The sequence below is a fragment of the Anolis sagrei genome, chromosome X (assembly GCF_037176765.1).
Source record: "Anolis sagrei isolate rAnoSag1 chromosome X, rAnoSag1.mat, whole genome shotgun sequence".
Lineage (NCBI taxonomy): Eukaryota > Metazoa > Chordata > Lepidosauria > Squamata > Dactyloidae > Anolis > Anolis sagrei.
In genome coordinates this window covers 99,429,233-99,491,544 of record NC_090034.1, presented here as the reverse complement: position 1 = coordinate 99,491,544, position 62,312 = coordinate 99,429,233, and the positions used below count along the sequence as shown (strand labels likewise).

General features: G+C 44.3%; 1 protein-coding gene across 1 annotated transcript; it reads left to right on the top strand.

Annotated features, from left to right (window-relative positions):
• Positions 1 to 3,200: 3,200 nt before the first annotated feature.
• LOC132780201 (EH domain-containing protein 2) lies at positions 3,201 to 58,209 on the top strand. The gene is made up of 5 exons (XM_060783779.2): positions 3,201 to 4,442; positions 22,965 to 23,062; positions 42,413 to 42,825; positions 50,286 to 50,450; positions 52,962 to 58,209. Exons 1-5 carry the CDS (start codon positions 4,045 to 4,047, stop codon positions 53,496 to 53,498), a joined length of 1,611 nt encoding a protein of 536 aa, XP_060639762.1. The 5' UTR covers positions 3,201 to 4,044; the 3' UTR covers positions 53,499 to 58,209.
• The last annotated feature ends 4,103 nt before the right edge of the window (positions 58,210 to 62,312 follow it).

Below are 62,312 nucleotides of genomic sequence, written 5' to 3'. Positions count from 1 at the left end.
ACGGTGCTCCATGCAGCCATGCTGGCCACATGACCTTGGAGGTGTCTACGGACATCACCGGTTCTTCAGCTTAGAAATGAGCACCACCCCTAGAGTCGGACACGACTAGACTTAATGCCAGAAGAAACCTTTACCTATTCACAAATGTTTTACATCTGTGCCATCTTGAAGACAACTGGCCTCTTCTCAGAGTCAATGAAGTCAAAAGGAAGACGAGATCCATTTTTAACACTGGTTTGGCTGTTAGAGAGTTAATGCATGTGTTAACTTTATGATGGACACAATAACTGTTAATCTTTTACCATCTTAGGAGGAAGCAACTAGCAACCTGTTGCAGAGCAAATATACTTAGGGCTGCCAGCTGCCTCTCCAGTGGATATTGTGTTGAATTAATTAGATATTTTGAATTAAACAGCGTGAATCGGGTGTGGGAACGGTCTATGCATCCCGACCTGTCAAGCATCGGCCCCTTGGCTATGTCAATTTTCACAAGAGATGTTGCTGCCTGAGGTGAAGAACAAAATGCCCATCCCAATCCATAAAAAAACACTAGACTGTTAACTAGACTGGTATTTGAATAGTCAACAAAGGGAATTGCCTCGCTATGCCTAGCTGTGCTTATAATATACTTAATGCACCTGTATCTGCTGTAGTTTCAATGAAAGAGACCAACTCACATTGTCAGTGGTTCTTGGAAGCAGCTGCTCCAAGTTTAAAGTTTGAAGAAACAAAAGAGCTCCGAAGACTCATAAGTTTGCCATTTCCCAGTTCATGACTGGTCAAAATATTTTTAATAATAATAATAATAATAATAATAATACATAGTAGGTGGGGCAAAGTACTTCGATACACCTGCTGCCATCAAATATGCCTTGCCACACCTTTAGTTTTGGTGTATTGAACATTGACCTTCAGTTGTCTCTATCAGATATGAATTATCAAGGCATCTTAAAGATCAAATAATGCAAACTGCAATAAGATCAACAATATCACGTGTCAGTTAAAAGATTGATTAGTATCACATTTATTAACCAGCAGGAGCCTGGCAAATCCAAAAAGAAGTATTGACACTTAATTACAGTTAACTAGATTTACTCAGTCATAGTTGTTCTGTATTTGCAACCACTACTTAGTCATTAGGCTTGTGCAATCCGGGTAAACTTGACCCGTTTCATTAAATGCTAATCAGTGTTGTTTTTGATGTGTTGTTGGGCTTGGCTGCTCCGAGTCCCTTGGGGAGATGGTTTGTTGTTGTTGTTCATTCGTTCAGTCGTCTCCGACTCTTCGTGACCTCATGGACCAGCCCACGCCAGAGCTCCCTGTCGGCCGTCACCACCCCCAGCTCCTTCAAGGTCAGTCCAGTCACTTCAAGGATGCCATCCATCCATCTTGCCCTTGGTCGGCCCCTCTTCCTTTTACCTTCCACTTTCCCCAGCATAATTGTCTTCTCTAGGCTTTCCTGTCTCCTCATGATGTGGCCAAAGTACTTCAACTTTGTCTCTAGTATCCTTCCCTCCAATGAGCAGTCGGGCTTTATTTCCTGGAGGATGGACTGGTTGGATCTTCTCGCAGTCCAAGGCACTCTCAGAACTTTCCTCCAACACCACAGTTCAAAAGCATCGATCTTCCTTCGCTCGGCCTTCCCTAAGGTCCAACTCTCACATCCGTAGGTTACTACATGGCTTTGACTATGCGGATCTTTGTTGCCAGTGTAATGTCTCTACTCTTTACTATTTATCGAGATTGGACATTGCTCTCCTCCCAAGAAGTAATCGCCTTCTGATCTCCTGGCCACAGTCTGCATCTGCAGTCATCTTTGCACCTAGAAATACAAAGTCTGTCACGGCCTCCACATTTTCTCCCTCTATTTTCCAGTTGTCAATCATTCTTGTTGCCATGATATTGGTTTTTTTGACGTTTAGCTGCAACCCGGCTTTTGCGCTTTCTTCTTTCACCTTGATTAGAAGGCTCCTCAGCTCCTCCTCACTTTTGGCCATCAGAGTGGTGTCATCTGCATATCTGAGGTTGTTAATGTTTCTTCCAGCAATTTTCACCCCAGCTTTGCATTCATCCAGCCCCGCACATCGCATGATGTGTTCTGCATACAAGTTAAAAAGGTTGGGTGAGAGTATGCAGCCTTGCCTTACGCCTTTCCCAATCTTGAACCAGTCTGTTGTTCCGTGGTCAGTTCTGACTGTGGCTACTTGGTCCTTGTACAGATTCCTCAGGAGAGAGGGAAGGTGGCTTGGTATGCCCATCCCACCAAGAACTTGCCACAATTTATTATGATCCACACAGTCAAAGGCTTTAGAATAGTCAATGAAGCAGAAGTAGATGTTTTTCTGAAACTCCCTGCCTTTCTCCATTATCCAGCGGATATTGGCAATCTGGTCTCTCGTTCCTCTGCCTTTTCTAAACCCAGCTTGAACATCTGGCAACTCTCGCTCCATGTATTGCTGGAGTCTTCCTTGCAGGATCTGAGCATTACCTTACTGGCATGAGAAATAAGGGCCACTGTACGGAAGTTTGAGCAGTCTTTCGCATTTCCCTTTTTTGGTATGGGGATATAAGTTGATTTTTTTCCAGTCTGATGGCCATTCTTGTGTTTTCCATATTTGCTGGCATATGGCATGCATCACCTTGACAGGGGAGATGGTGGCGGGGTATAAATAAAGTTTTGTTGTTGTTGTTGTTGTTGTTGTTATCAAGGTGGCCAATTGTAACATTCACACCTACCTCAAACAGACAAGGTTTCTTTCTCCTGCCCTAGGCATTGCACAGATATGTAAACTCAATTTTCCTAGTCTCCAACAGACCTCACAACCTTTGAGGATGCCTGCCATAGATGCAGGCAAAACGTAAGGAGAGAATGCTTCTGGAACATGGCCATACAGCCCAGAAAACTCACAACAATCCCAACTCACTTTCCCTGTTCCATAAGAAAACCTATGAAGTCTATAAGGTGGCTTTGAAGGCATGCAACATAAAGGAGTGCTAGCTGTAAGAAAAATACCAAATGTTCATGTTTGTTATGGCAACGGAAGATCACAAAACAGCATGCCACCCCGAGGCTTATTCTTCCTCTTTGAACCACATGGTGGCATCAAAGGCCATTCTTTCCCAGCGCCACATTCCTGCAACTTTGGAGAGAGGCGAAAAAATGCCCATCATTTTTTGGCACAATAGTTGCACTCAAGTTGCCGACTACCCCAACCCTCCCCGTCCCTTCCCAAATAATTTATGTTAATGTATTCTGCTCCCTGCCTCTTGGCAGCCACTCATCCTGACAGCCAAGGTCTCTCCCTGGGAGGAATCCTCTTCAGATGCTCTTTGGGATCCCAGAAGCAGGGAGGGGGTGGAAATTAACAATTTCCACAAACCAACAAGAGGGATTTTCCATCTGAAACTGGCATCTCTCTGTGTGTGTCTTTGTGTCTTTCCCCCTACGCTGCCTTGGCCAGGACTGCACTGTGCGGTGCAGGCTTTCTGCCTCTTCTCATAGCCTTTGGAAGGAGATAGTGACGTCTTTTCTTCAAGGACAGAAGAAACTCAGTGATTCCCAACCTACTTTCTTGGAAACCCACTGGATAAAGTTAATTCTCTGCTTCCAAGACCAGGATTTTGGCAAATAAGCACATTCTGAGACTATCACCAGACGATCCTGCGCTTTCTGTTGAAAGGAATCTCTCTGCTAAGCTTTTGACTTCTTTAAGTGTGTGGACCAACCCACCCAAGGCAAGCCTCTTTGACATAGAAGATCTGCAAAGGCACCACCCAAAGGATCTGCTGTTTAAGTTTATTTTGGGTCCTGAACGGGTTGGAGAGACCCACAAACTCTTTGGATATTCTTTCAACACTCCAATTTGGGTCACTTTTTTTGGACCCTATCAAGGTTTTTAGTTTTGGTCTTTCCAGATCTACTTCTTGGTCAACTTTTAAGTCCAGGCTCATTTCCTCTCTTGTTCTGTTTTCACCACTGATATCTGATTTGAATCTTCATTCCCAGGGAGTTGTCATTGTGCCGTTTTTCTCAGCACAGCCAAGATGTTCAGCTGGATGAAGAAGAACGAGAAGAAGACGCCCGAGGTGATCCGCACGGTCACCGAAGGCCTCAAAGACCTCTACAAGAGGAAGCTGCTCCCAGTGGAGGAATTCTACCGCTTCCATGATTTCCATTCACCAGCCCTGGAAGATGCCGACTTTGACAACAAACCTATGGTGCTGGTGGTGGGCCAGTACTCCACCGGGAAGACCACCTTCATCAAATACCTGCTGGAGCAGGACATCCCTGGGAGTCGCATTGGGCCCGAACCCACCACGGACTCTTTCATCGCTGTGATGCACGGGGAAACGGAGGGGATCATACCAGGCAATGCTCTCATTGTCGACCCCAAGAAGCCTTTCAGAAAACTCAACCCCTTTGGAAACACCTTTCTTAACAGGTAAGCACCCACATTTGGGATATTATTTATTTATTTCCTTCCTTACTTAATGTATTTGTAATTCCCGTCCTTCTCACCTTGCATGGAACTCAGGGTGACTTACAAAAAAGGCACAATTTAATACCACTTTTACATACATAAGATAGAATTATGAGATCTTGTGGCTCATCCAGTCCTACCCCATTCTGCCAAGAAGCAGGAAAATCTCATTCAAAGCACCCCTGACAGATGGCCATCCAGCCTCTGTTTAAAAGCCTCCAAAGAAGGAGCCTCCACCACACTCCAGGGCAGAGAGTTCCACTGCTGAACAGCTCTCACAGTCAGGAAGTTCTTCCTAATGTTCAGAAGGAATCTCCTTTCCTGTAGTTTGAGGACACTGTTCCATGTCCTCAGGCCTGTAGTGATGGGGGGGGGGGGGGGGGTTAGGGATTCAACCCTCTGTCGAAATGTTTCAGATTTTTTTAAAAAAACTGGTTTACTTATGAATTTTAACTGGTTAACCCAATCCCCATGCTAAGTCTATGAGATGCAAAAGATTAAGAGTCCCTCCAGAACTGCAAGGACTATCTCAAGCAAATATTGACAATTTATTCACACTGTCATTACTTGCAGCAATAGCTGATGTAGCGAAGCAACCAAGTTTGGGGGGGGGGTGTTGAATGCTCTCATTAAGGAGGCCAGACTTGGTGGAGGTGGTTGATAGGGACGGAGCTGCAGGCTATTGAAGGCTGCTCTGCCCCCTGCTGTGCTCTTTGCTTCAGTGTGAGCTAGGAGGCAGATTTCAACCCTCCCCTCCCATGAAATTTTCAACCCTCCCCCCCAAATTTCAACCACTCCCGAATTTTTTTTCTGGCTACGGCCCTGCATGTCCTAGACTCCAGGGCAGCAGAAAACAAGCCTGCTCCCTCCTTCTTATTACTCCCCCTCACATCTTGATCCAAGGCCCTCATTATATCTCCTCTCAGCCTTCTCTTCTGCAGGCTAAACACGCCCAGCTCTTTAAGTCGCTCCTCATAGGGCTTGTTCTCCAGAATCTTGATCATTTTAGTTGCCCTCCTCTGTACACATTCCAGCTTGTCAACATCTCTTTTCAATTGTGGTTCCCAGAATTGGACACAGTGTGATTCCAGATGTGGTCTGACCAAGGCAGAATAGAGGGGGAGCATGACTTCCCTGGATCTAGGCACTAGACTCCTATTGAGGCAGGCCAAAATCCTATTGGCTTTTTTAGCTGTCGCATGACATTGTTGGCTCATGTTCACCTTCCTCCCCACGAGGACTCCAAGATCTTTTCCACACATCCTGCTCTCGAGCCAGGCATCGTCCCCCATTCTGTATCTTTGCATTTCATTTTTTCTGCCTAAGTGGAGTATCTTACATTTGTCCCTGTTGAACTTCATTTTGTTAGTTTTGGGCCATCTCTCTAATCTGTTAGAGATTAATATCAATAATTAAAATACATAATCTTAAAAACCAGTTACATTAAAAACCACGTCGTCCAAAGGCATATTCCAGGAACTGTTCCATAAATTGCACTATCCCATAGCCACTTATTGTATTGCAGATCACTTATTTCATTGCAGATCACTGTCCAAAGGCTTGGTCCCACAACCATGTCTTCACTTTCTTTCTGAAGGACAGGAGGGAGGGAACTGGTTTAATTTCACTGGGGAGGGAGTTCCATAGCTGAGGGGCCACCGCTGAGGAGGTCCTGTCTCTCATCCCCACCAACTACATTTGCAAAGGAAGTGGGACCAAGAGCAGGGCCTCCCCAAACGATCTTAATCTCTGAGGTGGATCATAGAAGGAGATGCGTTTGGACAGGTATGCTGGGCGGGACCGTTTAGGTCAGTGTTTCTCAACCTTCCTAATGCCGTGACCCCTTAATACAATTCCTCCTGTTGTGGTGACCCTCAACCATAAAATTATTTTCGTTGCTACTTCAGAACTTCAGAATTTTTGCTACTGCTATGAATCATAATGTATCTGATATGAAGTATTTATTTTCATTCACTGGACCGTCCTCGTCTCCAGGGCAGCAGAAAACAAGCTTTCTCCCTGCTCCCTCACGTATTTATACATGGCCTTCATCATGTCTCCTCTCAGCCTTCTCTCCTGCAGGCTAAACATGCCCAGCTCCTCAAGCCGCTCCTCATAGGGTTTGTTCTCCAGACCTTTGATCCTTTGAGTCACCCTCTTCTGGGCGCATTCCAGCTTGAAGTCAACATCTCCCTTCAATTGTGGTGCCCAGAATTGAACACAATATTCCAGGTGTGGTCAAATAGGGAGGCAGCATGCCTTCCCTGGATCTAGGCACTAGACTCCTATTGATGCAGGCCAACATCCCATTGGCTTTTTAAGCTGCTGCATGACATTGCTGGCTTATGTTCACCTTCCTGTCCACAAAGACTCCAAGATCTTTTTCACACGTACTGCTATCGAGCCAGGCATTGTCCCCCATTCTGTCTCTTTGTATTTCATTTTTTCTGCCTAAGTGGAGTATCTTGCATTTGTCCCTGTTGAACTTCATGTCTGGATAGGGATTTCAAGCCTGTTGTAATCCCTTTCCAGTGTTGATCCAGTGTTGACACCAAATTGGTGTCGAGAGCAGTACGTGTGAAAAAGATCTTGAGTCCTCTCTGCACTTGCATAGCTCAAGCCTGAACAAAAATGTAACCGTATCCAAAAGCCCCAGGCTTGACTATCTCCCTGAGCAATGCCCGACTAATCAGCTTTATGCATCATATTTTACAGTTGACACAGACACATTAACTGATTCCTTGCATGCTCCAACAGTGACCACATGCTTGTGGATTTTAATGGCTTCTCCATGTAGTCTGACATGGTGGTTGTTAGAAATTATGGGAGTTGAAGTCCAAAACAGCAGGTTGGCTCAAGGTGGCTCATGGCAACATTCACACTTGCCTGAAGCGGACAAGAGTTCTTTCTCCCATCCTGGACATTGTTTCACAGATACATGAACCTCACTTGCCTAGTTTCCAACAGACTTCACAACCTCTGAGGGTGTGTGAAACATCAGGAGAGAATAGTTCTGGAACATGGCCATACAGCCCAGAAAACTCACAACAACACAGTGATTCTGGCCATGAAAACCTTTAACAATACTTTGAAAGGAATGTATATAGCAGAAAAGCTATTCATGAGCATGGTTGTGACACCAAGTGTACTTTTTCCTTATGCACACTGTCCAACTGTCTTGATTTGGTAGTGACAATCCCGGTTGGTCTTGGGCCTCCTTCTTTTTGAGTTGCATTGGAAAAGTTCTGGGGGACGCCTGGCTCGAGAGCAGTACATGTGAAAAAGATATTGGAGTCCTCATGGATAGCAATGTGATGTGGCGGCAAAAAAAGCCAATGGGATTTTGGCCTGCATCAATAGGAGCATAGTGTCTAGATTTAGGAAAGTCATGCTCCCCATGCTCTATTCCGCCTTGGTTAGACCACACCTGGAGTATTGTGTCCAGTTCTGGGGACCACAATTGAAGAGAGATATTGACAAGCTGGAATGTGTCCCGAGGAGGGTGACTCAAATGATCAAGGGTCTGGAGAACAAGCCCTATGAGGAGTGGCTTAAAGAGCTGGTAATGTTTAGCCTGAAGAAGAGAAGGCTGAGAGGAGGCATGATAGCCATGTATAAATATGTGAGAGGAAGTCACAGGGAGGAGGGAGCAAGCTTGTTTTCTGCTTCCCTGGAGACTAGGACGCGGAACAATGGCTTCAAAATTCAAGAAACGAGATTCCATCTGAACATGAGTGTAGAGAAATGTTTATTATAGAGTGTTTATTATACTGTATTTAAACTGTATTTATGTACTACATTTATTGCCATGGCCTAGCTGTGAGGGATAGGTTGCCATGGTGACAAGACAAAGCCTCAGAGGAGGTGGGCGGAGCTTAAGGAGGAAAAGGTTTGAAAGTGGCAGTTAAGCTCCAGTCCGGTGGAAGAGACCCGGGGAAGAGGATAGCCAGTTAGGGCTCTGTTGTGAAGCTGTGAGAATTCAGTAGTTCCTAGAATTTGTGAATATTTCTTCAGCAAGAAAGCTGAAAGTGTTACCTTGTTAGATTGCTTAGGTTAAAGGAATCTAACAGAGGGGGTTTTCAGGATTGCCAGTAAGGAAAGACTGGTGATCAGTGGTTTGTTCCGAGTATAGGGCAAACCGTGTGGATATTCACAATAGGGAACTCTGAAGTAGTATAAGCACTTCACTAAAGAAGAAGTTTGTAGAATTGTATCATCAGAAACATGTATCTCAAACCAGCCATTTTGTAGCATCAAGCCTTGTGTCAAGTTCAAATTCTCAAAACTGCAACAATTACGTTCTGTTAACAATAAAACTTGTTCTCTTTATATTTCAAACCTGCCTCCTCGATTACTTTCATGCTTGGTGAATTCCACACTACCAAAGTCACCTCACAACACAACTAAAGATAAACAGAGACCTAAACCAGCGTCTCTAAACATATTGGTGGCAGCTTAATTGATATTTAAAGGAAGGTTCCTCACAGAATATTGGTAGCATTAAAGAAGATTAATACTTCCTCACATAATTTTTGGTGGCATTCTAGTGAGATTAGCGCTGCTTCTTTACATTTCTGTTGACAAGCGGTGGGATTAACGCTTCTTCACATAATTTGGTGGCAGACGACGGGATTCGAGTAACAACTGATCGAGTGCCTTAAGTTTGATTTTAAAATAAGTTGTGAGGTAAAAGTTGCTGAAAAATGGCTACCAGGCGGCAGAGAAAGCTGGCTGAAGAAAGAGAGGGAGACATAGGGGAAAGTTCGGGCTCTGAGGCAGAGACAGAGCCAGTGCCTATGTCAGAAATGGCTTATAAATACAAACTGGAGATGGAGGAAAAACGATTAGAGATGAGACGATTAGAACTAGAGATGGAGGAAAAACAAAGAGAGAGAGAACAGGAGTTAGAATTAAAGAGAATGGAGTTTGAGCTAGAAAAACAAAGATTGACTTTGTCTCAAACATCCAGTGTTGTCCAGGAAGGGAGATCTGGAGTGGATACCCCAGATTTGACAAAGAAATTCCCAAAATTTACCAAAGGAGATGACCCAGAGAAATTCCTTATATCTTTTGAGAGATGTTGTCGAGATTTTGGGTTGGCTAAAGACAAATGGATGATATACCTAAGGCCTCAGATAAAGGAGAAGCTTTTACAGATTTATGGACAGATGCCGGAGGAGTCTTGTAGAGACTATGATCTGTTTAAGAAGCAGGTTCAACAGGAATATAGATTGACTCCTGAATATTATAGATTTAAGTTCAGGACATTGAAGAAAGATAAAACACAAAGTTTTGCTCAGGTGGCCTCTAGATTGTCTCAACTGTTCGATAGTTGGATAAAGACGTCTGAGGTAGAAGATTATCATCAGCTGAGGGAACTTTTGAAATTGGAACAATTTTTCCAATTAGTTCCTTATGAAATTCGTTGGGTGATTCAAGATCGCAAGCCATCCACGATTGTAGAGGCAGCGGGTATGGCAGATCAAATAACAACCTTGAAAGAAGGATTTAAAAGGGAAGATCTGCCAGGGGACAAAAGAACGAACAGGCAGCCATTTTATTCACAACAAAAGCGCCCACAGCAAGAAAAGGGTGCTGACTTAGAAGACACCACCTATAGGAGGCAGAGTGTAATAAGACCAACTGCTCCTGAGGTAAAACGTCGGTGCTATCAATGTGGAAAATTGGATCATATAAAATATCAATGTCCTCTGTTAAGGAATGAGAAAACAACCCTCTTTGTAAATAAAATGAAAGAAACACCAAAGGCAGAACCGGTTACTGTTGCAAAGGAGAGTTCAAGCTCAGAGCCTGGAGAGAAACAATGTTTGTTCATCCTGTCAGGCAGCCCATCTAAGGACTATTTAGAAACCATTTCTATTGATCACAAAGACAGGAAAGGACTCAGAGATACAGGTTCCGAAATATGCATAGTGCATCCCGAAATAATACCTCAGAGATTTCAGCAGCCAACCTCTGAAGTAAGATTAAAAGGCTTAGGTCCTGCGATTCCGACAGCGGTCGTGACTTTGCCAATACAATATGAAGGATGGAAGGGTGTGTGGGATTTTGCAGTCAGTCCTGACATACCATACCAATGTTTAATTGGAAATGATTTGGCTGAGGAGATTAAATACTGTAAGATGGCGTGTGGGGAGAAAAAATGTATCAACAAAAGCCCTGAACAGAAAGCCCTGTGTTTTGCCATCCGACAAGATGGGGATGAGAGCCCAGAAGCCAGTGCTACAGTTGCTAAGGTTGTTGAGAAGACAGGAGGAGTTGAGGAAATTCAACAGGAACAAAGAGCAGAAGAACAACCCTATAGATTTATTGCTGGAGATGGTGTTCCAAATATAAAGTCAGAAGTGTACAGCCAAGAGAGACCATGCAAACGAGGAACAAGCCCTGCAGCAGAGCCGATTCCAGTGGCTGATTATTTGAGAACCAGTGAAGAGAGTATAGAAACAATAGGTCTGGAAAGACAAGTGATAAACTCTGAGGAGAAAGAGGAATCCTTGACCTTAAAAGATGTATTTCCTTCAGCTCCACATAAAGAAATTACCTCAGCCGAACTTTTCGACAAAAACAATAAAATAAAAGTAAAAGAGAAAGCTAAAGGAAAACAAACTCTGGATGTGACAGTAGGAGCTGATGCGAGTTCAGAATATCCAGGGGTCTTCTGTGAAACAAAGATCCATACATCTGAAGAGAAAGTGAACAGAAAAAGAAGATTTGGCCATGTGTCGGAAGAAAGATCTCCTTTATCCTTGAACGGAGAGGAAGGAGAGAGTGGAGGCCGAGCTGATGGACTGTCAGGAGAGCTGATGTACGCAGACTGTAATGGTGGTGATAAAAAGAAAAAGCTGCAATTTCTAGCTTTAGAAGTTTGTCCAGATAGCAGTGATGAGCTTGCCATGAAGAAGGACAATATTCGTGTTCGTTCTTCTAATGACAGTGAATTCTCTTCAGTGCCAAGAAAAGATGCTAGAGGAATTCCAGATTATTCACTACAACCTGATGCTTCATGGAAGCAAGCCATTGTTCAAGCCCTGAAAATCGATGGAAACAGAACTGTTCCTGATAATTGGAAGGTCAGATTAAAAGAAGATACCCCAGCAACAAAAAAGAGAGGAGAAAAGACTTGCAGACATCGTGTGAGGAAGAAAACCATATCTCCAGGTAATCGAAAAGACATCAAGAGACAAAAGAAGAAACCTAAAAAGAAGAAACGAAGAAGTGGAAAAAAGAAGCTAAAAGATCATCATAAAGAGACATTGCTGTAGACAGTTGGTCCAATACAACTGAGGTTGTGTTTGAACCATGGGACATTGGACACTAAGACATCTATGTCAATGATCAAATGTGGGAGTTTAACTATGGTGTGGGCTATTAACAAATTGAGACCATATGTATGGAGAAAAGTTGTGGTATGATATATAGATAAATGTCTTATAAATTAACCAGACTAGGTATAAGGTCAATTATATATGTTAATGAGATAGAAACACATTTGGACAAGGATATCTGATGTTGATATGGAGAATAGATAGAAGATGATCACAGATAGATCTGAATTATATAAAGGTAATGTATATATAATATAGTATAATATAGTATAGTATAATATTAAAAAAATGGTATCCTGTTTTATTATAGACTTATAAAATATAGGATGTTATTACAGTGGTGAACTGTATATGTTTCATACCATAGATATAAGATATAATCCCATTATAATAAAGTGTGGTAGGTATATACGTTTTGCAATAGGCAATAAATATTTACAACTATATATATAAATATAGACATGTTTAGATATATTGTTTATGTATAAATATAAAAATGTGAGACTTGGATACCACATCCATAGATGATATTAGAATTTCGTAGGTTAAAGGTTTGTATATATGTGTAATTGAAATGTATTTAACCCTAATATGTTTTCCTTTCAGAATTGGTGTATATGTATTTATTGTTAAATGATATGTGGGATTATTTTTGCTATTCTAGGATTAAGAAATATGCAAAAATATTTTTCTGGGGGGGAAGGTGTAGAGAAATGTTTATTATAGAGTGTTTATTATACTGTATTTAAACTGTATTTATGTACTACATTTATTGCCATGGCCTAGCTGTGAGGGATAGGTTGCCATGGTGACAAGACAAAGCCTCAGAGGAGGTGGGCGGAGCTTAAGGAGGAAAAGGTTTGAAAGTGGCAGTTAAGCTCCAGTCCGGTGGAAGAGACCCGGGGAAGAGGATAGCCAGTTAGGGCTCTGTTGTGAAGCTGTGAGAATTCAGTAGTTCCTAGAATTTGTGAATATTTCTTCAGCAAGAAAGCTGAAAGTGTTACCTTGTTAGATTGCTTAGGTTAAAGGAATCTAACAGAGGGGGTTTTCAGGATTGCCAGTAAGGAAAGACTGGTGATCAGTGGTTTGTTCCGAGTATAGGGCAAACCGTGTGGATATTCACAATAGGGAACTCTGAAGTAGTATAAGCACTTCACTAAAGAAGAAGTTTGTAGAATTGTATCATCAGAAACATGTATCTCAAACCAGCCATTTTGTAGCATCAAGCCTTGTGTCAAGTTCAAATTCTCAAAACTGCAACAATTACGTTCTGTTAACAATAAAACTTGTTCTCTTTATATTTCAAACCTGCCTCCTCGATTACTTTCATGCTTGGTGAATTCCACACTACCAAAGTCACCTCACAACACAACTAAAGATAAACAGAGACCTAAACCAGCGTCTCTAAACATATTGGTGGCAGCTTAATTGATATTTAAAGGAAGGTTCCTCACAGAATATTGGTAGCATTAAAGAAGATTAATACTTCCTCACATAATTTTTGGTGGCATTCTAGTGAGATTAGCGCTGCTTCTTTACATTTCTGTTGACAAGCGGTGGGATTAACGCATCTTTACAATGAGGAAGAACTTTCTGACTGTGAGAGCCGTTCAGCAGTGGAACTCTCTGCCCCGGAGTGTGGTGGAAGCTCCGTCTTTGGAAGCTTTTAAACAGAGGCTGGATGGCCATCTGTCAGGGGTGCTTTGAATGCAATATTCCTGCTTCTTGGCAGGGGGTTGGACTGGATGGCCCATGAAGTCTCCTCCAACTCTATGATTCTATGAAATGGAGTATCTTGCATTCGTCCCTGTTGAACTTCATGGCTGGATAGGGATTTCAAGCCTGTGTCTTTCCAGTGTTGATTTGACACTCAAGCCACACTTTTTCTGGTGTCTTTGACAGCTCATTTGGAGGTATTTTAGCCAGAAGCAGAAGACGCCAACTGCCTCGATCTGTAGCAAGCTGAGCTTATCTTGCAAGTGGGAGAAAAGCTGCACCAGCTAAAAATTCCCCCGAGTCCCATTTCGATGCACCATAAAAGGAATAGGAAGCCTTGGCTTCATTTCCATCTGGAATTTTCTCCCTGTGTCTGTCTTTCTCCATCTCTTAAAACAACCACCACGAATAGATTCAGAAGAAAATGGTGGCTGTTCTAAGAATCATGCATGCTACCATTTCAAGGCCAATCAAACATAGTCGAAGTACCAAGAACTTAATGCCAGCAGAGATTTGACCCCTGAGGATGTAGATTGAAATTGCATTTTGTCTTTGCTTTGGAGCCTCAAGTGCACAGTGGGTTAAAGCGCTGAGCTGCTGAACTTGCTGACCGAAAGGTTGGCGGCTCGAATCCGGGGAGCGGAGTGAGCTCCCGCTGTTAGCCCCAGCTTCTGCCAACCTAGCAGTTTGAAAACATGCAAATGTGAGTAGATCAATAGGTACGGCTCTGGCGGGAAGGTAACGGCATTCCATGCAGTCATGCCAGGCACATGGCCTTGGAGGTGTCTATAGACAATGCTGGCTCTTCGGCTTAGAAATGAAAATGAGCACCACACCCCAGAGTCGGACACGACTGGACTTAATGTCAGGGGGAAACCTTTACCTTTTTACTTTTACCCTAAAATCGGGACAGTAAATAAAGACGAACACTCAGAAAAGTAGGGGAATTCCAGACAAGAAACAATCAGGGCCAGCTTACACCTCCCAACAAAGGATTCCCCCAGACAGGAAGCAGCCAGGCTTTGAAACTACAAGGCCATTCAATGCTAAACAAGATGGCCAATTGTAATATTCACACTTGCCTCCAACAGGCAAGAGTTCTTTCTCCCACCCTGGACATTATTCCACAGATATATCAACCCCACTAGTTTCCAACAGACCTCACAACCTCTGAGGATGCCTGCCAATAAACAATCAGGGCCAGCTTACACCTCCCAACAAAGGATTCCCCCAGACAGGAAGCAGCCAGGCTTTGAATCTAGAAGGCCATTCAATGCTAAACAAGGTGGTCAGTTGCAACATTCACACTTGCCTCCCAACAGACAAGAGTTCTTTCTCTCACCCTGGACATTATTCCACAGATATATCAACCCCACTAATTTCCAACAGACCTCACAACCTCTGCCATAGATGTGGGCGAAATGTCAGGAGAGAATGCTTCTGGAAAATGTCCAGACTGCCTGGAAAACTCACAGCAATCCAGAAAGGCAAAGTCTTTCTGAATTAACCCTGCAAGAAAGACACAGGATAGGCTTCCAATTTGAAGGCACACAACAACGCTCAATTAGCCAGGTATAAGTAACCATATTTAATTACGAACATGGCACTTGGTGGGGAAAATAGGCTTGAGCATACTAGACGCCATTCCTGTTGTGGGGTCCCACAAAATGCACCTGTTCCCACCCTCCCCGTTCTTTGAGGAGGGGAGAGATGCAGGAGAATGGGGGAGAATGTAAGCCCAGCTCTCTGGAATGCAGCAGGGATTTCCGTGCCAGGATGTCCTGGTAACACCCCATAGCCATCTCCTAGCAGTTGGGAAAGGAATTAGCTTTCCAGATGTGTTGGTTGTTGGAGCCAGGAGGGAGCTGTTCCCACAAGACTGGGGGGAAATGGGGAGGGAAGCTTGAGCTTTGTAAGGGAAGGAATGCACAGAGGAGGGTTGCCAAATGCATTACAGGACTAAGCTCTTGCACCCGTAACACAGCACAATGAAGAAAGAGAAGACGAGAAGGGGAAAAGCTCTCATTGTTGACTTGTGGCAACCCCAAGGGAGTCCTATCACAGGGTCTTTTGGGGCTGAGAGTGTGTGACTTGCTCAGAGTAACCCAGAGGGTCTTCATAACAGAGCGGAGCTTTGGACCCTGGTCTCCAGAGACATAATCCAGTGCACATCTATTTAAAACAGAAATGGAAAATTTACTGGGTTGCTTTGAGTTTTCCAGGCTGTCTGACCATGTTACAGAAGCATTCTCTCCTGAAGTTTTGCCCACATCTATGGCAGGCATTCTCAGAGGTTATGAGGTCTGTTGGAAACTAGGCAAGTGAGGTTTATATAACTATGAAATTATGCCCAGGGTGGGAGAAAGAACTCTTTGCTTGAGGCAAGTGTGAATGTTGCAATTGGCCACCTTGATTAGCATTGAATGGCCTTACAACTTCAAAGCCTTATTTGGGCTTGGCCTCATGTAAGCCGCTCTGAGTCCCCATTGGGGAGATGGTGGCGGGGTAATAAATAAAGATTATTATTATTATTATTATTATTATTATTATTATTATTATTATTAAAACCTGGCTGCTTCCTGCCTGGGGGAATCCTTTGTTGGGAGGTGATTATTTGGCACTGATTGTTTCCTGACTTATATACCTGTGAAATGATGTCCACGGTGGGAGAAAGAACTCTTTGCTTGAGGCAAGTGCAAATGTTGCAACTGGCGACCTTGATTAGCACTGAATAGCCATGCAACTTCAAAGCCTGGCTGCTTCCTGCCTGAGGAAATCCTTTGTTGGGAGGTGATTAGTTGACACTGATTGTTTCCTGGCTTATATACCTGTGAAATGATGTCCAGGGTGAGAGAAAAAACTCTTTGCTTGAGGCAAGTGCGAATGTTGCAATTGGCCACCTGATTAGCACTAAATAGCCTTGCAGCTTCAAAGCCCGGCTGCTTCCTGCCTGGAGGAATCCTTTGTTGGCGGGTGATTATTTGGCACTGATTGTTTCCTGGCTTATATACCTGTGAAATGATGTCCAGGGTGAGAGAAAAAACTCTTTGCTTGAGACAAGTGCGAATGTTGCAATTGGCCACCTGATTAGCACTAAATAGCCTTGCAGCTTCAAAGCCCGGCTGCTTCCTGCCTGGAGGAATCCTTTGTTGGCGGGTGATTATTTGGCACTGATTGTTTCCTGGCTTATATACCTGTGAAATGATGTCCAGGGTGAGAGAAAAAACTCTTTGCTTGAGACAAGTGCGAATGTTGCAATTGGCCACCTGATTAGCACTAAATAGCCTTGCAGCTTCAAAGCCCGGCTGCTTCCTGCCTGGAGGAATCCTTTGTTGGCGGGTGATTATTTGGCACTGATTGTTTCCTGGCTTATATACCTGTGAAATGATGTCCAGGGTGGGAGAAAGAACTCTTTGCTTGAGACAAGTGCAAATGTTTCAATTGGCCACCTTGATTAGCACTAAATAGCCTTGCAGCTTCAAAGCCTGGCTGATTCCTGCCTGGGGGAATCCTTTGTTGGGAGGTGATTAGTTGGCACTGATTGTTTCCTGGCTTATATGACTGTGAAATGATGTCCAGAGTGGGAGAAAGAACTCTTTGTTTGAGGCAAGTGCGAATGTTGTAATTGGCCACCTTGATTAGCACTAAGCTTTACAGCTACAAAGCCTGGCTGATTCCTGCCTGGGGGAATCCTTTGTTGGGAGGTGATTAGTTGGCACTGATTGTTTCCTGGCTTATATGACTGTGAAATGATGTCCAGGGTGGAAGAAAGAACTCTTTGTTTGAGGCAAGTGCGAATGTTGTAATTGGCCACCTTGATTAGCACTAAGCTTTACAGCTACAAAGCCTGGCTGATTCCTGCCTGGGGGAATCCTTTGTTGGGAGGTGATTAGTTGGCACTGATTGTTTCCTGGCTTATATGACTGTGAAATGATGTCCAGAGTGGGAGAAAGAACTCTTTGTTTGAGGCAAGTGCGAATGTTGTAATTGGCCACCTTGATTAGCACTAAGCTTTACAGCTACAAAGCCTGGCTGATTCCTGCCTGGGGGAATCCTTTGTTGGGAGGTGATTAGTTGGCACTGATTGTTTCCTGGCTTATATGACTGTGAAATGATGTCCAGAGTGGGAGAAAGAACTCTTTGTTTGAGGCAAGTGCGAATGTTGTAATTGGCCACCTTGATTAGCACTAAGCTTTACAGCTACAAAGCCTGGCTGCTTCCTGCCTGGGGGAATCCTTTGTTGGCAGGTGATTAGTTGGCACTGATTGTTTCCTGGCTTATATACCCGTGAAATGATGTCCAGAGTGGGAGAAAGAATGCTTTGTTTGAGGCAAGTGCGAATGTTGCAACTGGCCATCTTGATTAGCATTGAATGGCCTTGCAACTTCAAAGCCTGGCTGTTTCCTGCCTGGGTGAACCCTTTGTAAGTCCAAGCATGTGGACAATTTCAACAGAAAGGAGGAAACCATGAAAAGGAACAAAATCTGGCTACCAGTATTAAAAAAACTCTAAAATCAGGATAGTAAATAAAAAGAAACACTCAAAAAACAGTGGAATGCCAGCCAGGAAACAATCAGGGCCAGCTAACACCTCCCAACAAAGAATTTCACCAGTCAGGAAGCAGGCAGGCTTTGAAGAATTTTTGGGTTGTATGCCCATGTTCCAGAATCATGAGTCGCCTTCGGGCTGAGAAAGGCGGTATATAAATATGGTAAATAAATCAATAAATTATCTCCTGACGTTTCACCCACATCTATGGCAGGCATCCCCAGAGGTTGGGAGGTCTGTTGGAAACTAGGCAAGTGGAGTTTATATATCTGTGGAATATCAGGAAAGAATCAGGGCCAGCTAACACCTCCCAACAAAGGATCCCCCAAGCAGTAACCAACCAGGTTTTGAAGCTGCAAGGCTATTCAATGCTAATTAAGGTGGTCAATTGCAACATTCATACTTGCCTCCAACAGATAAGAGTTCTTTCTCCCACGCTGGACATTCCACAGATATATAAACCCCACTTGCCTAGTTTCCAACAGATCCCACAACCTCTGAGGTTTCCAGCCAAAGATGTGGGTGAAATGTCAGGAGAGAATGCTTCTGGAACATCACCATACAACAACCCAGTGATTCCGGCCATGAAAGCCTTCGAGAACACAGAAAACACACTGTTTTTTTCCCAGGCTGCAGCTCCCCGCTTAACCTGGAGATCTTTATACATCTCAGGCCTCTTTGTTGAAAGATGCCGTTACCATCCTTCCAAACTGGGGCAGACGCCTTTAAAGCAACTGTTGGCTGCCTTTTGGCCCAGGACAGTGGGAAACTTTTGGAGTTGGATGTCCTTGGGTATTTTCCGGCAAGCTCTACTTTTAGCATCCTTGTTTATACTGGATGATGCCTGCGCCTTCCTCCATCAAAGGGTTTGTAAACATCAACCCCACCCTGGGAGCAGAGCACAACCCTTGCTTTGGCTCTTTGTTTGCCCCACCTGGCTTCCCTCCAGGGGTCTTTGTTCGGACCCCATAATCTGACCCACATGAATTGGGAGATACCGATAACCTAATTAGCTACATGCAAAAGAATACTCTGGAAATCAGAAAATGACTCCATTAGGTTCTGCTCTGTCTTGGCACACAAAAGTGGGATGTGATGGCAAAGTTGTCCTTCACTCAGAGCAGGAAAAACGGTGGAGCCAGCCTTGGCCGAAGCGGAGAATTGAAGAACAATCTCGCTTATTTTGGGAAGGCAGGAGCGGATCTGTTTCCTGTTTAAAATAAGTAATCCGTTGTTTGAAAACACCTTTTGATTTTAAAGGCATTTTAATTTTAAGGCATTTTCGAGAATACATTACAAGCCAAACAAGTATTGAATAGAGGATCTGGAGGACCGGTATCTGTGCCGTCACATGCAGACACTATAACGTTAAAACTAAGATGTGCTTGGTTGTTGTAGGTTTTTTCGGGCTGTATGCCCATGGTCTAGAGGCATTCTCTCCTGCATCTATGGCAAGCATCCTCAGAGGTAGTGAGGTCTGTTGGAACTAGGAAAAAAGGGTTTATATATCTGTGGAATGACCAGGGTGAGACAAAGGACTCTTGTCTGCTGGAGCTAGGTGTGAATGTTTCAACTGACCACCTTGATTAGCATACAATGGGCTGACTGTGCCTGGAGCAAACTTTTGTTGAGAGGTGATTAGATGTCCTTGTTCCAACAGACCTCACTACCTCTGAGGATGCTTGCCATAGATGCAGGCGAAACGTCAGGAGAGAATGCCTCTAGACCATGGCCATACAGCCCGAAAAAACCTAGAACAACCCAGTGATTCCGGCCATGAAAGCCTTCGACAATAAGATGTGCTTCTCTCTCTTTATCTGGGTGAACTGCTATGGGGGTCTTTCTTTGGAGCAATAACTTTCTTCAATACTTTCAATACTCAATACTTTCAGCAACTGATGCCAGTCAAGATATGAACATCAATAAAATATTTATTTCCAAAAGTCCTTGGCAGACTTGGCACAGCTTGATTAAGTTACAATGCAAACAGTCAATTTGGGAAACCATAGAGATGTTCTTTCTTTCCCTTTTCTTCAATTACTGAGGTAACCTTTCTCCAAATGGTAGAAAAAATCCTGGGATCTTTTCACCCTAACCCTGAGCTGCTATGGTTAGAAAGAACAGGTCTTCCCCTATCTAAGCTCAAGGTTAGCTTTGGAGATGAAGTAATGCTCAATAGTATTCAATAGGGCTGTCCAAACACGGAAAAATTTGTTTCTAAACTCGATTCGTTTTTTAGGGGTTTTTTGCGTTTCGTTATTTAAAAGAATTCCGAAATTTTCCTTAAAAAAAGTTCGATATTTACGAAATTTCGGAAATCATAAAACAATTATGAAACAATTACGAATCGATTACGAATCGATTCGTTAATGGCGGCCGCGATCGCGCAATACGCTAAAAAAACTTCTGAAGCTTCCTTCTCCCTCTGTTGTTGACTGTTGGTGTGATAATTATATATTTTTTCACTGAGAAAACAAACAGCAACCCTAAAACTTGCACCAGACATGCGGAAATAATAACGAAACATTTACGAATCAATAACGAATCAATAACGAATCAATTCCGAAACAATTACGAAACGAATTGGAAAAATTCGTTTCATTTTTTAGTTGCTCCTGAATGGTTCAATATCGCTTCGTTATCAAAAAAAATAACAAATTTTTAACGAATTACGAAATTACGAAACGAAACCGCCCAGCCCTAGTATTCAATAGCTATTTCTCTATAGGTCCATGCCTTAGTCAAGGGTGGTCCATGCCTTAGTCATCTCCAGATTGGACTACTGTAACACACTCTACATGGGGCTGCCCTTGAAAATGGCCCGGAAATTTCAATTGGTCCAGCGGGCGGCGGCCAGGTTGTTAACTGGTGCTCCTTACAGGGAGAGGTCAATCCTCCTGTTTAAGGAGCTCCATTGGCTGCCGTTCATTTTCCGGTTCCAATTCAAGGTGCAGGTTCTTACCTACAAAACCCTAAACGGTTTGGGACCCGCCTACCTGCGTGCCTGCATCTCTGTATACGAACCCACACGATCTCTTCGATCATCTGGAGAGGCCCTGCTTGCGATCCCACCTGCATTGCAAGCGTCAATTCGTCCAGTGGTTTTTGAGTTATGTTAAGCCCACAAACGAACATTACATTTTTATTTATATAGATAATAATCTAATAAATAAATAAATAACTACTCTAGGACTTCCGAATTCAGACTGACAAAGTTTGGAGCACAAGACTTTTGACCTCACAATCATGGAAGAAGAAGAAAACAAGTATGGATTGCTGATGTTGCAATCCCAGGCGACAGCGGGATTGACAAGCAACTGGAAAAGCTTACACAATATGAGGATTTAAAAATAGAACTGCAAAGACTCTGGCACAAGCCAGAAAAGGTAGTGCCAGTAGTGATCGGCACACTAGGTACAGTGCCTAAAGAACTTGGCCTGCACTTAAAAACAATCGACACTGACAAAATTATCATCTGTCAGCTGCAAAATGCCATCCTACTGAGATCTACATGCATTATTCACCGATACATCACACAGTCCTAGACACTTGGGAAGTGTCCGATGTGTGATCCAATACAACAATGGTTCTCAATCTTCCTAATGCTGCGACCCCTTAATACAGTTCCTCATGTTGTGGTGACCCCCAACCATAAAATTATTTTCATTGTTACTTCATAATTGTAATGTTGCTCCTGTTGTGAATTGTAATGTCAATATCTGATATGCAGGTTGTATTTTCATTCATTGAACCGAATTTGGCACAAATGCCCGATACTCCCAAATTTGAATACTGGTGGGGTTGCGGGGGGGGGGGGGGGGGGATTTTGTCATTTGGGAGTTGTAGCTGGTGGGATTTATAGTTCACCTACAATCAAAGAGCATTCTGAACTCCACTAATGATGAAATTGAACTAAACTTGGCATACAGAACTCCCATTACTAATAGAAAATACTGGAAGGATTTGATGGGCATTGAGTTTTGGAGTTGTAGTTCACCTACATCCAAGGACCCCTTGGGGCGGAGCCAATGGAGGCAGCCTCGCAACCCCTCCAAAATGGCCAGGCAACCCCCCCGAGGGTTGCAACCCCCAGGTTGAGAACCACTGCAATACAACAACCAGCATTGTGATATTGTTTGCTGTGTACTAATCTTGTTGTGTTTCTAATAATAATAATAATAATAATAATAATAATAATAATAATAATAATAAGTTCTAGATGCTTGGGAAGTGTTCGACTTGTGATTTTGTGATACGAAATTGAGCATATATATTTTGTTTGTTGTGACATACTGTGGTTTTGTGTCAGTAAAATAACAACAACAACAAAAACAATAATAATAATTCTTACCCACCTCCCCTCATGGCGGTTTCATGTATTCATGTAAAGCTTAGGAATGGATCCCCCATGGACATAAGAGTTGTTGTGCTATTGTGTCCAAAGGTGGGATATGACACAAACATAATCAATAAAGAATAGACAAAGGCCCCTTCTACACTGCCATATAAAACCCAGATTATCTGCTTTGAACTGGATTATATGGCAGTGTAGATTTATATAATCCAGTTCAAAGCAGATCTGGATTATCTGATAGGATCTGGGTTATATGGCCATATAGAAGGGGCTTAAGACATTCTGGCATGTAATACCTGTGTTCAAAAGTTCAGGACAGGACTGCTCAACTTTGGCCTTCACATGTTTAACCTTAATGCCCACTAGCTCTAGGCAACATAGCCATCGACGAGGCCCTATGGGAACTCGTCACCTAGCCCTAGTTTAGATGGGGACTATATATTGTCGTAAGGCAACTATGCAAGACACAACCCATTTCATTGCTCTTTTCTCTGACTCTGGCCTTTTCTCCCTGCCCAGGTTCCTGTGTGCTCACTTGCCCAACCAAGTCCTGGAGAGCATCAGCCTTATAGACACTCCAGGGATCCTGTCAGGTGCAAAGCAACGCGTGAGTCGAGGTAAGGTGACGTTGCGTGGAATGGGAATTGGCGTCGGCCTGGATCCATTTTCCCTTGTCTGACCCATATCCTTTTCCCATCAACATTCCATTTTCCGTCCTAAACATGTAACTGTTGTCAAAACTCCCAGGCTCAGCTAGTCTCTCAGACGTGGCCCAACCAATCAGCTTAGTGCTTTGAATTTTTCAATTAACACATTGAATTTTTCAATTACATGCTCCAACGGCACTGATACATTGGTCTGACCCATATCCTTTTGACGTTGTTATTTCCAGAGTTTGGAAGAGTTACTCTTTTGGATGACACCTCGCAGTCCACCATGCTGGGAGTTGTCCCAAAGCTCTGCTCCTTTCGTGTCAGCACCTGTACCAAAAGGCCGGTTCTTCTTCCCTTTGCATAGGGTGTTCTCTGGCCCTCGGCCAGGCCTCAGTATATCAGGACCCATTGTGTTCCTGCAGGCCAAGGTCTGGGCCGGTAAATATTGATTCAGTCTCTCGGAGGCTGATTTCAAAGGAAACAAAGAGTGCGGAGATTCATTTCAAAACAAAGGAAGCAGCTGAAGGGGGGAGCGCAGGACAATGAGGAGACCGAATGACAGGGAGGGCAGCAGAGCCATGGATTAAGGTTACCAGTTTCCCCCTTGATGCTGCTCCTGTGCCCTTAGTAGCCATTTGATATGCAAAATGCAATCTAATTGAGTTTCCTGATAAAGCTGTTAACCTTCCAACTGTCTCAATTTGTCAAGGAAAGTCCCAGTTTATGCTCTGTTATCCTACTTTTTAAACAGTGTTTAAAATGCTCCAGTTTGTTGTTTGGATCTATTTCAGTTGTTGCAAACTAAAGTTCAATTTCAACAGAAAGGAAGAAACCATGAAAATGAGCAAAATTTGGCTACCAGTATTTTAAAACTCTAAAACCAGGATAGTAAACAAAGAGCAATGCTCAAACAACATGGGAGTTCTTGATAGGAAACAATCAGGGCCAGCTAATCACCTCCCAGGAGCCCCCGGTGGCGCAGTGTGTTAAACCCCTGTGCCGGCAGGACTGAAGACTGAAGACCGAGACTTAAGTGGCTGAGGGGGAAAAAGAAAAGGCCTGAAGCTGTTAGGAATTGTGGGAGTTGAAGTCCAAAACATCTGGAGAGCCCAAGTTTGCCCATGCCTGTGATAGAGCTTGCAACTATTTTCGTTTTGGTAACAGTCAGCATGGTGGGGGATTTTGGGAGCTATGATCCCAAAATATAATTTTCCCAGGTTGTATAAAAGCCACACACACACACACAAATGCACAACATGCAAGCAAAGCTTCAACTCAAGTAGGAATAAATAGTTACAAAGGCAACAACTGAGTGGGATCAAAATGGACTTGAAGGAGACAGCCAAAGATCAAGCAGTTTTGAGATGAGATGTCCACATTCCTCGATTTGTGAAGAGCAGCTCTTGAGCTTCGACATAAGTGCTCTTCCTGAGATAAGTGCCAAGGAATTCCAAACATGTTTTGGTGGCATGGGCACAAAACTAAACAATCCCATTTGCTCATGAAGTCAACACATTTGGGATCTCAGAACAGCCACAGTGAGAGTTTGCCCACATATTATGCTTATACTAACAACCCTATATGAAGCAGGGTTGGCCCTTGACTAAAGTCCTCTGAGTCCATTGTATGGCTTAGTAGGAATTTGGTATGAGTTGTACTCTTGTCGGCTGATACCATACCCACTAGCTCAACCACAGTGGTTCTCAACCTTCCTAATGCCGTGACCCCTTAATACAGTTCCTCATGTTGTGGTGACCCCCAACCATAACATTATTTTCGTTGCTACTCCATAACAGTAATTTTGCTACTGTTATGAATCATAATGTAAATATCTGATAATGCAGCATGCATTTTCATTCACTGGACCACATTTGGCACAAATACCCGATATGCCCAAATTTGAATATTGATGGGGTTGGAAGAGGGGATTTATTTTGTCATTTTGGGAGTTGTAATTGCTGGGATATATAGTTCACCTACAATCAAAGAGCATTCTGAACTCCACCAACGATGGAATTGAACCAAACTTGGCACACAGAACTCCCACAAAGAAAAGAAAAATCTGGAAGGGTTTGGTGGGCATTGACCTTGAGTTTGGGAGTTGTAGTTCACCTACATCCAGAGAGCATGATGATGGATCTGGACCAAACTTGGAACCAATACTCCATATGCCCAAATGTGAATCCTGGAGGAGTTTCGGGAAAATAGACCTTGACATTTGGGAGTTATAGTTGCTGGGATTTGTTGTTCACCTACAATCAAAGAGCATTCTGAACTCCACCAACAATGGGATTGGGCCAGACTTGGCACACAGAACTTCGTTGACTAACAGAAAATACTGGAAGGGTTTGGTGGGCATTGACCTTGAGTTTTGGAGTTGTAGTTCACCTATATCCAGAGAGCACTGTGGACTCAAACAATGATGGATCTGGACCAAACTTTGTACGAATACTCAATATACCCAAACGTGAACACTGGTGGAATTTGGGGGAAATAGACCTTGACATTTGGGAGTTGCAGTTGCTGGGATTTATAGTTCATCTACAATCAACCCCACCAACAGTAGAATTGGGCTTATTTATTTATTTATTTATCGTGTCAGTATCAACCAGACAATTGTATTACATTTTTAACAAATTTTTAACAAACAGACAAAACAGAGTCGCATGTCGTGGATTCCACTTTGTAGCCCCATTTTTTGAGGTTGGCTCTGCACTTCGTGGTGCCAGAGTGCAGTCTGTTCAGTGCCTTCCAAGTCGCCCAGTTTTCTGTGTGCCCAGGAGGGAGTCGCTCATTTGATATCAGCCATGGATTGAGGTTCTGGGTTTGGGCCAAACTTCCCACACAGAACCCCCAGGACTAACAGAAAATACTGTGTTTTCTGATGGTCTTTGGCAACCAGGGGCGGCTCAACCCATTACGCAAAGTAAGCATTTGCAGTATAGTTGATTTTGCCCAGGGGCGCTCTTGAGGCGCTCTTGGGGGAAAATAGACCTTGACATATGTGAGTTGTAGTTACTGGGATGTATAGTTCACCTACAATCAAAGAGCATGCTGAACTCCACCAATGATGGAATTGAACCAAATATGGCACACAGAACTCCCACGACGAACAGAAAATATATATATCAGTGATTGGTTGGGGGGGGGGGGGCAAAATACTGTTTGCTTACCATTGAAAATTACCTAGGGCCGCCTCTGTTGGCAACCCTTCTGACACCCCCTCACAACCCCCTCCAGGGGTCCCAACCCCCAGGTTGAGAAATGCTGCTTAACCACCATTTAGGAAAAAGTACACTTCATGTCACAGCCATGCGCAGGAGCATGCAAGCTTTTGAGCAGTACAGAAATTCCTCTCAACCTGAATTTTGAAAGGAATGTTTATAGCAGAGAAAGTATTCATGTGACACCAAGTGTACATTTTTTTCTTTTGCATACCGTCCAACTGTCTCGATTTGGTTGGGACAGTCCCGATTGTTCTTGGTTCTCCTGGTTTTTCAGTTGCTTTGGAAAAGTTCTGGTTATCTCTTTCACTTTTGTGGTTTTATTTCGTGTCAAAAGTATTGCATAAATAAATAAGTATAAAACTGATAAAATAGAGGGAACAGAAGTGGCTAAATAATTTTAGACCAAAAATGGGCAACAGCAACCACATTGTCTGTAACTTTAAACAGTTCTTCACTGTGCATGAGGCAGGGCATTGTGTGCAAGCATACAGATGCGGAGTTGTTTGTCCTGCTCCACAGTCGCACAAGGTGAAGGATTCTTTTAGACAGTGCCATTTTGCCAGGTTGTCTTTTGATCTGCCCACTCCACTTCCGAGTCTGTTCAGGGACTTCCAAGTTGCCCATTCTTGGTTTGCCCCTGGAGGAAGACCCTCGTGGTGATGGGTGACATGCTGCCACATCGACCAAAGAAGCAACCTTTCCAAGCACTGAGATAACCTTATGCTTTTGGGCAGAGGGGAAAATGCTCCCAGTTAGGAAACACTCTCGGCAGCCGTGGGCAAACTCCTTCATAGAGGATAAGGTATGGGTGGAGTAAAAAGAGAAAGCTATGATAATAATTTTGCTGGAAAATGCTGTGGAAATGCCCTGTGGAGTTTCTAGGGAGGGATGGGGCATCAATGCACTCTTTTCCTGGACAGTGGGAGTTAACACGTTCCACCCGAAGTGCCTTTGTGCAAGGACAGGGTGAGGCCAGGGCAGCCCTTTCTCGGGCTCTCCCTCTGACATGGACATTCCTCTCCTCTTGGAACTGCTGGTTTCCACTGTGTGGGATGTGTTGAATATTAATGGCTTTCCATTCCAGCTGCTTTTGGGGAGTGCAGCTCCTGCTTTCCCTTGGTCAACATGCTGGAATGTTAGTTCCCCAAAATAACTTCTCCAGGGTTGCCAGGTCAGGTTCCTCCCAGGCCCAAAACAAAGGACGGTGATTTCATACCTTCCAACTTATCCCGATTTGGCAGGGACAGGTCTGATTAATACTCTGCTATCCTGCTATTTCAGTTGCTTTTAAAACGTTTTTCAACCTGGGGGTCGGGACCTCTAGGGGGTTGTGAGGGGGCATCAAAGGGGTAACCAAAGACCATCAGAAAACACAGTATTTTCTGTTAGTCATGGGCGTTCTCTGTGGGGAGTTTGACCCAATTCCATCTTTGGTGGGGTTCAGAATGCTCTTTGATTGTAGGTGAACTATAAATCCCAGCAACTACAACTCCCAAATATCAAGGTCAATTTTCCCAAACTCCACCAGTGTTCACAATTGGGCATATTCAGAATCTGTGCCGAGTTTGGTCCAGATCCATCATTGAGTTCACAGTGCTCTCTGGATGTAGGTGAACTACAACTCCAAAACTCAAGGTCAATGCCCATCGGACACTTCTAGTATTTTCTGTAGGTCATGGTAGTTCTGTGTGCCAAGTTTGGCTCAATTCCATTGTAGGTGGAGTTTGGAATGCTCTTTGATTGTAGGTGAACTATAAATCCCAGCAACTACATCTGCCAAATGACAAAATCAATTCCTCCAACCAGTATTCAGATTTGGGCGTATCAAATATTTGTGCCAAATTTGGTCCAGTGAATGAAAATACATCCTGCACATCAGATATTTATGTTACGATTCATAACAGTAGCAAAATTACAGTTATGAAGTAGCAACAAAAATAATGTTATGGTTGGGGGTCCCCACCACATGAGGAACTGTATTAAGGGAACGTGGCATTCAGAAGGTTGAGAAAGAGAAATGTCCCAATTTCTCTTTCCTTCTATTTTTGCCTTTCCAGTAGACTTGGGCAAAAGCAAACTGCTGTAGCATGTCCTAGCAAGTCTGTTCTTTCTCATTAATAACTTTGAGGACACTGATGTTGCTTAGCCACACACACCCATTTTCCTCTGTGAAATGTCCATGCCTGATGTCATGACAGTAGAGTCTGGTGACTAAGCAGGATGTTTTAAGCATTAACCATAGTGTCTCACAATTCGTCATTCGAAATAGACAGAACATCTTTCCCTGGTTGCAAACAAAGTGTATTTACAACTCAAAGCATTTGATATTTGAATTCAGTTTTGCACCTCAGGATGAAATCATGAAGACTGAAGAGTTTGAACCTGTGACCTGGGGTAACAGACCTTTGACTAGAATCTGGCCACGTGGAGTGTCTCTGGTGCTGCTGTAAGAAGGTCCTCCATTGTGCATGTGGCAAGGCTCAGGCTGCATTGTAATAGGTGGTCAGTCGTTTGCTCTTCTCCACACTCATATGTCATGGACTCCACTTTGTGGCCCCATTTCTGAAGGTTGGCTCTGCATCTTGTGGTGCCAAAGCGCAGTATGTTCAGCACCTTCCAAGTTGCCCAGTCTTCTGTGTGCCCAGGAGGGAGTCTCTCATTTGGCATCAGCCATGGCTTGAGATTCTGGGTTTTAGCCTGCCACTTTTGGACTCTTGCTTGCTGAGGTATTTCTGTGAGTATCTCTGTAGATCTTAGAAAACTATTTCTTGATTTAAGGTGTTGGCGTGCTGGCTGATATCCAAACGGGATGGGCAGAGATGTCACAGCCTTAGTCCTTCCATTACTGGCTACTACTTCCCAGTGAATATTGGGTAGTGCAATACCGGCTAAACAGTATAATATCTCCAGTGGTGCGGGGTGTAGACGTCTTGTGATAAAGTGGCATGTCTCATTAAGAGCTACATCCACTGTTTTAACGTGGTGTGATGTGTTCCACAGTGTGGGCATGCATACTCAGCAGCAGGGTAGCAAAGCGCAAGGGCAGATGTCTTCACTGTATCTCAGTGGTTCTCAACTTGGGGTCCCCAGATGTTTTTGGCATTCAACTCCCAGAAATCTTAACAGCTGGTAAACTGGCTGGGATTTCTGGGAGTTGTAGACCAAAAACATCTGGGTACCCCAGGTTGAAAACCACTGCTGTATCTGGTTGTGACCCCCAGGTTAAGCAGGAGCTTAAGATCAGGTAACTCTAAATGTATCTGAACTGGGGTGGAGAGGAGGCCCCATTTTTCTCCACCTCTGTCCATGATTTCTGACTTGGTGCCCTTGGAGACTAATTGGAGACACAGAGATGCACAAGTTTCCAGCTTTATCTCTGTGCTTTAGATGGAAGTATGTGGAGAATCTTGATGTGCCCCACCTCGGTGAACAGGGCGAAGTGGAGCTAAGAGAAAAGTGGCGCCTTGCAACGAATATGGTCTTGTTTACTGCGGCGGCATGCCAGGAATCTGCCTCCTCTTGGACAAGCTGTCCTTCTGGGCTTGTGAGAAGATGTGTGCTGTTGAGTTCGGGTCTTTAACATCACTACATTCCTCTGAATTCTTTTGGTTGTGTAATATTTTATATTTCATTCCAAGATAGATTTTTCTTAGGTGAGTGTGCTGAACAAAAAACCTACCTTCCAGATGGTACAATATAGAGATAGAGAAATGCAGAGTTTAGGAAAGTTACTTTTTGGGACTATAATCTCTCAGGATTCCCATTCAGATATGATATCCTATACTCCGCCAACATTGTACAGATGAAAACTGGAATCCATGTGCCAAGCAAAATCAGCTATGAACAGAAAGATGGAGTAGCTATGGGGAGCCCTCTTAGCCCAGTCATAGCAAATTTCTACATGGAACACTTTGAAAAACAAGCCCTGGAAATAGCAACAAAGAAGCCCACTATATGGTTCAGATATGTTGGTGACACCATTTGGAGGCATGGAGAAGAAGAACTAAACAAGCTCCTGGATCATCTTAACAACATCCACCCAAACATCCAATTCACCATGGAAAAAGAAAATGAAGGAAAACTGCAATTTCTAGATGTTCTGGTCATCTAGATCAACAATTGGGTCACACAGTTTACAGAAAACCTACACACATGGATAGATACCAAAATAAAAACTCTAAACATCACCCAAGTCAAAAAAGAAGCACCATTAAAGCCCTGGCAGACGGTGCAAAAAGAATCTGAAGCCCACCTCCTCCAAGATGAACTGAACTACCTCAACTGAGCTCTACAGGCCAATGGAGACTCCACCTCAGACATCAGAAGAGCTGCAAGACCGAGAACAGGCCACAACAGTAAAGACAAAGATCCACCCAGAGGAAAAGTGTTCTTGCCAGACATCAAGGGGACCACTGACCGCAGAAGGAAGCTGATGAGGAAACACAACCTACAAACTATCTACAGACCCATTGATTCTATGATTCTATGAAGTCACACCTTGAAAACTGCTAGGCCATTAAATCCTAATCACGATGGGCAATTGAAGCATTCACACCTAACTGCAACAGGTAAGAGTTCTTTCTCCCACCCTGGACATTATTCCACAGATATATAAACCCCATTTTCCTAGTTTCCAACAGACCTTACAACCTCTGAGGATGCCTGCCATAGATGCGGGCAAAATGTCATGAGATAATGCTTTTGGAACATGGCCAGACAGCCCAAAAAACTCACAGCAACCCAGTAAAGTTTCTCTTTGAACATTGTTCTTAGAAAATGGAAATGCTGGCTGCAGGGTTGGGGAAGTTATATCTTCAAAAAGATCAATTTCAGAGGGAGAGATGGCTTTCTGCATCCTGAAGGAAACTGCTTCACTTTGGAGGGCCGTTGCTTCACTTTGTAGGGCTAAGGCCAGACAGGGCTGGTCTGGAATCATATATTGCCTGGAAGAGACTTGGAGAGAAGATTAAATTTGGAGTTAAATGGAAGAAGGTGAGAAGCCACAGTCCGGGCTGAATCTCTGTGGGGGGAAAAGCACCCCTTGTGCCATGGCAACCGAATGCACAATGATTCATTTGCAAAATGCTGAGGAATGTCTCTCCGAGTGCCAAGGACGGAGGAGGGGGAGGAAGGGATCCTTTCCAGGGCAGGACGTGGAACATTCACATGTCTGTATGTAAAGGTGGTAGCTAGGAAACTGCCTGGGTTAAGCAAGGGTTAGCATTGGCCTCTGCAGAGCTCAAAACAACAACAACAAGCGGGTGGTCCTTCGCTTGACTGCTACCCGCCTGCCTTCATCTCCGGCCTATGCAGATGGAGATTAGAAAGGGTACCTTTGGAATGAGAACTCTCACAATCCCAACCAGCTGGACATTCTGGGAGTTGTGGTCCACAAAATGAATGTCTCCTAGGACCTGTTGTGTGTCTTCGAGTCTTTTCCAACCTATGGTAACTCCAACACCTTCTGGATTAGAAAATATATCTCCCGGCAGGGATGATGCTGTATTACCTCTTAGAAAATCAATACTGGGTATGGTGTCTGGAGGATTCTGGGGGCTGTAGTCCCCTGTTGTCATTTTTCATCGCTCTGAATGACCTAGCAAGTGTGTATCTTGGGGATCTTTTCAATGCTCAATAAACCTCCTATGTTTGCCTTAAAGCAGTGGTTCTTAACCTGTGGGCCGAGGACCACCAGTGGGCCGTGAGGACGGAAATCTGGTTTGCAAGCCTCCTTCCTGTTTATTTAGTTATTTTATTTCCACTCATTTTGCGTTGCCTGCCACTCTTTCCCTGATGCTGACCATTGCGTGTGTTCAATATCGGAAACTAGAGCTGATGTGGTCTATCCAAGACAATTTTCTAAATCAGTACTCCAAACCGAATCTAAAGTTGACCAAACACTAATTTGTAACCCTTTTGGTACTAATGTTGGAGAGTGGTCTCTGGTCAAGTAGTCCCTGGTCACGTGGTCCCTAGTCATGTGGTCCCTGATCATGTGGTCCTTGGTCAAAGTGGACCCTGGTCCAAGTGGTCCTTGGTCAAAGTGGCCCCTGGTCCAAGTGGTCCGTAGTCAAAGTGGTTCCTGGTGAAGTGGTCCTTGATCAAAGTGGTTCCTGGTCAAGTGGTCCCTGGTCAAGTGGTTTCTGGTCAAATGGTCCTTGGTCAAGTGGTCCCTGGTCAAGTGGTCCTTTGTCAAAGTGGTCCCTGGTCAAGTGGTCCCTGGTCAAGTGGTCCCTGCTCAAAGTGGTCCTTGGTCAAGTGGTCCCTGGTCACATGGTCCCTGGTCATGTGGTCCTTGGTCCAAGTGGTCCTCGTCAAAGTGGTCCTTGGTCAAAGTGGTTCCTGGTTGAAGCGGTCCCTGGTCCCAGTGGTCCCTGGTCCAAGTGGTCCCTGCTCAAATAGTCCCTGCTCATGTGGTCCCTGCTCAAGTGATCCCTGGTCAAAGTGGTCCCTGGTCAAACTGGTCCCTGGTCAAAGTGATCCCTGGTCAAGTGGTCCCTGCTCAAAGTGGTCCTTGGTCAAGTGGTCCCTGGTCAAATGGTCCCTGTTCAAATGGTCCCTGGTCACATGGTCCCTAGTCATGTGGTCCTTGGTCCAAGTGGTCCTGGTCAAAGTGGTCCTTGGTCAAAGTGGTTCCTGGTTGAAGTGGTCCCTGGTCCAAGTGGTCCCTGCTCAAATAGTCCCTGCTCATGTGGTCCCTGCTCAAGTGATCCCTGGTCAAAGTGGTCCCTGATAAAAGTGGTCAAAGTGGTCCCTAGTCAAGTGATCCCTGGTCAAGTGGCCCCTGGTCAAAGTGGTCCCTAGTCAAGTGATCCCTGGTCAAGTGGCCCCTGGTCAAAGTGGTCCCTGGTCATATGGTCCCTGGTCAAAGTGGTTCCTTGTCAGAATGGTCCCTGGTTGAGTGATCCCTGGTCAAAGTGGTTCCTGGACAAGTGTTTCAAAATTCAGCCATCCAATGCTGCTTCATGGTTCTCAGATCTCTTTCAGCCAAATATTACAACCACAGTGAAAAGCACAGACTTCATCCTTCTGACTTCATCCTACCCTATGCACAGTGGCTGACCTTCTTATAGCAACACTAGAGGCACTCCAAGTGGCCAGCTACTGGTCAAAGGACAGTTAGTATAATATATAAAGTTTTTTAAATACAGTACAATTGTACCCTTGGTTCACTTCTCATACGATAAATAAAAACCCTTCTGACTTTCACCTCCTATTTTAAAATGATTTCCCACCCCTACCCCCATGCCTTGGGAATTGTGGTGGCTGGTTCTATGGACCAGGATGGACTCCTTCCCACTCACATTCTGCCCCTGCTGTTCCACCCACAGAGAGCTTTCTCCTTCCACCCTCTCTGTGTCAATGACTGGCCCTTCTTCTGCCAGGCCAGGCTGGGCCTGTCTGCTGGAGCCTGCCGATTGTTGGCTCCCTTCCCTGTGTGCAGCCATGGAGCTGCGGGGCTCCAAAGCGGAGAGGAAATTCCTGCAGCTTGTCGGCACACGTGGGAGCCAAGCGGCCTGCCCATCACTGTGAAGGGTTGTCTCTTCATTGGAAAGAGGAGGAAGAGAAGGATAAGGCAGTTCACTATGAAACACCCAACTCTGGAGAGATTTTCCACACTTGGGGGGGGGGGGGATGTCAGAATATGGGATCCTATACCTTTTCCATAATTTCCAACATTTCACAGATGAAAAACATTACATATATGACCAAGCAATACTGGAATGTGGTCAGATTGGGAGAAGCAATGAGTAAAGAATACCTAAAAGCTAGGAGATCCCACAGCTGTTTGCTTTCGCGTGGGCTGACTGGGAAGGGAAAGATTCTGCCTTGGGTTGTTGTAGGTTTTTCAGGCTATATGGCCATGTTCTAGAAGCATTCTCTCCTGGCATTTCACCTTCATCTGTGGCAGGCATCCTCAGAGATTGTGAGGTCTGTCGGAAACTAGGAAAATTGGGTTTATATATCTGTAGGAAGTCTAGGATGGGAGAAAGAACTCTTGTCTGTTGGAGCTAGGCGTGAATGCTTCAATTGGCCACCTTGGTTAGCATTTGATGGCCTGCCAGTTTTTAGGTGTGGCTTGTTCCTGCCTGGGGGAGTCTTTTGTTGAGAGGTGATTAGTTGTTCCTGATTATTTCTTGTCTGGAGTTCCACTGTGCTTGAGTTTTGTTCTTTATTTACTGTTATAATTTTAGAGTTTTAAATACTGGTAGTCAAATTTTGTTGATTTTCATGGTTTCCTCCTTTCTGTTGAAATTGTCCACATGCTTTTGGATTTCAATGGCTTCTCTGTGTAGCCTGACACGGTGGTTGTGAGAGTGGTCCAGCATTTCTGTCTTCTCAAATAATGTGCTGTGTCCAGGTTGGTTCATCAGCTGCTCTGCTATGGCTGACTTCTCTGGCTGAAGTAGTCTGCAGTGCTTTTCTGCCTTCACCTCTCCTCCACTGAGTAAATGGAGTCCAACTATTTCTGCACTTTGGACTCAATTTGCCAAGGACAAAGAAAGTGGGAGGAGAGGAACTGGGACATTTTGAAAGCATCTGATAGAAGTGAAATAATAGAGCAGTGGTTCTCAACCTACCTAATGCCACAACCCCTTAATACAGTTCCTCATGTTGTGGTGACCCCCAACCATAAAATTATTTTCGCTGCTATTTCATAACTGTCATTTTGCTAGTGTTATGAATTGTCATGTAGATATCTGAAATGCAGGATGTACTTTCAGTCACTGGACCAAATTTGGCACAAATACCCGGTACACCCAAATTTGAGTACTGGTAGGGTTGCAGGGGGGGATTGATTTTATCATTTGGGAGTTGTAGTTGCTGGGATTTATAGTTCACCTGCAACCAAAGAGCATTTCGAGCTCCACCAAGGATGGAATTGAGCCAAACTTGGCACACACAACTCCCCTGACCAACAGAAAATAGTGGAAGGGTTGGTGGACATTGACCTTGAATTTTGGAGTTGTAGTTCACCTCCATCCAGAGAGCACTGTGGACTTGAACAATGATGGATCTGGGCCAAATTTGGCACAAATACTCAATATGCCCAACTGTGAACACTGCTGGAGTTTGGGGAAAATAGTTCACTTACATGCAGAGAGCACTGTGGACTCAAACAATGATGGATCTGGACCAAACTTGGCACGGATACTCATTATGCCCAACTGTAAACACTGGTGGAGTTTGGAGAAAATAGACCTTGGCATTTGGGAGTTGTAGTTGCTGGAATTTATAGTTCACCTACAATCAAATAGCATTCTGAACCAATGATAGAATTGGGCCAAGCTTCCCACACAGAACCTCCATGACCATCAGAAAATACTGTGTTTTCCAGTGGTTTTGGTAACTCCTCTGACCCCCCCTCGTGACCCCCCCCCCCCCCAGGGGTCCCAACTCCTAGGTTGAGGTGCACTGTAATAGAGGATTGATCAGGACTGTCCTTGCCAAATAACTACAGTTGGGCAAGATTTCACAGCTGATGGACACACAGAAGCCCAATGCCTCTGGAGTTTTGTCCCCAAACATATTGGAGACACTGGTTTGGAGAAGGTGACTGTGTAGGTCTCCCTTTCGTTATCTCTGCTTGCTGATGATTCATTGTGGATGTCAGTTATGTTTAACAGGAAGAGCTTATAAACACATGCTTTGCACTTTCTCTCCCCCATCCGCCTCCTTTTTCCTTTTTTTTAAACAAACACAAGAAACTGATGGAAAATCTTTCCCAGGCACACAGTCCTCCGCAGCAAGTCTCTGCTTTCCTGAGCCAAACCAACCCTTCCAGTGAGCACTCTGTTCTTGAACTTTTATTTGTTGTACTAGCCGTCCCCTGCCATGCGTTCCTGTGGCCAACATGGGGGTTCTGTGTGGGAGGTTTGGCCCAATTCTATCGTTGGTGAGACTCAGAATGCTCTGTGATTGTAGGTGAACTGTAACTCCCAGCAACAACAACTCCCAAGTGTCAAGGTTATTTTCCCCAAACTCCACCAGTGTTCACATTTGGGCATACTGAGTATTTGTGCCAAGTTTGGTCCAGATCCATCCTTGTTGGAGTCCACAGTGATCTCTGGATGTAGGTGAACTACAACTCCAAAACCAAAGAACACTGCCCACCAAATCCTTCCAGTATTTTCTGTTGATCATGGGAGTTCTGTGTGCCAAGTTTGGTGCAATTCCATCATTGGTGGGGTTCTGAATGCTCTTTGATTGTGGGTGAACTATAAATCCCAGCAACTACAACTCCCAAATGACAAAATCAATTTTTTTTAGTGAAGGACATACATTGGGTTGTTAGGTGTCTTGTGTCCAAATTGGTGTCAATTCATCTCGTGATTTTTGGGACTCTCATTTTTGTTTTATATTGAAAGGCATGGTTCCAAAGCAAGCCTAAGCCTGCCCTGTTACCTTTTCTGTGTAGAAGTTAACAATAGGGAATTAGGTGTGTTGACAGCAAATTACTTTTCCTTTCTAGTCAGTTGTTGCTTTCTTGGAGGATCTTACAAAAAGCCTCCCTTTGTGCAGACAAGAGGACAATTTAAAGAGAGGGAGAGGAGGAGGGAAAGAAAGAAAGAAAGAAAGAAAGAAAGAAAGAAAGAAAGACAGAAAGCCAGCCAGCCAGCCTTCAAAATGGCACAGTCTTATCCTCCCTTTGCTGGTTTATTCACCAGCAAAACTCAGCCTGTCGTAAGGGGACAATTTTCTAGTTTACCAGACTATGCCAGGGCCAGCCTTCCAAAGCTGATCATTGGCCTATCTGTCGATCTAGGGCAGCGTTTCTCAACCTGGGAGTTGGGACACCTGGGGGACGGTCATGAGGGGGTTTCGGAGGAATTGCCAAAGATCACCAGAAAACATACATTTCTGATGGTCTTAGGAACCCCTTTGGCAGAGAAAGCTGAGGATTTCTCCGCCTGACGTTCCCTTCCTTTTTGGAAGAGAATCCTCCCACCAAAAGCCCTCCTTCACTGTGATTGGCCAGCCTCTCAGCCAAGGGGAGGGCTGTTTCTAGACTCCAAGTGGGAGAGGGGAGAGCAGGCGTGCCCAGTGCATGGTAGCGTGGTGCGCATGTGCAGGCAAGGGAGAGTGTGTGAGGCTGGAGGGAGGCTTGCCCCAGCAAGTCCTTTCAAGGCGGTGGCGCAGTGGGTTAAACCCCTGTGCCGGCAGGACTGAAGACTGACAGGTCGCAGGTTCGAATCCGGGGAGAGGCGGATGAGCTCCCTCTATCAGCTCCAGCTCCTCATGCGGGGACATGAGAGAAGCCTCCCACAAGGATGATAAAACATCAAATCATCTGGGCGTTCCCTGGGCAACGTCCTTGCAGACAGCCAATTCTCTCACACCAGAAGCGACTTGCAGTTTCTCAGGTTGCTCCTGACACGACAAAAAAAATATGGCTGGAATCACTGGTTTGTTGTAGATTTTTTCAGGCTATATGGCCATGTTCTAGAGGCATTCTTTCCTGACGTTTCGCCTGCATCTATGGCAAGCATCCTCAGAGGTAGTGAAGTCTGTTGGAAATAGGAAAATGGGTTTATATATCTGTGGAATAACCAGGGTGGAACAAAGAACTCTTGTCTGCTGGAGCTAGGTGTGAATGTTTCAACTGACCACCTTGATTAGCATTTGATGGCCTGGCAGTGCCTGGGGCAATCTTTTGTTGAGAGGTGATTAGATGTCCTTGTTTGTTTCCTCTCTGTTGTTGTGCTATTGTAATTTTAGAGTTTTTTTTAATAGCGGTAGCCAGATTTTGTTCATTTTCATGGTTTCCTCCTTTCTGTTGAAATTATCCACCCAGCTCTAGCACTGTTTGAGTCCACAGCGCTCTCTGGATGTAGGTGAACTACAACTCCAAAATTCAAGGTCAATGGCCACCAAACCCTTCCAGTATATTCTGTTGGTCATAAGAGTTCTGTGTGCCAAGTTTGGTTCAATTCCATCGTTGGTGGAGTCCAGAATGCTCTTTGGTTGTAGGTGAACTATAAATCCAAGGAACTACAACTCCCAAATGACCAATCCCACCAGTATTCAAATTTGTGCCAAATTTGGTCCAGTGAATGAAAATACATCCTGCATATCAGATATTTACATGACGATTCATAACAAGAGCAAAATGACAGTTGTGAAATAGCAACAAAAATAATTTTATGGCTGGTGGTCACCACAACATGGTGAACTGTGTTAAAGGGTCGCGGCATTAGGAAGGTTGAGAAACACTGTGTTAGTGGAACTGTGAATCCATTACTCATTGTAGTCCACATTTAACCAGTTCAGCAGGTTGGATCACTCCTTTTAAATTTGGATTAGAGTATGGATCAGATTCATAGCCACAGAGACACTGAAGAGACTAGCCACTATTAAAAGGAGAAGGAAGAAAGTATGTCCTAGGGCAGTGCTTCTCAACCTTCCTAATGCCGTGACCCCGTCCTCATGTTGTGGTGACCCCCAACCATAACGTTATTTTCGTTGCTACTTCATAACTAATTTTGCTACTGTTATGAATTGTAATGTAAATATCTGATATGCAGGATGTATTTTCAGTCACTGGACCAAATTTGGCTAAATACTTAATATGCCCAAAATTTGAATACTGGTGGGGTTGGGGGTGATTGATTTTGTCATTTGGTAATGTTGGAGTTGCTGGGATTTATAGTTCACCTTAAATCAAAGAGCCATCTGAACTCCATCAATGATGGAATTGAATCAAGCATGGCACACAGAATTCCCATGACCAAGAGGAAATACTGGGACGGTCTGGTGGACATTGACCTTGAGTTTTTGGAGTTGTAGTTCACCTACATCCAGAGAACACTGTGGACTCAAGCAATGATGGATCTGGATCAACCATGGCACAAATACTCAATATGCCCAAATGTGAACACTGGTAGAGCTTGGAGAAAATAGACCTTGCCATTTGGGAGTTGTAGTTGTTGGGATTTATAGTTCACAAACAATCAAATAGCATTCTGAACCCCACCAACGATAGAATTGGACCAAACTTTCCACACAGAACCCCCATGACCAACAGAAAATACTATGTTTTCTGATGGTCTTTGGCGACCCCTCTGACACACCCTCACGACCCCTCCAGGGGTCCCGACCCCCAGGTTGAGAAATGCTGTCCTAGGGGGGAATGTTTCATTGTGGTTCCTCACTCCCACCAACCTACATGCTTTTTCCCTGAGCAAGGAAAGCAGTTTTTTCCTCTTGCTTTGGGTTCCCTTCGGCCCTCTCCTCTCCCTTCCCAACTCTCATCAAAACTAAACAAGTTTCCTCGCTCTCTTGGCTGTTGGACCCGAGCCATCCGCCCAGCCGCTCCTTTTCGCTGCCTCTTGGCAGCTGAGGTTCACAAGGGCCTGTTCCACAGCACCAAAAAAGGAAACCGAGTCGTTCCATAGGAAAGTCTGAGCAACAGGGCCTCATTGTTCTGTCAGACTAAAGAAAAATAATACAAGATGTGAGATCTAAATAAAAGAAGCAAGGGAATTGGCCGGGCAGCTCTTATCTCGGTGAACCAGGGGGCCTCCTTGGCTCACGCAGGGGGAAAAGAGGTTGCCAGAGGTCTCAATGGTGGCGCACGCTTTGCTTTTGCGGAAGAATCTGGACTACTCAAGGCTGGATTGGTGTCACAAGATAGAGATAGGGAAGGTCAGACAAAGGAACCATTCTATGATCCCAGTTTGCCCCAGGGCAGGCAAAAACAAAAACAGAACACAAGTCGCTTGCAAACATTGGGACTCTTCTTGGACTTCGGATGTCAGAAGCTCAGCGACTGTAGCAGCTGTTGCCCAAAACAGTCATGCTTTCAAGCTTCGGGAATGATTAGTCCAGGGCATGGGGCAACTTATAGTGTCTAGATCCAGAGAAGTCATGCTACCCCTCTATTCTGCCTTGGTTAGACCACACCTGGAATATTGTGTCCAACTCTGGGCACCACAATTTATTTATTTATTTATTATTTATTTGGGGTTCTTTTACCCCGGCCTTCTCACCCCGAAGGGGACCCAGGGCGGCTTACACAGTAAAGGCACGATTAGATGCCAGCATCACAACAATCATCACAACTTACAGTAAAATTCACAGTTACTAACAGCTTCATGCATTATTCCAGTAAAAAATCAATAAAATCAATACAAACCTAAATTCCTCCCTTACATTGTCAGTGTTTGCTGTCTCATAGATCCACTTTTAATACCATTTCGTCAATCCTGCTGGTCTTTAATTGCCTGGTTGCCCAAAGGCCTGGTCCCATAACCAAGTCTTCACCCTCCTCCTGAAGGAGAGGAGGGATGGTGATGCTCTGATTTCCCCGGGGAGTGAGTTCCACAGGCGAGGGGCCACCACTGAGAAAGCCCTGCTCCTCGTTCCCACCAGCCTCACTTGTGAGAGTGGTGGGGTCGAGAGCAGGGCCTCCCCAGATGATCTCAAGCTCTGAGGTGGGACGTAGCGGGAGATTCAAGAGAGATATTGACAAGCTGGAATGTGTCCAGAGGAGGGCAACTCAAATGATCAAGGGTCTGGAGAACAAGCCCTATGAGAAGCAGCTTAAAGAATTGGGCATGTTTAGCCTGAATAAGAGAAGGCTGAGAGTAGACATGATAGTCATAGGGAGGAGGGAGCAGGGATCTATTTTTATTTTGAATTTACCAGTAGCGGCTGCATTTCCCACCTTTGGCTTATACTCAATACATTTTCCCAGTTTTTTGTGGTAAAATTAGGTGCCTCGGCTTATATTCGGGTCGGCTTATACTTGAGTATATACGGTAAATATATACAGTATTGGAGCCCCCAGTGGCGCAGTGGGTTAAAGCACTGAGCTGCTGAGCTTGTTGATCGAAAGGTCGCAGGTTCGATTCCGGGGAGCGGCGTCAGCTTCCGCTGTCAGCCCTAGCTTCTGCCAACCTAGCAGTTCGAAAACATGCAAATGTGAGTAGATCAATAGGTACCGCTCCGGCGGGAAGGTAACGGTGCTCCGTGCAGTCATGCCGGCCACATGACCTTGGAGATGTCTACGGACAACGCTGGCTCTTTGGCTTAGAAATGGAGATGAGCACCACACCCCAGAGTCAGGCATGACTGGACTTAATGTACCTTTACCTTTACCTATACTGGGATTATTTTAACGCTTTGAGTATATACGGTATACTAGGATAATTTTAACGCTTTGTCTGAATGTTTAAAGTTTGTTTATGTCTTATGTTTAATGGTAGTAATCATTTTAAGTCATATTTACATGTAGTAATTAGTTATTATGATTTCTTTGTTTTACTGTGTGTTGGCATTAAATTTTTGCCATTAGTATGTAGTATGAGTCGCCCCAAGGGGTGAGAAAGGCAGTATATAAATACAATAAATAAATAAAGAATAAATAAATGAGGATATGGATAGTTAAGGAAGAAAAAGGCTAAGATGGCTAAACTTGTTAATGAGGAAGAAGAGACAAATTATCCGAGCCGATGTCAGTCTTCTCCTCTCTTGCTACAGAGCCTTGCAGTTTGATCTTATTTTGAAGCAACTGAAGTAATTTGAGGAGCAAAGGGGAAAGTGGGAGAAGGAGAGAGAAACCGGGACATTTCAAAATCAATTGAAATGTGGTATGGCAGAGGATTAATTGGAACTTCATCTTCCAAATCAGGACAGCTGGAGGATTACACCCTTACAGAGAAAATTAACACATGGCACACAGTGACATTCATAGAATCATAGAATCAAAGAGTTGGAAGAGACCTCATGAGCCATCCAGTCCAACCCCCTGCCAAGAAGCAGGAATATTGCATTCAAATCACCCCTGACAGATGGCCATCCAGCCTCTGTTTAAAAGCTTCCAAAGAAGGAGCCTCCACCACACTCTGGGGCAGAGAGTTCCACTGCTGAACGGCTCTCACAGTCAGGAAGTTCTTCCTCATGTTCAGTTGGAATCTCCTCTCTTGCAGTTTGAAGCCATTGTTCTGCGTCCTAGTCTCCAAGGAAGCAGAAAACATTATTTGTTGCAACTGATGTTTTTATAAGAGTAATAGAAAAGCACTTTGTTGGGCCTTCAAAAGTATGTGCAGATTAACCCCTTGTTCCGCGGTGCTTTCCTTTGCAGGCTATGACTTCCCAGCAGTGCTGCAGTGGTTTGCTGAGCGCGTGGATCTCATCATCCTCCTCTTCGATGCCCATAAGCTGGAGATCTCAGACGAGTTCTCAGAGGCCATCCGGGCCCTCAAGGGCAACGAGGACAAGATCCGGGTGGTCCTGAACAAGGCCGACATGGTGGAGACGCAGCAGCTGATGCGGGTCTACGGCGCCCTTATGTGGTCGCTGGGCAAAGTGTTCAACACGCCCGAGGTGCTGCGTGTCTACATCGGGTCCTTCTGGTCGGAGCCACTCATGATCTCTGACAACCGACGGCTCTTTGAGCTCGAGGAGCAGGACTTGTTCACGGACATCCAGAACCTGCCCCGGAATTCTGCCCTGAGGAAGCTTAACGATTTGGTCAAGAGAGCCCGTCTGGTCCGGGTGAGTACCGGGGTACTAGTTGACTATGGTTAACTTCTGGCAGAAGTTAACCATAGAGTCACACTAGAGGACTTAGGGATTCCTAGACATCTGTGAAAAAAAAAATCAAATCTGTATAATTGAATTCCCAGATGTGGAGGTCCAAGAGTAGTCCCACATTTTCAGTTTGCTTTATTTCCTGATTTATCTCCCTTCCACTTTCTCCCTTTGTCCTCGTTTTACTTCAATCACTTTGGCTCTGGGTGTTTTTAACGACAATATTTATTTACTTATTTACCATATTTATATACTGCTTTTCTCAGCCCGAAGGTATCTCAAGGCAGTTTACAATTGGCATAATTCAATATTTATTTATCATGTCAGGAACAACCAAACAGTTGTATTACATTTTTAACAAAGCAAGCAAACAAACAGACAAAACACAAAGTTTTCAAGCTTGGTAGCTGATTAAATGTCCTTTGACCAGTATCTGGCCACTTGGAGTGCTTCTGGTGTTGCTGCAAGAAGGTCCTCCATTGTGCATGTGGCAGGGCTCAGGTTGCATTGCAGCAGGTGTTCTGTAGTTTGCTCTTCTCCGCACTCGCACGTCATGGATTCCACTTTGTGGCCCCATTTCTTGAGGTTGGCTCTGCATCTTGTGGTGCCAGAGTGCAGTCTGTTCAGCGCCTTCCAAGCTGCCCAGTTTTCTGTGTGCCCAGGAGGTAGTCTCTCATTTGGTATCAGCCATTGGTTGAGGTTCTGGGTTTGAGCCTGCCACTTTTGGACTCTTGCTTGCTGAGGTGTTCCTGCAAGTGTCTCTGTAGATCTTAGAAAACTATTTCTTGATTTAAGTCATTGACATGCTTGTTGATACCCAAACAGGGGATGAGCTGGAGATGTCACTGCCTTGGCCCTTTCACTATTGGCTGCTACTTCCCGGTGGATGTCAGGTGGTACAATACCGGCTAGATAGTGTAATTTCTCCTGTGGTTTAGGGCGCAGACATCCCGTGATAATGCGGCATGTCTCATTAAGAGCCACATCCACCGTTTTAGCGTGGTGAGATGTGTTCCACATTGGGCATGCATACTCAGCAGCAGAGTAGCATAGCGCAAGGGCAGATGTCTTCACTGTGTCTGGTTGTGATCCCCAGGTTGTGCCAGTCAGCTTTTGTATGATATTGTTTCTAGCGCCCACTTTTTGCTTGATGTTCAGGCAGTGCTACTTGTAGGTCAGAGCACAGTCCAGAGTGACTCCCAGGTATTTGGGTGCACTGCAATGCTCCAGTGGGATTCCTTCCTAGGTAATCCTCAGAGCTCAGGATGCTTAAGGTGAAAAGCACATGTCTGTGTTTTAGGTGGATTAGGGATCAGCTGGTTTTCCCTGCAATAGGCAGTAAGAGCACCTAGAGCTTCAGAGAGCTTCTGTTCAACCATCTCAAAGCCCCCAACAACATAAAATATAGTTAAAACATTAACACATAGTATAAACCATATAAAAACAATAAAAGAAATAAAAAACAATAAAACACAAATCCTCAGCATCTCATTACTAAAATCATTTTCCAGTCGCATCGTCCAATCGTTCCGTGGATCTAAATTAGCTTGTTACACTGCATCTGCGAATGCTTGCTCAAAGAGCCAGGTTTTAACTCTTTTTTGAAAAGTTAGGAGGGATGGAGCTTATATGATATCCCTAGGGAGGGCGTTCCATAGCTGAGGGGCCACTGATGAGAAGACTGTGTCTCTTGTTCCTGCCAGTCGCATCTGCAAAGGAGGTGGAACCAAGAGCAGGGCTTCTCCAGACGATCTTAGAGACCTAGATGGTTCATAGGAAGAGATGCATTTGGACAGGTAAGCCGGGCCAGAACCGTCACCCATCATCCCCCAGTCATAGCCCTTGGTGGCGCAATGGGATAAACACTTGTGCCGGCAGGAATGAAGACTAACAGGTTGGAGGTTTGAATTTGGGGGGAGCATGGATGAGCTCCCTATGCCAGCTCCAGCTCCCCATAAGGCTCCCAGAAGGATGGTAAAACATCAAAACATCCGGGCGTCTCCTGGGCAACATCCTTGCAGACGGCCAATTCTCTCACCAGAAGCGACTTGCAGTTTCTCAAGTTGTTCCTGATATGAAAAAACACCCAGCTGGGGATGGGAATTATAGTCCAGTGCACATATGGAGGTAGTAGTCTGTCTTAACGTCTCAAGTAATTGGACCAGATAGAGGACCACTTCTTTGATGGAGCAGTTCTACCATCTCCACCTCACGGACCGCTCCCTTTTCTCCATTGCTGTTTCTTTCAATGTCCATTTTGTAAACGGTTGCTTTTCCTGTTCTCCTTAGCAGTAGGAAAGGGACTTCAACCCACCCACTCTCCAACTAAAACAATGGCTACGTCCCCATAGAGGAAGTCAGTGCATTGTGCTGGAGGGTACAATCAGCTTGGCCACCCCCTTCCTACATCCCTGTACCCCTGCCTCCCCCCATGTGTTTGGCTCTGGTTTTCTCATTAAGCCTTTCCAGTGAGGTAGAGCATCTTCCCAACTCCTGATGGAATGAATCATTCTGTTGCACTCCAGACCAGGAAAAGCCCTCTGACTTTAAACACTACACAGTTGAGCAATCTGTTTATTGAAGATAATTAAAAAGCCTGACAGCAGTTTAGATGAGGAATTGGATAGGAATTGGAATTGGCTATATGGATTGATGATTATGTTTTAACGTGTTTTAATATATTTTAACTTAATGTTCTATTCATTGTTTTAAACTGTTGTTATTTTGTTTATATTTGTATTATCTTGTGGCATTGAATTGTTGGCGGTGTAAGCCGCCCTGAGTCCCCAGCCCCTCCCCCCGGGAGTTGAGAAAGGCAGGATAAAAATGATGGAAAATAAAATAAAATAAATGTTTTCATTTGCCTGAATCTGCCAGGAATGTCCCCCCATCTCACTTCTCCCTCGAGCTGAGCGAATTATACGCAAACTACTTCTGCACTTTGAACACAGTTGCAGCATCTGAAGTAAACTGAGGACAAAGGGAAAAAAGTAGACCGAGGAGAGAGAAACTGGGAAATATTGAAAGCAATTGAAAAAAAATGGGTCAATTGAGAATTAATCGGGCATGTCCCTGCCAAATTGGAAGGCATGCATCTTTTCATTCCCATCCAAGAGCCGTTTTGCGGTCCTTTGCTAACTTCTGCCATGGCTTCGATCCAATTCCAACGTGCGGCAGTGCAACATGCGGCCCTATTCTTCGTGGACGTGTGTCTCATGAAGGTGCCTTACAGTAACCTCATTATGGCAAGACTTGAGGGCAGCCGTCTAGGACCCCAGTACACAGACTGAGCCAGGAGGGCAGAAAGCTCTAACGTGGAGTTTCCTTTGGAAAACATCACTGCATGCAGAATGCTGAGCCACTCTGTTCAAACAGGAAAGGAGAGATTATCCCTTCTCCTGGCTCCTTCACCAGACTCTCCTTTGTGAACAGAAACTATTGTTTACGTGATTCATATGAGTTTCCTAGAAAGGGAACATGTTCCCCAAAAGTTCAGGAAGTTTTGGAGGTGTTTCTTCTACAGGCTTATCTCTTCCTGTCACTTGTGAAGGTGGATTGGCATTAGGAGAGACCTTCCAGTTGCAATTTCCTCCAGTCTCTTAGGAGGTGGGAACTCCTGGATGGGGAGCATGACGAGAGATAGACCTCAAGAGTGGTATAATCTCTGGCATTACGGGCAACATGACTGGAGTCAAAAGGAAGAGAGATATTGGGGTAGTGAGGATCCTGTGACCACAGCCTCCTTGTGGGTTGGAAACTGGTAAAGGGATCCAGAACAGCTACGGAAAGCCACTCTTTAGACGACAACTGCCCAGTTTAGGACCACAGTTCTGCGAATTCTTTGGGGGCATTGTGGACTCTCAGGGCAGTGGGTTGTTATTATTATTATTATTATTATTATTATTAAACTTTATTTGTACCTTGCTAGCATCTCCCACAGAACTCGATGAGGCTTACAAAGGCCAAGGCCTCAACAACAATACAACAATACAACCTAGGCAAATTAAAACAATTAAAGCAATCTAAAACAACAAGCAATGAACAATCCACTAATACACAATAAAACTGGGCTGGGCCAGAGTAACGGTACAAGGGTTAAAAGTGCTGATGTGACAGGTGGAATATGAGGCTTATGGACAAGTGCAGTGTGCAGTGTGCGGCGGTCTTGGCTTTAATAAAGTGCTTGTGGGACTTGGTAATGGAGGTTTCCTATTCGGGAAAGGCACATCGGAACAGCCAAGTCTTCAAGTTCTTTCTGAAGACTGCCAATGTAGGGGCCTGTCTGAGATCTTTGGGGAGGGTGTTCCAGAGTCGGGGGGGCCACCACGGAAAAGGCCCTGTCTCGAGTCCCCACCAAACGTGCTTGCGACGCAGGTGGGATCACGAGCAGGGCCTCTCCAGATGACCGAAGAGAGCGTGTGGGTTCGTAGATGGAGATGCGATCACGCAGGTAGGCTGGACCCAAACCCTTCAGGGCTTTGTAGGTAAGCACCTGCACCTTAAATTGGGCTAAACTGCTGAGCTGCTGAACTTGCTGACTGAAAGGTCAGCAGTTTGAATCCAGGGAGCAGGGTGAGCTCCTGCTGTTAGCCCCGGCTTCTGCCAACCTAGCAGTTTGAAAACATGCAAACGTGAATAGATCAATAGGTACCGCTTCTGCAGGAAGGTAATGACACTTTGTGAAGTCATGCTGGCCACACAACCTTGGAGGTGTCTACGGACAATGCCAGCTCTTGGGCTTAGAAATGGAGATGAGCACTATCCCTCAGAGTCGGACATGATTAGATTTAATGTCAGGGGTTTTATATGGACTCTCAAGCGAGGGGATGCTGTAGCACTTTGCTTTTGCCTGAGCCTACTGGGAATGGGCAAGATTCTGCCTCTTCTCCTTTCCTTTTTGCTGACTTGAGTGCAACCTACTTTTTCACATTGAACTCAGGTTGCACTCATTAAAGTATGCTGAGGACAAAAAAGAAAGAGTGGGAGGTGGAAACTGGGGCATCTTAAAAACAGCTATAAAGGTGGGACAAAAAAAAGGTTTTATTGTAAGTGTCGCTGTCAAATCAAAACAACTATATGACACAGGTTTAGTAATTATGACATTGGCTCTTTTTTGTGGGTACCTGCAAGGAAGGGCAACAGAATGTTTTAGAATGTCTGACAATCTATTGGAAAGTTAGGTAAAGGTAAAGGTTTTCCCCTGACATTAAGTCCAGTCATGTCCAACTGGGGGTTGATGCTCATCTCAATTTCTAAGCCAAAGAGCCAGCGTTGTCCGTGGACACCTCCAAGGTCATGTGGCTAACATGACTGCAAAGAATGTCGTTACCTTCCTGCCAGAGCGGTATCTATTGATCTGCTCATATTTGCATGTTTTCGAACTGCTAGGTTGGCAGAAGCTGGGGCTAACAGTGGGAGCTCACTCCACTTCCCAAATTCGAACCCGCAACCTTTCGATCAGCAAATTCAGCAGCTCAGTGCACCACCGGGGGCTCCAATTGGAAAGTTTAGGAGCCTCCAAATTATGGTCTCATGGGGAGCCCCAAAGGAACTTCTGAAGTATCAGTGTCAGCCCCAGAGCCCAAGTTTCCCACTTCTGACTTGATTCGAAGCCCCACATTCCCACTCAGCTCAGCCATTCCCCTACATAAACAGAGATACAGGCAAGATTTACAACCTGGCATCTTTCTCTGATCTTTATGGATATGTCCTCTGCTTGTCTCCTGCTGCATCCTGTCTTACTGAGGTCTCAAGCCTCTTTCTCACGCTCCAGGCGCCTACGGTACTCACTTAGCTGTCACCTCAAGAGGTACTGTCTGTGCCCGGTTGACTTTGTGGAGATCTCTCTGCTTCTCTAGACAATAGGCAGTGTCGCTGAGTGCAGGAAGTGCTGGGACATAAATCCGCCTAAGATTTTGGAGGGAGAAGTAGCATTCTGGAAGCAGAGGCTGCAGCTTTTCCTCTTGGAAGCCAGGTTTCTGTGCTAGAACCTTCTGCAAAATACTGGTGCTTCATTAGTCGCATCTTGACTAACCACTAAAAGAAATATTTTAGTTTTTTTCCCTCCTAGGCAGTTTCACTGGAAGACTGAAACATCACTGGGCTGCTTGTGAGATTTGAAAACTTATTCCTCCTTCATCTTCCTTGTCCTTTTTGGTTCTCTACATCTTTCCTGTGAAAACTAAAAATAACTAGCATAGTCTGAGCTTATAAATGTAACTTTTTTGGCTGCACCTTTTCAAGCTCTGGTTTGATTTTTTTTTTTGCATTTATTTCCTTTCCAAGCAACACACAAGTCTTTTTTCAGTCACCATAGCTTTGGATTGTCTCATTCGTTTTGGTTAGCACAGTGGTTCTCAACCTTCCTAATGCTGTGACCCCTTAATACAGTTTCTTATGTTGTGATGATCCTCAACCATAACATTATTTTCATTGCTACTTCACAACTATAATTTTGCTCCTGTTATGAATCATCTTGTAAATATCTGGTATGCAGGATGTATTTTCATTCATTTGGCACAAATACTCAATATGTCCAAATTTGAATACTGGTGGGATTGAGGGGAGGATTGATTTTGTCATTTGGGAGTTGTAGTTGCTGGGATTTATAGTTCACTTACAATATCAAAGAGCATTCTTAACTTCACCAATGATGGAATTGAACTAAACTTTGGACACAGAGCTCCCATGACCAACCGAAAATACTAGAAGTATTTGGTGGGCATTGACCTTGGGTTTTGGAGTTGTAGTTTACGCACATCCAGAGAACGCCGATGCATCTGGACCAAGCTTGGCATGAATACTCAATATGCCCAAATGTCGACACTGGTGCGGTTTGGGGAAGATAGACCTTGACATTTGGGAGTTGTAGTGGCTGGGATTTATAGTTCACCTATAATCAAAGAGCATTCTGAACTCCACTAATGATAGAATTGGGCAAAACTTCCCACATGGAACCCCCATGACCAACAGAAAATACTGTGTTTTCTAATTGTCTTTGGCAACCCCTCTGACATGCCCTCGTGACCTCCCCCCCCCCCCCAGGGGTCCCGACCCCTAGGTTGAGAAACACTGGGTTAGCATTTGAGCTTTTGGGTGCTCTGGTTGCTAGGCTTCACTTCCGCTCTCCTTGCCCTTCTGCTCTCCTTCACCAACTAATGCTCTGCAAGAACCTACCAGTTTGTCATTATCTTTTCTCTACCTCTTCCTCTTCCCAAATAACTTTTAAAAACCCATGGACATTCTATGAGATCACAACATTTCCACTAATGGTTAAAAAGTGCTAATTCTTCAACATTTGGGGTTCAACCTCTTTGGTTGTGCTCCATCTCTAAAAATGTAACACTTCTAACGTAAGGGGATGGGACACCAGCATTTAATGTGTTCCTTCTGTTTGTTTGTTTGTTTATTTTTTGGACCTCCAGGTCCATGCCCACATCATCAGCCATCTGAAGAGGGAGATGCCCTCCGTCTTTGGAAAAGAAAACAAAAAGAAGCAGCTCATCAACAAGCTGCCCGTCATCTTTGCCAAGATCCAACTTGAGCATCACATCTCACCTGGTGATTTTCCCGACTGCAACAAGATGCAGGTAAGGACTGAAAAGGTCATTCATCCAGTGCTTCAGGGGGGTGGTGAGGTCTCCTTCTTTGGAGGTCCTTCAATAGAGTTTGATGGACATCCTTGGGGAGAGCTTTGTTTATTCTGGCATGAGAGAGAATTGGATTGTTTGGATCTTGTGGTCCCTTCCAGCTCTGCAATTCTATGCAAACAGAGCTATCAACTGTGACTTGATAGACGATCTGAATATTTATTATATACTAATGGTTCTGGCCCAACTTACCTGGCCAAACGCATCATCCCTTATGAACCTGCTAGGACTTTAAGATCATCTGGGGAGGCCCTACTCTTGATCCCGCCTGCGTCACAAACATGTTTGGTGGGGACGAGAGACAGGGCCTTCTCAATGGTGGCCCCTCGGCTATGGAACGCCCTTCCTGGGGACGCTAGATCGGCCCCCTCCCTCTAGATCGGCCCCCTCCCTCTTAACATTTTGGAAAAAAGTCAAGACTTGGTTTTTTGAACAAGTGTTTGAAAATACAAGGTAAATGACATAGGAATTGGAACGACTGGACGACAAGATTGGACAACGTTTTTATTAGGAGACGTAATCGATGTATTTTTTAATACTATTGTTATGGTTTTATATTACGTGTTTGTGCTTTTAAATGTTTTACAGTGTATTGGGCATCGAATCGTTGCCTCTGTAAACCGCCCTGAGTCAACCGAGGGCTGAGAAAGGCGGTATACAAATACAGTAAATATATAAATAAATAAATATTTACTTGATTCCAGGCACAACTTCACTTTTATTTAATGCAGTGATTTTAAAACATGAGGCTCCAGAAGTTTTAGACTTCAGCTGTCAGAAGCACCTGCCACGTGGCTTACAATCAGGGATTATTATTATTATTATTATTATTATTATTATTAAACTTTATTTATACCCCGCCACCCTCTCCCCTCAGGGATTTGGGATGGCTAATATGAGGCCAAGCCTGACGAATACAATAAATTAAATACATATAGAAAAATAATAGTTGGAATTAAAATTAAAATTAAATTAAAATAATATACCACAATAAAAACAATAACATAAAAACAATAAAGGAGAGTTAACACAGTGGGATATAACATCAGGTATGAAGTGAAAAAACAATTACGGACAAGGAGTAAATCAGGATGGGCTAGGCTAGATGCGCAGATAAAAACAGGGGGCATAGGGTGGGATAGGAAACTGGAGCAATTTATCTGGTGGGAGGTACAGGAGGGACAAGCTATGGGGCTGAATTACCCGCTAGGAATAAGAAGTGCATCAAGAGGATGAGTATATGCTGGGATGGACATGGTATGGGGATTGTTGTTCATTCATCAAAAGCAAGGTGGAACATCTGGTTTTCAAGCTTTTCCTAAAAGCTGACAAGGTGGGAGATTGCCTAACCTCCCCAGGTAATGAGTTCCAAAGCCGGAGGCCACCACCGAGAAGGCCCTCTCCCTCATCCCCACAAGCTGTGCTTGCGACTGAGGTGGGAGTGAGAGGAGGGCCTCCCTGGAAGATCGAAGGGGACACGTAGGTTCATAGAAGGAAATGTGGTCGCAAAGGTAGATGGGCCCCAAACCTTTCAGGGCTTTGTAGATGATCACCTCACCTTGAATTGGGACCAGAAAATGAAAGGTAGCCAGTGGAGTTCCTAAAACAGGAGAGTAGATCAGGGCCGTAGCCAGAAAAAAAATTTGGGAGGGGTTGAAATTTTTTTGGGGGGGGGGGTTGAAAATTTCGTGGGGTGTGTGTGTTGAAACCTGCCTCCTAGCTCACGCTGAAGCAAAGAGCATAGCAGGCGGCAGAGCAGTCTTCAATAGCCTGCAGCTCCGCCCCTGTCAACCACCTCCACCAAGTCTGGCCTCCTTAATGAGAGCATTCAACACACACACACACAACTTGGTTGCTTCACTACATCGGCTATTGCTGCAAGTAATGACAGTGTGAATAAATTTGCTTGAGATAGTGCTTACAATTCTGGAGGGACTCTTAATTTTTGCATCTCATAGACTTAGCATGGGGATTTGATTAACCTGTTAAAATTCATGAGTAAACCAGTTTTTTTAAAAAAAAATCTGAAACATTTCGGGGGATGGGTTGAACCCCTAACCCCCCCCCCCCCACTACAGGCCTGGAGTAGATTGCTCCCTGTAATTCGCTTCAGTTAGTAATCTGGCTGCTGAGCATTGAACCAACTGAAGTTTCCGGGCCGTCTTCAAGGGCAGCCCCACATAGAGTGCATTGCAGTAGTTCAATCTAGAGATAACTAATGCATGGACCACCGTGACCAAATCAGACTTCACAAGGTATGGTCATAGCTGGTGCACTAGTTTTAGTTGTGCAAAGTCCCTCCCAGCCACCGCCGACACCTGAGATTCTGGCAGCAGAAAACATCTGGAAAAGCAAAGATTAAATCTGTATATTTGCCACAGCAGAAGCACTGATGATAGGAGGCAGGGCCATTCTTCTGGGCTGTGTCATCATGGTTGTTTTTTCCTCCAGGAAATGCTGATGGTGCATGACTTCACCAAATTCCATGGACTGAAGCCACGCATGGTGGATGCTTTGGATGAGCTCCTGACTCTAGATATTGCCAAGCTGATGCCTCTTTTGCGCCAGGAGGAGACAGAAGTCCCAGAGCAGATTGTGCATGGCGGCGCCTTTGATGGCACCAGGAACGGTCCCTTCATCGAAGGAGCAACCGAGGGGGCCTATGAGGGGATGGATGATGATGAGTGGGTGGTGACCAAGGACAAGCCCAAATACGATGAGATCTTCTACAACCTATCACCCATGGATGGCAAGCTGAGTGGCACAAAGGCCAAGAACTGGATGGTCACCACCAAACTGCCCAACTCAGTCCTTGGCAAGATCTGGAAGCTCAGTGATGTAGACCGTGATGGCATGCTGGACGATGAGGAGTTTGCTCTTGCCAGCCACTTGATTGAAGTCAAGCTGGATGGCCATGGCCTACCATCTGATCTGCCCCGTCATCTTGTGCCACCTTCGAAGCGTCGGCAGAAGGGGTCAGCTGAGTAAAAAGCCTCCTCAAGAGCTTGCCACCAATCCTTATGCCAGGTTTGAACTGCTCCAGTAGGCTCTGGTTCTCCTTCACCTTTTATTTCCACCCTCTTCAGGCTTTAAAAAGTCTAAATTCCTTATGAACGCCTCATTCCTGCTTAGCAGTTATGCATTGGATTGCATCAGAAGATGTTTCCTTCCTGCTCCATTCTTCAAACTTAGCTTCAGCTCTACCTTCTTGCTTCTCATGTCCCTTCCAGACTCAAGAAGGCTTCGATCTACCACAAGCTTCGGTTCTCTCTTGGCTTTGTTCATTTGGGCCTAGTTAGAACTACATTTGGTCTTCCATTCAATTCTCCACTTCCAGACCTGCATTCTAGTTGCACCAATGACTAAATGTCCACCTGGACTGGACTTTTCTAAGATGCTTTCCTTCCATAGAAACCAGACTCAAAGGGCTCCATGCTTCAGAAGTTTATGGCCTAAGAACACTGCTTCTCCCACACCAAGGTCCAACTCTTCCAGGAGGTTGTAGTCTGGTCAACATCAGTTTAAGAGAGGACCGACTTCAATTTCCAAACTATGTCAACCTTGATCTTCTTTAATAGACCTCAGTCCTGCTATCATGTGTAGATGCTGCCCCTCACATCCATCGAGGTATCTTCATCCATTAGAAATAGAAATGCTCGTGGAACTCCTTGCAGCTATCAATAGCTGTGTGTTGTTGCAATGTCATCTGTGTTTTGCCAACTCCTTCCATCAAAATGAGGGTGAAACAAGATGAAGTAGGAGTGTGAAGAATGTTAGGGAAGACAAGGCTAGAAAAGTTGTTGTCTACAGACGAACTTAAATAGCAAGGAAGCATTCCTTACCTTCTTTGGCCTAATTTTTTGACAAGTTAGGAGCGTTCCATCCTCTCACAGCTCTTTCATTTGCCCAGAGTTGTAGTAGGAGAGAGGGCACAAAGGGCCTCCAAGGTGATTCAGTGGTAATTTCCAGTGAGTTCATTTCAACCCTCCTCAAGTTTAGATATTTTAAAATTCTGTTACAGCACAAAAACAAAAAAATGAATAGGAAGAATGGGTCCTCCAGGTGTTTCTTGATCACCACTTTCACGCCTATTGCAAAGGAGTCCCCAGTGACCCAGTGGGTTAAACCCTTGTGCCGGCAGAACTGAAGACCGACAGGTTCAAATCTGAGCTCCCTCTGTCAGCTCCGGCTCCCCATGTTGGGACTTGAGAGAAGCCTCTCACAAGGATGGTAAAAATACCAAAGCATCCTGGTGTCCCCTGGGTAACATCCTTGCAGATGGCCTATTCTCTCACACCAGAAGTGACTTGCAGTTTCTCAAGTCACTCCTGACATGAAAAAAAAAACCCTACTGCCAGATACACAAGTGTTAGGGAATGATGGAAGTTGCTTTTCAACATCTGGAGGTACATACATTACCCATCTGTGAAGTAAAGGTTCAGATATCCTGGTAATGAAAGAGTGATTATTCTTGGCCTAAACATTGTCTGTAACTCATTTATGATCCTCTTGAGGTCATTGCTCGAGCTGCGGTGATGTCACAGAATGTAAATTATTAGTTTGTGTTCGCCTTGTGTTGACAGTCCAAGTAGTTTCTAAGAAGAACCAAAGCTGAAGAATAGTCCCAGATAGTTATAGGTGTCCTGGAAGAAATGTTGGACATTGGAACAAGCTTCAGAAGGAGATCTGGGGTTTACGTGGTGATTCAAAATAACTAAGGAAGTCTGAGGCTGCAAGTCTCTAGTAATGTATGTTTGTATATTTTTGCTATTTAGTCTTGCACACATTTCTTGCTCCTGTATTTGGATATTATTCCTTTTTTTATTTCAAAGGGATGACAAAGAGGAACAATAGAAATGGAGATATCTCCAGCTATTTCTCAGTCATGAGATCTAGCAACTTGCTATTTTTGTTATAAAGCAGATGTTCCCGGGATATCTGTCTTCTAGCCGGACACATGGTTTTGCTCTGGCGTCACAAGCGTAGGATGATATCCAACACAGACAACATTCCATCCACTGATTATATTGTTTGGATAGCCAACAACTATCAGTAGCAGTCTCCAAAGTGACTGCTTATTTTGCTCCAACTGTGTTCACAGTCTCTGAAGACCAATCCAGAACAAGTTCATTTTCCTGTGAATACTTATGCCAGGAAGAAAGACATTTTTTATTCCATCCATGACTTCATGTTAAATAGTTTCATCTGATTTAATTTTATTTCTTTCACTGTAGCTAAGCCTTATCCTTGAGCTAGCTACTTCCTTATCACCATTCACTGTCAAGTATGTTATTATGACGTTGCAAAACATCACGCGCATATTCTCATTTGATATGTAACTGCAGCTTTTATCCGCCCGTCTTGCTTGGAGTTTGCCTCAGGGGCGACTTTATGTTGTAGATTAGAGGATTTGGGGAGATTTTTGGAACAGGCAAGAACAAGGTGTCAAACTGACAAGGAAACACGGAAGGCTTGTATGAAAATTTTGCCAATGAGATGTGTGTGGCCAAGCAATATCAGAATGAGGTCAAGATGGCAAAGAGAATGGACAAGCTAATAGTGCCTGCCACAGTTTGGTTTTGCTTGTGTCCACAGGGAAGACATGATTTCACCCTTTCTTCTTTCCATACAGCTATTGAGCCCAGGCATCCCCCATTCTGTATCTTTGCATTTTCATTTTTTCTGCCCAAGATACTCAACTTAGGCAGAAAAAAATGAAATACAAAGATGTAGAATGGAGATATCTGGCTCAATAGCAGTACGTGTGAAAAAGGTATTGGAATCTTCATGGACAGGAAGTTAAACATGAGCCAACAATGTCATGTGGCAGCTAAGAAAGCCAAAGGGATTTTGGCCTGCATAATTAGTCTAGTGTCTAGATCCAGGGACGTCATGCTACCCCTCTATTCTGCCTTGGTCAGACCACACCTGGAATCACACTGTGTCCAATTCTGGGCACCTCAATTGAAGGGAGATGTTGACAAGCTGGAATGTGTCCAGAGGAAGTGGGTCTGGAGAACAAGCCTTATGAGGAGCGGCCGAAAGAGCTAGGCATGTTTTGCCTGAAGAAGAGAAGGCTGAAAGGAGACATGGTGGCCATGTATAAATATGTGAAGGGAAGTCATAGGGAGGAGGGAGCAACCTTGTTCTGCCCTGGAGACTAGGATGCAGAACAATGGATTCAAACTACAGGAAAGGAGATTCCACCTGAACATTAGGAAGAACTTCCTAACTGTGAGAGCAGTTCAGCAGTGGAACTCTCTTCCCTGGACTGTGGTGGAGACTCCTTCTTTGCAGGCTTTTAAACATAGGCTGGCTGACCATGTGTCGGGTGTGCTTTGAATGCAATTTTCCTGCTTCTTGGCAAAATGGGGTTGGATTGGATGGCCCACTATTTCTCTTTCAACTCTATGGTTCCCACTCCACTGAGTTCAGGGTGCAAACTACTTTTGCACTTTCAACTCAGTCTGCAGTATTAGAAGTAAGCTGAAGACAAAGACAGCCACTGTGGTGTAGCAAGTATGACTAGAAACAGGGTTTGGATCCTTGTTCGGCCATGGAAACCCACTGGGTGACCTTGTGCAAGTCATAATTTTTCAGTTTCAGAGGTAGACTCCCTCTAAACAAATCTTGCTGAGAAAAACTTAGGATGGCAATTAATGGGAACTGATGTGCAGGTACAATAATGAAAGTAAATATGGGAGGAGAGAGACTGTAATGTTTGAAAGAGCTAGGACACCCATGTTTCCTTCTTGTCACCTCCCCAAACCCCACCATTGTACTTTGTTCCCTTCCAAGCCTTTTCAAAAGCCAACACAGAATCCAGAAGTGACACAACATCAGTGCTGGGTTGCTGACATGGTGAAAATGACTCCTGAGTCCTGCCACAGTTGCCCTTCCCTGACTTAGAGAGTGTCTCTTTCCAATGCTTGCACTATGATTTGATCCATAGTCTATGGACCAGTACCACTTGGAGCCATTGGCTAGCAGTTGGCAGAGTGCTTTTTTTCCAGGAAAGGAACAGTTATAGCCAATAGGCACAAGTATGTTACTGGGTCCTGGCCCATGAGAAATAATGTCTGGTCCCGTACAGCCTGAAAAGACCAAGTGTATCCTCTGCTGCCTCTTACTAAACTGTTCTAGGATAGGCTTTATCCTGTAGTCAGGACCCACAGCTGTATTCCATCACAGTAATTCAAATGGCAACATCTGCAACCCAAACTCCTGAACTCTACAGTCAGAGCAAATGACACAAATTATCTATAGAAGGAAAAAAAACTATGAATATCTATGTTTACATTTGCTTCATTTTAGCCTAATTCATTCTGCTGCAAAAATATACCCATAGCTCCTGCATCAGCAAGGTTATCCTCAGTCACTTTTACTGTAGGGTAGGTGGGGGTCATTAGCGACCCCTCCACTCCCCATTTTTAAGCACCAACAGAGCTGCCCCATCTAGGAGGGTGCTATGGCGAGAAGACACGTGTGGCAGCACTCCTTCCGACCTCAGGATCAAGGCAAGAGATTTTGCTTCAACTTCAGGAGGTCTAAGGACTCTTGCTGACCAACATTTCCTGTGGTCCATCTGCCGGTCTTCTTGCAGGGATCCAGAGGTGCAGTCTGAACTTGAGGAGGGCCTTGTTGCTTTTGTGATATGACTCTAACAGCATTTCCGATGGAATAAAACATTTATTTACCAGCCTGAGTCTCCTCTGTTCATTCACTTTATACTTTGATTGGGGGGGGGGGGGTCATTGCCACATTATGGATAATAATGGACAATAATGGACAATACACTGCTACACAGGTAAGGAATCTCAGGAGAAGGAACTTATTAAGGTGCTGATAGGTAGATATAGGGTGTGGCATTTACACTGTCTACCAGTCCTATATGTGGAGAATGATTTTTCCGTAGCTCCAGAAATTTCCACTGTTTTTAGATTGAATGTGTTGCTCTGAAGAAGGGCAATCAGGAATATAAAGTCTGAAACATGTTGGGCTTTATATATATATATATATATATATATATATATATATATATATATAAAACATGTTTAAAATATAACATGCAACTATCAATATGCAAATAAATACCTGTTTCTTGTTTTGCCTGGAGATCCTATATGACAGTGGTTCCCAAATTCCGTTTGGACTTCAACTCCCAGAAGCCTAAAATATCTGGAGGACCGAAGTTTGGGAACCGCAAACATGGGAGCATTGCAATATCGGTCTGTGATAATCTCACAAACACACATGGAGATATGTGGTTAGATGTCCCATCCCAAATTATATGGGGTTCATAATGGCACTACTACAAAACTTACTAAAACTTCCAGGATCCCAGAGTCAATTGGCATTTGGGGCACTGCAAGCCAAATAACAACAACAACTTGGGAATAACAATAACAACAACAACTTGGGAATAACAATAACAACAACAACTTAGGAATAATAATAATATTAACAACGACAACAACAATTTAGGAACAATAATAACAGCAACAACAATGACAACAACTTGGGAATAATAACAACAACAATTTGGGAATAATAATCTATATAAATAAAAATGTAATGTTCGTTTGTGGGATTAATATAACTCAAAAACCACTGGACAAATTGTGTCCAGTTTTGGACACAATACATGTATCAGGCCAACGAGTGACCATCACTCATAAAAACGCTGAAAAACACAGCAGAACAGACATTTAAAAGCCAAAAAATAAAAATTACATTACAACACATGTGCAAAACCACATGTATACACATACACACACACACACAACACATATAGACAGACTAGACCACAGCAATGTGTGGCAGGGGATGGCTAGTAATCTATATGGGATGGGACTTAAAAAGCCAAATATATATATATATACATCACAGCACATGCACATAGCCTCATAAATACACATATACACAAATATATACACACATATATGCACATAAAACACATATACACAGACTAGGCCACAACAGCATGTGGCAGGGGATGGCTAGTCTTATATAAATAACGATGTAATGTTAGTTTGTGGGATTAACATAGCTCAAAAACCAATGGACGAATTGGCACCAAATTTGGACATAATACACTTCTCAGGCCAACGAGTGACCATCACTCATAAAACACTGAAAAAACACAGCAGAAGAGACTTTAAAAGCAAAAAAACCCCAATTACAATGCATGCACAAAACCACACATATATACGCAAACACACATATAGACACATATACACACACAAAACACATATACACAGACTGGGCCATAGCAATGCATGGCAGGGGAAAGCTAGTAATAACAATAATAACTTGGGAAGTATCTGACATGTGATTGACTACAAAAGCCAGCATAGTGATCTTGTTTGCTGTGTACTAATCTTGTTGTGTATCTGATAATGATGGTGATGGCGGGAAGCTCTGTACATATGCCATTAAATGATCAGAGCTTTAGAGGTTGGAGACCAGTTCAGGAGTTCCACACAGCATTTCTGTTCGGAAAGGCAGGGCCAGTGTTCCCAGTTCTGTGTGAGTCACTGGCTGGGCCACCGCCAGAACACTCCCAGCCCAGCCAAAGGAAACTTTCAAATTCCTTCCTCTGGCCAAAAAGAACAGGCGGTACCAAGCTGCTCCGAACAAGCGATCCCACAGTGGGGCTGGTATGGGGGCAAACTCCCATGGAGCCCAACCTGCCCTGTGCCCTCCCCGGATTGAAACCACCATATCCATCAGGGATGTCAAAATGGATAAATGGGAAACAATTTTGAACTGGGAGAGGGAGCATGATTCACACCAAGGCTGCTGGTAGAAAGACAAGATTTTAAATGCTAGGAAAAAAAAAATAACAACCACCCTAGTGTATAGCAATAACTTTAGTATATTATTTTTAAATGCAGCCCTGCAAAAAAATAAAATAAAAAAATCTCCCAAAAGTAAACAGCTTTCGTGATTTTTTCCCCTGCATCTGCTCAACATTATTAATATTTTTTTGGCTGACTATGCCTCTCCTTCCCTCACCCCAGCTCAGAAACCACCAACTTTTGAAATGCTTTCCTGGAGCAAACTTTAGTCACCACAGTTGATGAGGCAAAGGGAGATTCATAAGCCCCCAAATAGCATGGATTTAAGTCTCTGTGTGACTAATGAGCATGGAATGAAATAACGGAGCAGGAGGGTTTGCATCCACCCGCCTGGTGGCTATTTATTCTTTCCATTCGTATTTATACACTGGTCTATAAACTTCCCCACAATACCAGTTTCTTAATGCAACTCACAAAGTTTTTTTTCTGTGTCAGGAGAGACTTGAGAAACTGCAAGTCGCTTCTGGTGTGAGAGAATTGGCTGTCTGCAAGGATGTTGCCCAGGGGATGCCCGGATGTTTTACCATCCTGTGGGAGGCTTCTCTCATGTTCCTGCATGGGAAGCTGGAGCTGACAGACAGGAGCTCACCCCGCTCCCCAAATTCGAACCACCGACCTTTCGGTCAGCAGTCCTGCTGGCACAAGGGTTTAACCCATTGCGCCACTGGGGGCTCCGACTCGGAAACTCTAACATACCCTCCTGTCCCAATTTATCAGGGACAGTTCTGATTAATACTCTGTCAACCCACTTTTTTGGTTGCTTTTAAAATGTCCCAGTTTCTCTCCTCTCTTCCCGCTTCCCTCCCTTGTCCTTGTTCTACTGTTGCAAACTGAGTTCAACATATAAAGAAATCATGTTCTTCCCACTATAATCAAATAAAAGCAAACTGCTGCAGCCCCCTTTTTTTGTTCCCCCCCCCCCCCATCTTGGTCACACTCTGATATTACTTGGCCATACATCTCCTTGTTTCCGTCTGTGAAATATTGGAGGACATGTGGCAACACATTTCTTCCAACATTTTAAAAATCCAGAGCAAGCAAAGGTTAGGATTTTTTTTTAAAGAAGCAACTCAAAACATACTTTCAGCCGACCCAAGTTAATTCCCAAAGGCTTTGAGGATTTTTAAATCCAAAAAAAGGAGAAACTTAAAGTCAAGGGAAAGAATTCCATAGCTCTGAAACTCACCCTCCTCCCATTTTTCCCCTCAACTGGGTGACTTCCAGCTGTGTTGGACTACAGCTCCTAGTATCCTCAGACAAGGGATGATGGGGTGTGTACCCAACACAACTCCAGTTTCTAGTTTCTGCATGTGGCTGCTTTTCTTCTCTCTCTCTCTCTCTCTCTCTCTCTGTGTGTATATATGTTGTTGTTCATTCGTTCAGTCGTTTCTGACCTCGTGGACCAGCCAACGCCAGAGCTCCCTGTTGGCTGTCACCATCCCCAGCTCCTTCAAGGTCAAGCCAGTCACTTCAAGGATGCCATCCATCCATCTTGCCCTTGGTCGGCCCCTCTTCCTTTTTCCTTCTGTTTTCCCCAGCATCATTGTCTTCTCTAAGCTTTCCTTTCTTCTCATTATGTGGCTAAAGTACTTCATCTTTGCCTCTAATATCCTTCCCCCCAATGGGCTTTGTTTCCTGGAGTATGGACTGTTTGGATCTTCTGGCGGTCCAAGGCTTTCAGAACTTTTCAGAACTTTCCTCCAGCACCACAGTTCAAAAGCATCTCTCTTCCTTTGCTCAGCCTTCCTTATGGTCCAGCTCTCACATCCGTAGGTGACTATGGGGAATACCATTGCTTTAACGATTTGGATCTTCCTTGCTAGTGTGATGCTTCTACTCTTCACTATTTTATCAAGATTGGTCCTTGCTCTCCTCCCAAGAAGCGTCTCCTGATTTTCTGGCTGCAGTCTGCGTCTGCAGTCATTTTTGCACCTAGAAATAC

Bases quoted from the DNA above. Each gene is read 5' to 3' on its own strand.
- LOC132780201 (XM_060783779.2), top strand. From the start codon at position 4,045: ATGTTCAGCTGGATGAAGAAGAACGAGAAGAAGACGCCCGAGGTGATC. The intron at 4,443-22,964 runs GTAAGCACCCAC...CTCCCTGCCCAG, and splicing joins GGAAACACCTTTCTTAACAG to GTTCCTGTGTGCTCACTTGC. The intron at 23,063-42,412 runs GTAAGGTGACGT...TTTCCTTTGCAG, and splicing joins AAAGCAACGCGTGAGTCGAG to GCTATGACTTCCCAGCAGTG.